Genomic DNA, 68228 nt, shown 5'->3' with positions numbered 1-68228 from the left:
AAAATAATTTTTAGATTCAATGGATTGTGGCTTGGGCGGGGGGCGGTTTTGATCTCACCTCTACCTCTCGAGGGTGGGGGACAGGGTTGAAAACCCTTACCCCACATGGTGTGGGGTGGGGTGCGGGGAAGGGGCCACCTCGCCCCGCACCATGTGGGTATCACCCCCTAAATGACGCTGTTTGGTTTAATATACCAAACAACATTGTTCCAATTTAGGGTTTAATACCTCCCTCAATTATTTTTCTTCTTCTCCCATTTCTCATCTTGGACTCTCTCTCTCTCTCTCTGAGTTACTGTCTCATTGCGTCGTCGAAGGGACACTGAGGACCGACCGGTATCACGCCGAAATCAACGTAGTTGGTTTTCTCCCCCTTGACTGGCCGATTTCAGCCTGTTTTATTCATGTATATAGGTTGTCGGTTCGGTTTCGGTTTTGGGAGTATTGAATAGTACTTCTACAGTTTGGGATTTTATTCGAAAATTCAAAACTAATAAATTGAGAAAAAAATATCTATCACACTTTTAATACATATAAATATCTATTACAATAATCGAAATTATTCTAATTTATAATTAGAATAAAAAATTTCAAATTTTCTATATATAGAAAAATAAATAGGTCATAATTAGAATAATATCTTTTAACAAAGAAATTTGAAGTTTTGGGAATATAGAGTAATTTTGGCCAAAAGAAGTATAATTTGGGATTTAAATTTGCTTATAGATTTTTTAATTAATAATAAATATTACTTTTAATTAATATATTCATAACTATTACCCAATAATTATTAAATAATTTTCAATCATTGGGGGGACCCACTGCAGCAGTACACCAATCCTCACAGCAAGATCATGAGCAGTAGTGAGCTCACGTTCCTCATTGCGTAGAGAACTCCCCTGAAACCGTTGAACCCGTTTAGCTTTGACTCAATGGAGACCTTCTCGTCGAACTGCAATGACAGTGGTTGGATTCTTGTTTCCATTAAGGCTTTGTTCTCTTCCTCCAATCCCAGAGCTTCTCTGCGGCACCCAGAGATCGTGCGAATGACCTGTTTGAATAATCCGATTAAAGAAAAATGAAAAACAATTCAAAACGGTGCATTTTTGTCCTGTTTGCCACATCAGCAACCGCTTACGCGGCACTTTTTCCATGCGACTGAACTGAGTGTTTTTATTTTGTACAATATATTTATGGTTAGAGTATTTCCTTTTGTTTTATAGAGGGAGGAAACACATCTTGTTTATGGTCTTTTGCAATGTAATTACCCTTTTCCTTCCGTAGTTCGATCTTTTAGTACCTTTGATGATGTGCTTTTGGTTTTATGATCCATTATGCTTCCAAACTTAAACAACTGTAAGATGAGAGGTAAAGGGAAACTCTAGTACAATGAAGTCAATACCACCTTTTCAATCAAGTGTGATTTTTTTTTTGTTTTACAAAATACTTGTACATCTTGGACTTGTTCCAAGTATTACTTATTGCAGCCTACAATCACAATAATCTCAATCCACAACCTGAATTGAGATTCCTGATCCCCTCGTTTTAGTCCTAATTTTATATCAATGCAATCTTCATTAGGAAAAAGTCCCCTATTACATGCATCACAACTTAGTTTAAGTGTTCAGAAAAAAAAAAAAAAATGCATCTTACTTTGTTTTTAGCATAGTATTGATCGGTGAGTGATTATATTACTTCCCTACCTCCATTGTTGATCGGTTCAGATCTTCTGAAAATGGAACATATTTGTTTTAAGAAGCAATTTTTATTGATAATCTGTCATTAGGGTGGGAGCAACACCACTCTGATAAGGACAGCTTCAGACTGAAGTGGAATAAATCTTACATATATATATGGAATTGAGATTTCTTTCATTTTATTACCCGTATGAATATTTGAGTAGAGAGATTTCTTTGCCTGTTTAGTTTTGCCTTTTCAATTCAGTGGTTTTCTTGTTTTTTCGGGTATTAAGATCGATGCAGTTCAATTCCCTCGCCGAACTCAGGGAATCAATGTCGAATATTAACAAGTTGATAAACAAGAATTGGTGCTCAGAAAATTTAGAAAAAAAGAAAAAAAAAGATTTGGGTTTTAGTTCTGGCTGCAAATTCCATTTATCCTTACGATTCTTAGCAACCAAACAGTATCGAATCGAACCGGTTGGAACTAAATAAAGCAAGAAAACACAAAACCCATCCAGGTGTTATTTGGCACAAGATTTGCCCATATCCATCAGTTACCATTCAGAATCCCCTAAATCCCCAGAAACAGAAGCCTCAGTTTTTGTGATCCCCACTTTTCCCCTCGTCGAGGTCGAATGCCGAGACTGGGAACGACCTAGAGATGCCGGTTGGATTGGCGAAGGTGATCTTTCCCGAACTGGGGTCGTCGATGTAGATATCGGAGATGGTGACCCAGATAAGAAACTCCTTGCTCTTGACCCCGGTGAGCCTCCTCATACGGCGGTCCTCCACAAAAGCCGTGACCTCGGTGTCGTACGACACGGAGCGCCCGATCGAGCGGAAGCGGTGCTCCTTCTTGCGCTTCTGCTTCACCCAGACGAAGCCCGTGGTGCGGTTGTAGCCCACTTCCGTGGCATCGTCCAGAGGGAGAAGCCCTTTGGGAAGAGACATCTCTCCGAGGAGCTCCTGAGATTTCTGCTTGCACAGTGCTTCGCCATGGTAGATCTCCGCGTCGCCTCTGTGGTTTGCTATTTGCTGGCTTCCCATTTTTTTCACCTTAGTTTCTTCTGTGTTGAGGATGATTCTCGTCTCACAGATATAAAAGTGGGGGTCGGTGAGCATGATGATGCTTTATCATTAGAGTTGTATGAGATTACGGGAAATGATCTTCTAATGATTCTATAATCTTGCTTCTTTTTTTTTTTTTTTTTTGGGTCTCATTACCACTTTTTTTTTATTCTATTTTATTTACCAAAGAATTCAACCTACTTTCTTTTGATTGCAGCCTGCGAAGTGGGAATCTTCATATTTAAGGCCCCAAACCTTGGGCTGAATTGATATCTCAACTCGTCTAACGTATAAACATCTAATTTTTAAATTTATCTCAATTTAAAATTATTTTACATATAAAATTCATAATATTTTTTAATTTAACATCCCTTTATATGTGAAACTTACAACTTTTTTTAACTTTTTATAAATATATATAAACTTATCTTAGGTATGCTCCACAAAATTCACTTCACTATCTCAACTCATTACTATTTATAAAGAACTCAACCCATCTTAATTCAACTCAACATCTAAACGAGACTTAATGTGTGAAAATAAAATAATGTAAGAGACACCAATCTTATCAAACGTGCCTAACAATGAGAAATAGGGAGGTGATATATGACATAACTCATAAACTTTACAAAAATACAATTTGAAATAAGTTGGTTTCAGTTTGATATAAATATATTTGAGTCTAAACAAGTTGACCTAATAAAATTAGATTATTAAATGAGTTAATTGTGGGTCAATTTACGAAACCCGCAATTATTTTGTATAACACAAATAAATTATATTATTAGATTTTATAAATGTTAGTTTTATATGCCTTATTTGTTGGGATGTAATATTTATATTTGTCATGCTCACCGCAACTGGTTAAATCAAATCGAAATATATATTTTTTAATTTTTTATATTATACATATTATAAAATTAATATAACACGAATTTTGGTCTTATTATTTATACTTCCTTAATATAAAATTATTCTTAAACATCAATATTATTATTTATCTTTTATATTAAATTACATACTTTTTTCTTTTATTGGAGGATGGGGGTTTCGAACTCCAGACTTCTATTTTAGAAAATGTGAGTTATGTCAACCAGATCACAAACTTTTGACTATTAAGTTACATACTTACATATATAATATGGTATAAAAAAAACCTTCTTTCTTTTGTTTATATCAATGGTGGATGGTTTTATGTCTTGGAAAGCTTGGATTTGAATATTGAAAGCATTTGTTCTGTTAGTTTGGTATTTCGTTTAGTTTATGGTGGTAAAGTTGACAAGAAGCATCTGCATTATTGATCATCTCCTCAAATATCTTAACAGACTGCCTACCTTTCTTTTTGTCTTTTTCTTTTCCTTGGCCATATATTCTCGTTTCTTCATGAATATATAGGTACAAAGGGACAAAATAAATATATAGTTTCCCTTGCTTTTCCAAAAGCCAGACATATTATATGAATTCTATAGTATTTAATATTTTTATCATAAGTTTTATTAACATTATAAACTTTGAAAATTATTTAATGCTACCTCCATTTCTTTGCTAGTTCATCCAAACGGCATCTCAATTGATTGATGGTAGCAGCTATATATCTCTATCTTTGTAGTGTCAAGGAGGATAATCAATACAATGATATATTTTTAGAGTAATTCTATATATTAATCATTATTTATTTTCATATTTTATATTTATAATTTTATAAGATGTAGAATATTTTTTATAAGATATAAAATTTAAGATAATAAATAATGATGGATGAAAAAAAATTATATTTTTAATACTTCCCTAAAGAAACATGACCTGTCAACGCCATCTAAAAAAAAAAAGAATGGGAATGGAGACAAAAGGAAAAAGCGAGATCCTCTCCTCTGCCAACCTGTTATTGCTTGTCAGGCTTTGTACGTGACAGGTAGTTTGTTGGATTCGTTTTAACACTTTCCTCTCTCTTAGCTAATTTCCCCTCTTTTAATATACAACTAGTTTTAGATTAAAAAAAAGAAAAGGAAAAGTCAATTATGGGATTCACCCCACATCCCCAAAAGGTATGCTGCCATTAACATACAACAAATCTGGGCTTGCTCTTTTGGTTCTTTTGTTCTTGGTTGTTCCTTTTTCCCCACCGCTAGTACTGCTACGCTTAAGGTTGTGCCTGTACTCCACAGCAACCTGCTCAAATACTTCTACCTCGAACATGTTGAGCTTGAGCTTTGGTTTCATCTGATCTCTCACATGTGCAAAAGCCAGTTGGTCTCTAGGGTTAAAAGCTTCCAACTCATTGAACATTAGGCAGGAGAAAAGGTTGCTACCCAGTCCATGCTTCCTTAGTATCATAGCACTATCCGGCACATCTGAGACAAAGCAAGCAAATGCTTACTTATTCTTTTGGAGTTTAGAGCTTGAGAAAGTTTGATTAGGTTGGTTATATTGACAGTGACCTACCACATGGAGTAGTACTAATAAACAATAATACATGTGGACCAAAATGAAGAATAATCTCATCTTATGGATACGTCAGCATGTGGTACTCACACCAATGTTCTGAAAACCGTGTTACTGTGCTGTGAACTGTGAAATGCGTAGTTTCTATAGCATACTTGATCTGATGGCTGATTATAAACGACATGTTTCACTTTTTTGGGACAACGATTGATTTTTAGACCAGAATTGATGCATCTAATTCGATCCACCTATATAGACATGGGTTTGAAGAAACTTCAGTGAAACCTAAGCAGTCATTTTGTGTCTTATAAATAAAAACACATTGATGAGAGATAAGGGGTTAAGTTGGCACCGTTGTACTTGGTTTCTGCCTTCATCATGGAATATGTCATAGGTCATAGTTTCTTGAATTCTCTTCTGGATGATATCATCCGAGGGAGTTCTTTACCTAATAATTTTATGTTCTGATAGGGCCCAGGGAAACAACCTTAGTGGACATCAAATTAATTATAGAGTCTAGTTTGCATATACATTGGTCATGTACTGAAATAACTACCATTCAATTTCATCAACGCCTACCTTACAGCTCACCCTCATTAAAGAATTTAGTTTGATCACTTCCTGGCAAGAATGCTCTTTTTTCTTTTTAGTGAGTAGAAAGTCTAGGAGGGGGAGACTGGAAGTAGTCTCCATACCTAGGCATGGTCATAGTGACACCTTACCTATTGGGAACAGGGCAGGAGGAGCTTAGATGGCAAGAAGCCACAAGCGCTCATTCAAGTCGACTTTGAGTCATAGCCTAGACCTCAGCCCTACTAGAAAATTCAACGAATCTTTAAGTGACTAATACTATTATGATCTAAGGCAAATTTATGTTCTAATTCAAGCCTATGATCTAGTACATGCCAAATCATGTGGGACTTGGGAGTAACCTAAAGACTATTGAGTCACCACCCTTGATGGTAAATCATTGATGCTTTCAATGGCATGGAAATGTACATGGGAATTATATGTACAGAACCAGAATCTATTAATGCTGTAGTACCTGAGGGATAGGGGAGCTTCTTAGGACTCCACGGTTGCAACCCACTGTCACAATACGTCTCCATCTGCGTCTTCAAGGCATCAACATCCAACCATTTCTTCCACCTTGCTGTTGCCATTGCCTCTTCCATGGTATGAACATAGTACGGATGTTTGGATATGGCCATATCCACATTCTCCGATACAACAAGTGTATGAATCAGCAGTAAAGGATCCACCATTAGCTGCAGCTTCGCGTCTATCCAAATACTGAATTTTGAGTTTGGGAAAAGTCTATGAACTAAATATTTAGGTATCACTCCGTTCATGGCTGGATTCTCATATAAGTCCTTGCTCAAAACTCTAACAATTCTCCACACTCCTATCTTATATTCCCCTGATTCGTTCGAGATTAATTTGTGGTGATGAAGTCCTTGGAGAGTAACATCATCTACAAAAATGAAGAAACATGCAGTATCTTGTGTTTTGGATCCAAGACCCCTTGGCTGCCGGATTTTGTCATGGTCATTGAAGATTGCAGAGACTACGACCACTTCATTACATTTTTCCATTGCAGCTCGATCTGAATTTCACATAAGAACAGAAGAACAAAATTCAAACTGACTTGTCTGTAAAATAAAATAAAAATAATTCCCCGTTTTATACGAAAACTGGAAGACGGCAAGAAAACTATGAATCTGAGAATTTCGGTATAAAACTAACCATATTTATTAATAGGAAAATTCTTCAAGAATCCACAAGGAACTTCGACGCTAGTGTTCTCGTGATCAAAATAAGAAATCCTTTTCTGGGTACTGAAATTCCCACCGAAACTATCAGCGTGGCCCTGCATATATTTCAAAACCGGCGAAACCGGCGAAGAATTCTTACACAAATCCTGGATTTCCTTCAACACCGCCCAATAATCTGAACATACAAAGAAAAAAAAATTATTAAAATACGGCGACTACAATCAATAAAAGCAAAATTCAGTGATTAAGAGGCGAAAGCAGAAAAAAAAAAACCTGAGAAGAAGACAGGGGAAGAGCATGTGGAACGATGGGTAGGGATGGCGTACTTGTGCTCGCCGTAGGAGGGAGGGTAGGCGAAGAGAGGGGCCTGGATTGGATCGAAGGGGGATGATCTGAAGAGGCATTTGGATTGGGAGAGAGAGGTGTAGAGAGCTAGAAAGAGAGAGGTGAAGAGGTAGAACAGAGAGAAACAGAGGAGCTTTGATTGGAAGAGGAGTGGTGTTGAAATTGCCTTCCCCATAAAGTGCAATCCTATGAGTTTCCACGCCTACTATATGTTCTTTTATTATAATTATTTATTATTATTATCTTATTTCGGTGACGATCCCAAGTAATAAGGTTTTTTGTAGAAAATAAGAAGTGCTCGTTCTAGAATTATTTCTTTTAAAACAAATTATAAATTGGACTATCTATTAAATATATATTTTATAATTTTTTTATTATTATTTTACATTAATTTATTTTAAAATAAGAAAAACTACAATCTAAGATACCCACAAATAAAGCCAAAAAATACCATCATATAATTTCCACAAAAATGTGGTGTCACAATTAATATTAAAGTAAATAAGAATCACATGGTTTTCTTTTTTAATATATGAAGAAAACTTCTAATTAATGATTTTTAATATTTAAAATTTTATGAGATAAATTAATAAAATAAAAATATAATATTCCAAATTATTAAAGTCATATATTGGTGGGTGGATTGTGAAGGAGGTTGCATAAACTTCAATTCTCATTTTAATTTTTATTAGAAGAACAATTAAATCAAATAAACATCTTGATTATTTAATTTCTTTGATTTGAATAATATTTTGAATTTTGATATTGATGTGATTAGCATAATTATTAATTCATGTAGAAAAATTTAAATCAAAGAAATCATGATGGTGCCCGAATGAAAAACAATTAAATCAAAGAAACATCTTGATTATTCACAAACATTAGATTTTCATGCCTTTAGACACGTAATTATAAAAGATGCTCGTAGCCTATTGTTATCTCTAGTCTTAATTATCTTAACTCTTGATTTTCTTTTATTTTTGCTCACTTTCTTTTCTCCCAAACATAACCATAGGTTATAAAAACTATACCAAAATGAAAAAATACAACGGCAATTAAACATACATTAATATCTCCTTGCTAAAAAGAATTATATATATTACTCTTTATAACAATTCTAATTTCTACGTACATCATTTTAATTATAATTTCAACTAATTTTTCTAGCATAAATGCGATTTGAGTTGAGCTTTATATATAATAAAAAAGAAACAGGAAAAAAAGAGAAGCAAGTTTATCTGATTTGGGAACATCGAATATGATGATCACGAATATCTGGATTATAAACAAGCTCATGCTCTTGAACTTCCCGGGGAATCCAACAGTTTTATCTAAAAAAATATATTCGGGTTTGAATATTTCTTTAGCTAATGATGCCACGGGAGATCTGCCCTAAAATATAATAATTGCTTTGAGACCAAAGTAGTTGCATGTCACGTAAAGGTCACACCTTTATGGTGTAATATTTATGACCATATGGTTGGTTAAATAATTGAGTTTAATACTAACGTCATCCTATAAAATTGCCACCTTCAAAATAAGAAAATAATTTGAGACACATTAAATAATTATTCTTTTAATTAATTGTTAATAGCTGGTTGTGAATCTTTAAATCACTTGCTTTTTATGGGGGAGATTTTAGCTTTTGTTTAGAGTTTTTTTAGGCAACGTTAGGTCTAAAACTTGGGCCAACTCGTACATGGGGTAATAAAATCCAACAATGGATATCCAAGGCTCATGCGGTATCACATATCAATGTAGTGATTGGTATTCTTTCCTCTTTAATAAGCATGGTTCCTATGGTTATATAGATGTAAAGCTCGCATTGAGGAGATGATTGAAACATGAGAGCAATTAAGTGGTCTATAAAGTCAAGAATTTGTTAGCTTGAATTATCCACACCAGAACGCATAGGTCAAATGATTTTTGCATTTGTCAGGTTCTATGGTATAAACTCTAATAATGTTGCAGAGATCAGAACCCTTTCAAATGATCTTAGATTATGTGCTAAGATGAATATAACTCATATTGATGTTGAATCTGATTCGAAGCTTGTGGTTAATTGGTGGGAAAAAGATTGGCAAGTTCCTTGGCAGAGTCAGAAATACTGGAATGAGGCAAGATTGACAGCTTGCTTGAGGGTGGTGAGGCTTTACAATTCATTTAGGGAAACGAACCACGTTGCTGATAGATTAGTCAAACTGGGAGCTATTTGTATGGATCAAGCGGGTTTACACATATTTCGCTGGCGATAACAAGTATGCTACAGATTTCTTTTCTTGTTTTTTCTTGCAGGTATATTATGTTATTTCTTTTCTTGGTTATGTTTTCAATATTTTGTATATTGTGTAGTGGGTTTGCTTTAAGTCTTGCATTTTTTTGTTTTTTTCATAAATGAGGGTCATCAATAAAATTGGAGTATTATCTCATTTTTTAAAAAAAGAAATCTTAATGTGATGTACTACAACGTAAGTGGTTTTTCCGGATGAAAATTTTCATCCCCCAAAACTGTGATTTTGTCTAAAAATATTTCTTGGGATGAAAAATATCTTCCCAAAGTCGTTCCAATAACAGTGTCCTAAAAGATATTTTAGGATGAAAATATCAATTTCATCACAAAAAATATATTTTGGGATGAACTTGAGCAAAACCATTCGATTGCATTTGAACGAAATATTTTTTTGGGACGATTGAATTTCATCCCAGAATCATGTTCGAACGGTAAAAACTTGACGTTCGAACGCCAAATATGTTCGAATGCATCCTTTGTGAGTGGTTAATCGATACTAGCCCGTTCGACCAAATAAGTATAATGAAACGTTTGAACAAACAATTTGATGGTTGAATAATAAAATATGTTTGAACGTATTGAGTAAAACATTCGATCGGATCAAGATAAGATTGGACGAGTTGTTATAAGATGACATTTGAACATTTATTTCATGTTCGATCGGACCATGTTTGACGTTTGAACTATAAATATATTACAATATATATTTAATATTATATACTGTAATATATTTTATATATTATATAGTATATACTATATTATATGATATATAAATAGTATATATCCTTGGTTTGAATGTTAATTATTGGCGTTCGAACAATAAATCGTGTAGAATAACGTTCAAATGTTTAATTTTAATGTTCGAACAAATCCTTTGAATGTTAAATGAACGTTCGAACGATATAACACTATAAACGACGTCTGGCTTCCTCGATCGATTGCATTCTCTCTCTCTCTCTAAACCCTTCACGTACGCAGTCAAACGCTCCTCTTTCCTTTGAACCGCCATCGTCACTGCTGTGTCACCACCATCGTTAACTATCACTTCTAGTCAAGAGATACACAACTTAGGACCGTTTAATGAGTTGATTCCATGTTATTTTCATCAATAGTTTTCATCGATGGACATTGTAGGTGGTTGGAAAACACAATGCCAGGATGCCTCTATGCACATCCCAGCCTTGTATGTGTATTATTAGTGGAAGAAAAGAAAGGAATCGGTTGATTTAATGGCCACTGAGTTGACTCAACCATTGTTGAGTTCGATCCATAAACTGTTTGAATGATGGTTAATTCGTTCGAACGTTATGGACTCAAGTCTCAAACTCTCAAACGGTTGAGAAACCGTTTGGCCATCTGTTAATGTGGTGTTCGAATACAAATGTTTAACATTCGAACGATGGTTAATTCGTTCGAACGTTATGGACTCAAGTCCTAGACTCTTAAACGGTTAGGAAACCATTCGAACATCTGTTAATATGGCACTCGAACACATATGTTTAACGTTCGAGCGAGTTAGTCCTCTCAATATTGTTTGAATGGTTATGTAACCGTTCGAATTGATGTAACATTCGTATGCCTAGTAATTCGATTGAACGGTATAACACAAAATATTTTTAAATTATATTAATCAATATATAATTTTGTGAAGGTTTATGTATCATATTTTATAACTAATTTTTTTAATTTTTAAGTTTCAAGTTGACAATGTCTTCTAGGGGAAGGAAGTGTAGCATACCAGAGCAACCTTCCAGTGAATCATATCGAGACAGGACGATTTTATTATAGCGTCAAGTGAAGATATTTGACTTTCAGGATCTTCTCTAGGATGGTTGGTCCTTGACATCCGTCTTTATCGAGCGTGGTTGGACACCAATCCTTGACCAGAAGGATGAAGCATGAGACTTTGTTTCCTATATCGACATCGCCTCTGAGTTTTATAGAGAGCTCGATAGTTTCAATCGAGATGACGATGAAGCATACACGATCTCCGTATGGGGAGCTTCATTTATATCTTCAGCGGACAGACTTGTTGATTTCATTGGTATCCCACATTTGCGCATTGCATATCTGAACGTGATGCCTAGGGAGTCTACAGCTGATGAGGAGACGATTGAGGATGAGGAGACGATTGAGGATTAGGGCTCTAATAGAGATGGACTCGATGACCTCGTTGATCATGAGATAAGACAGTTGGTTGTTGGTCTAGATGTCTCTCCCTATAATGGGAAGAAGAGCATTAAACATGTTGATTTATCTGGCTTCTTCAAGATCATGAATTTAATCATCGCTAACAATATTGATCTTCGGCAGCACAAGACAGATGTTGGCATAGATCGGAAAAAATTTATGATACGCGTCGCTCGTGGGGTACCTATCGACCTAGTAGGTTATATATTCACTAGAGTTCGATTATAGGCTTCATACATTACGATGGATATATTGCCCTTCAAGATCTTGATCACATGATTTTTGCTGCATGCTGGTGTCTTGCCAGATATTGTTGAGCGTTTCCGAGAGCCAATTGTACTGATCAACTCCTCCACCCAGTCACGAAGTATTGGACACTTGAGACTTCGTCTTCGTGATTCTAGAGCCAGTCGATACTCATGGAGATGCACACCCTACAGATCGTGGAGTATCGGTCGGTGAGACATCCACGCAGGCCGAGGCATCATGCACTGCTACTCGTGATGAGATTGCAGATATATCTCGTGCAGAGATCCACCCACAGACATAAGAGGGGATTCATGATGTAGTGCATACGGAGATCCGTAGTATTATCTCCGACTTACGTATAAAGATTAATGCTAACATATCTGACTTATGTACAGAAATTGATGGCATATATGTGACGTAGATCATGATCAGTACTCGACTAACACAGTTAGAGACACGCCTAGGAAGTTGTTAGAGAGTTGGGTTAGTAGAGACACACCCATCTCTATATCTTTTATTTGTATTTTTTTTTTGCATAGACAACATTTTGTGTTTTGTAAAATTAATTTAATTATGAATGATCTCTTTTTTTTTTCTAAATTAACTGTTGATTTCTATTTTATATATATATATATATGTTCTTTAATTGAAATCTTTAATAAAATCAATGACACCGTTCGAGCAGAATATATACCATTCGGACGTTTCTCCATTCCCACCAGATATATTTCTACAATAAATTACCATTCAAATTTTGTATTTTACGTTTGAACATTGATTAACATATTAATTTGAACGGTATAGTAATATGTTTGAATGATAACTCAATTTTCCTCTAAATTTTGTGACTTAACCTTCCAATTTACCGTTCGATCATATATAATATGTGTTCGAACATATATTAGCGTTGACGTTTAAACGTTATTGTATGTTATTCGAACGTTAAGTCAATGTCCCACTAAATCTTCTCACTTAACGTTCTAAATTATCGTTCGACCATATATAATATCCGTTCGAATGTTTATTTTATTTTGTTCAAATGCTTTTTTTTTTTTTTTAATGTTTGAACAATTATTTTATTTTACTTTTCATCTCTACATATACCGTTTGAACATATTCGAATGGTAAAAACCTTTCATAGTTTTTTTAGAACAAAATTTGAATTTTGTCCCTTCATCTCATTTTTTAGGATAATTTTCATTTCATTCCAAATAAAAATCATCCCAAAAAGGAATTTTTGTTGTAGTGTGAATCTCTTGAATAATATTAGATATTGGATAAATTGTATAAAACTCATTTTAAAACTTTTTTTGGAAAAGATACTAAGGATAAATAGATTATATACACGATCATTTTTACAATCTTTTACCTAACTGGCCGGTTAAAATGAGGGATAATTTTATAAAATAATTTATAAAAATAACAAAATTTTATAGAATTATTACCCTCAATTTAAAATATGATGATATAAAAAATTATGAGAATATATACATGATGAGATTAAGCGCTGGTTTTGTCTTTTTTAATTCACAGCTACTTTCTCAACTTTTGAAGATCGTACTCCACCCCGGGCCCCATGCACAGCTAGAGAAGAACCGACAAAGATAAGATAAAAGCTAAAGTAGTAGTAGGAAAGGGATTAATCCATAATATCGTATTTCTTACACTACTATATACGTACTCCATGCAGCACGTACGTACAATAATACCATGGATCGATCGTTTATTTATTTGATCTGTACTGCTTTTCTCGCGCGAGCCTTCTAATATCTTCTTTGAGCAAGTTGATTACCTTCTTGAACTCTTCAAAACTGGAAACAATTTTGTGGATTTGTTCTTCCTTCAGAGTTGGCTGCAACAGAAAGAGTTTCCGAAGACTCTTAAAATCTTTCCAACATTTAAAGGCTAGATCCTCTGAGTGCCCCAACAAGATGTGAAGAACAGCCTGTGATGATCAGAAATTTTACTCATCATCTCTTTATTTATCACGCTCTAATTATAATCATTTTATGACATAACAATATTAGATGGCTGGAAAACATTTTGTTATGTCTAATTCACTTGTACGTTAAACAATTATATATTTAATGCCAGCATGTTAATTAGCAGATACTGCTGATCATTAAAATGATGCCAGATAGAGTACTAGCAGAAAATACCTTGTATAATGGACGGCGTGCGTCTGAAATTTCTTCATGACTTGACAAGCATTCGCGACTATAAGCCTTTTCAAACTCTCCCTGAAGAAGAAGAAGATCAGACAAAAGAAAAGTTTTTTCTTTTTATACATAATTAGAGTATTTATGAAACGTACGGAGATATGTCCCTTGAAACAGTGCAATCATCGTTGCTTTGTTATTGTATATAGATAAATAGTTACAGTCGTAAATAAATATTGTATAATTATTTAAAAAATAAATAAATATAAGATTTATATAAAAAAGTAATAATTTTTTAATAATAAATTTTATTTATTTTTTTTTAAAATAATTATACGATACTTTTACATTTCACAACTGTACGTAAGATGATTACTCTTATATATATATTGGGAAATTAAGCTGCAGGCTAGGGAGCATATTCATGAAAGGGGTGAGGGTGCTTGTTTGCAGATCAGTTTGAGTTTAACACCTTGTATATAAGCATTTCGACGAGCGACATTTCAATCTCGTAGGCTTCATGTGGTTTCCTCTGCTTCTGGGCCTCTCGAAATGCAGTTTCTAGCATTGTCACTGCCTCATCTTCTTTTCCGCTCATTTCCAGCTTTGCCACAGTACACTTCAACGAAAATACAGGACGCTCACAAAATCATATTATACCTCAAATTACAAGATTCTTAAATATCTTTAAATAGAAAACAAAGCTTTCTGAAGATGTATTAGTCTAGTGAATTTAGAGAAAATTACACCATATTATGTATATACCAGACGAATCATAAGGAACGAATCAGAAATTAGCTTTGCTTCTATATAATATCGTTTCAAAAACTATGGGATATATGGGGGAGAAAGCTCATGTAAGTTTGGTGAAGTTCATCTTGTACCTGAATTAAGAACTAAAATATTTGGCAATTTATACAAGTTTGATTGAAAAGTGTGCAAGATGATCAAGGTACTAGAGATAGAGGCCTAACCTTCAGATTCCAGAAATCTAGATATGCATCTCCAAGTGCAGTCTTTAACTCATTGGCAGCCTCATCCAACACCTTCGCATCCGCTCGGGCATGGTGATAATCAAGCAGTCTCTTCAAGGCTAGTTTGCCACCATGGAGCATTCCAATGGTTGTGGATTTCGAAAGAACTGGTTGATTATTTTTAAAAGCACGACTTACATAACACCATGCTACATAAACGCTTGCAAAGATGACAATGGGTACGGTTGCAGTTGCTGCCATTGCTCCATATTTATCTTTTATGGAGAAATTTCTGAAAGGGTTTGCCATGTGATGATGTGAATTATCTCAAAGCTTATAATCGAGGCATTTTATTGGTTATCACCAATATTAATCTTTGTATTTGAATTTTCACGAGGAATAATTTCTTCTTAATCTGTAGCTGATCAAGCACAGTCGGACGTATCGTGTGAGCAAGTTAAGGGAGACGATGGAGGACTCATGTATTAGTAGCTTGTGAAAGGATATGTAATGGTTCCGAATACTAACTTGCAAGGTGGTTAAAGAATCTTGAGCATTTTCAGGCATCTAATTTCAAACTTTAAAGAAAGTTTTGTTCCTCTCCTACAAAAGAAGTAATAACTTTGCCCATGTTTCCAAAGGAAATTCTTGTGTTTTAAGCAAAGCTTTATTCCAAATGCCTGCCAGTTCCGCGTGGAACAAGAGGGAGAAAAAGGCATACTTAGGCTAGAATTAAGCAGATAAAAAAAAGGCGTAATTTACTATGTTGTGCAACTTCTTGGAGAGTTGAAGATGGCCATGAATATGGCCACACCAGTAATAATACATGAATCTTTTCCATTTGAGATGTCTCCTAGCCAAAATCCTTCCTCGAACGTGTGTAACACGTTCAATCTCCTAACTATTAGAATGCGTGAAAATATGCCTTGCCAGTTAGATGATGAGACTTTGGTTTAAAGCTGTTAACCGATACCTTACTTAAATGCCTAAAAGGCAGGTCGTGTCAGTGATGGCTATTCCATGCAACTTGTGTCCATCAATAAGTAGCTGTAACCAGCTTATTGCTACAATGTAATATAGGCCAATTAGGTTCTAATTCCTGAAAGCCGAAACTGCAACATGGAATCTGCACTTTGCCACCGCCATGGCCACCTGCCCGGTCTAACCCTGCGCATCCCAAATTTTCCTGTTAATGGCGCCTCAAGGGTAATAACCAGGCCTCACCTCAGCTTTAGCCCTACATCCCTTTCACTTAGTAACACTAACCTGTGCATCTACCGCCGGCTCGGGCATGCATTCAGTCCCATAGTTTGTGCCATGAATAGGAACCCAACACCTTGGAGGAATGATGAGAGTGACAACAAAGTTGTGCGAGCTGGGACCGTGGGGGCCGCGTCTCTGATGTTGGCTTGTGCTCTTGGTATCATCAGTTGCAGCTGTATGAAGAGCCCTAAAGCCATGGCAATTTGCAACAATCAGAAGAAACGTGAAGTGGTTTGCATTAGCCGTGCTATCTACCCAGAGGGCGGTGAAGCCCTGAAATACTTGTCGGATATGATCAGTGTCTATTCAAGTCAAAAGAAGCCCGCCGCTAATTTCAAGCTGAAAGGTGATAAAAAAATTTCAAGGGAGCAGGCTGCTGTCCTTAAGGTTTACATCTCTGCTCATTACAACTTGCATACATGATCTACCCGGCTATCCAGCTATATATAGTCTGTTTAACAGTCTATGCAAACTAAAATGATCTGGTGCTAAAATACCATAGAAAATTGTTTTGACTTGATCTATCCTAACCCTTCACAAGCTAAAAATACATTTCTTCGTGTTGTCTGTATTATCGGCCCCAATAAACTCAGTACTTGATTTTTTGGACATTAAGATTTAAAAAAGCTAGTGGTTAAATAAGAATAATTGAATGAGACTGCTTAATTAACATCTGGGTGCACCAAGTGCCCATTTTGGCTCACCTTGCTTGACTGATCTCTCTCTCTCTCTCTCTTTCTCTCTCTATGTGCATGTGTATATGTAATAGAGAAATACTTTAGACACAAAGATATTACACAAAAATAAATTCATCAAGCTTGATGTGGTACATGAGATTGTAACTATTTGGATATATAGTAACTACACTTGGATACCATTCGAGTTAGAGGTGATTCTTACCGCATTTTCTCATTGTGTAACAACTGTTTTTCTTCACAACTATGTAGAAGGAGGCAATGTGGATGGTGAAATCTGGAAAGGATAATGACGCAGTGAGACTACTGAAAAATACATTAACGGAGTGCGTTGGTGAAGAGTCTAAATTTTATGTGGAGATGGCATTGGTTGAAGTTCTCATCTGTCTGGTATGTCTAAATTCGGCAATAAAAATAATATTATTTGAAGTCTTGATGGTTTTTACACGTCTTTGAGGGCCTCATAATCACTTTATACATTGAGAAGTCACGTTACAGTCATGACAAAGAAATTTCATAAAAAGAAATTCATAAATTGATATTACTTATATGATATGTTAGATCTATTTTAAAATAAAATTAGATTTACAATTTAATGTTCTAATATATTAAATTATGTCAATTTGTGAGTATATTTTTATGAAAAATATTTATGACTAAAACATTTCTTATTTATCAGAAAATACGAACTGTAAAGATCATAAGAAAAGAAAAAAGGTTGGTTTAATCCTAGCAGGTCCGAGATCAAAGGACAATGATCAATTAAAGGAAATTAGAAGAAAATTAAAATATTAATCCATTGCATGAGGTAATCGTGAGGGAAAAACACGTACGGAAACCAGTACGTATACGGTACGTATTCTTCATATTTTTACATATAATTGATCTCAGCTACTTGTACAGGGAAGATGGGAAGAAGCCTTACAATACAATTGTATCTGCGGTCAAAGTGAGAATAAAATTGCAGATTTTCGAGTTCCTCTTTACTCGGTATGTCAATATCATATCTTCAAGTTCAGTACGTAACTTAAGTACATAATAAAAGAACAATGAAAATAAAGTAGGACAAAAACAGAATTAAGTTCATGCAAAGTACTGTACCTCTTAGAAATCAAATTAACTTGCCGGCCGAGGTTGCCTCATTTGACCATCGCAGATCATCATCATGTCCAATTAACTAAAAGCTTAATGGCAGATTAAAATGCTCAGGTTTTCTCTGCAAGCCTTGAATTATAATGACTCGTACGTGCGTATATATATCCTTCTGGAAAAAGGAATTAAATTCACAAATATGTATGGTTCTTAATTAGATTTCTACATATAAATATATATGATGGATGTACGTATAACACATGCATGCATGACAGGCTCTCATAAATACGATGTTGGATAACAAGGATTCCGCGCAGAAATGCTGGGAAGAATTCACAGTAGCCGTCGGAAGCGAGGGCCCGCCGTCATGATCGACCCGAGCCCTGGCCTTCCCAATTTACTCACCACATTTTCCACTAGTACTGCAAACTGGGGGGAGCTTGAAAAACTTTTCGGATTCATGATCATTCCTTCCATTTTTAATTTATTTGAATTATATATGCCTGCCTTTGTAATTTTCCTAAATTTGTAGACGTCCATGACCATAGAGCATAGAGGAAGCTAGCATATGTAGCTGAACTCTATGCCTCATTGATTCTTTCTTTACATTTTACCCCCCTCAGAAAATATAATAGGTTTTCAAGAGAGACAGTGTTTATTTTATAGTTAGCCGATTACACAAACCATCTCAACTCATCTAATTATTATAATTTTTCTAAACACTCACACAAGATATAATAAATAATTTAACTTTTCAAATTTTAAAATAAAAATAATATTAAAAGATAATATTTAATAATATTTTATTCAATTTTCAACTTTTATCTCATCTCATCTGTGTATCCAAACGAGGTTGTAGTCATATGCACTTGTGATGTGCACAAATAGGCCGTAAATATATGAAATTGAATATACTTTATAATTAGTCTTGGAAGAGATATAGAAGTGAGCTGAAAAAGTCGCCCTCATAATTTCGTTCCTACCAAAGGAATATGGATGAGCACCGATCCAATCAGAATTAGAATCTCCTAAATCCGACTCTGATTTTAACTTTATCAGAGTTTAAATCCTAACTCGAACTCCGACTTCGACTTGTATAGGCTCCAATCCAATTCCTACTTCGATTTGTAGGAGCGGAGTCATATTTGAGTTTTTTTTTGGGTTTTTATAGCTTCATATTTAACCCATTTTTAAACAAAACATTTTTGTAGGCTTTCAAATTTTTATACTTATTTTTATACTAGACTAGACTTATTTGTGGACTTACAAATTTCTATAGTCATTTATAACTTATTTTTATACTAAACTTATTTATAGTGTCTAATTACATGTTATTATACTTTAGTAAATTAGCATTATGTGTTACTAACTTATTATACTACACTTATTAGTTATTTATGAAATTACCCAAGTACCCTTGTGTATTCATGGAGATATTCACCAATCCACTTGAACAAATTTGTTAGATCTCAATATTGCAATTATTTAAAAAAATGAACATGTAAAGTAAATAAATAAATTGCATGAAACAAAAATTGGTGATGAAGGGAAACCCTTTAAAGAATTCTTTAAAGGTAAAATCTTATGGGGTAGCCAAATCCAAAAAATTCAATTTTATTATTTGAAAATCAAATTACAAGTAAGTTCTTAATTACAAAACCTTTGTCAATTGATTCTTTTACTTGACCAGACAAACGACCCGTTTGTCTTCTATTGCAGTAGCAGCTAGAACCTCTGGCGATATTCAAATATTGCATTTTCTCCTGTGGCTGAAATCCAATCAACGATCCTCTAACTTGGAGCATGATCACACCAAGGAGAGATGAAAAACAAGGAGAAAATTCATTTTCTCTCTTAAGCACACAAAATATATTCTCTGTATTTTCTCACTAAAAACTCCTTAGATAATTAATAACTTGTATTCCTTTAAATATAAAGTCTGGAAAGAGTTCCAGTTGAGGTAGGACTCTGCTGATGAATTTAGTATGTTGCGAAGATGTCTCCTGATGAGTTGCTAACATTTCGTGATAACTCTTTACTGCGGTAACTGATTCTAGTTCAACTTTTGTTCTGGACAAGTGTAGGTCCTTATGGACTCGATTTTCACATAACTGACTTATCTAAACAAACTCTATGACTTCTAGATAAACTTAATAATATTATAGATAGAGTCAATAAATATTTTACATTCATTCATAATTACAAACACAATGATAGGATAAATCTGATCATTTTAGTCACCTAGTTCTAGTCAAAATCTTGTATTTACAATCTTCCCCTTTGGCGGATTGGTGACAAAACTAGCATGATGAATGTAAATTCCTTGAAACCAAACAACAGCCAAAAAAAAAAAAAAAAAAACAAACAGCAGAAACTTCTAAACAATCATAATTCAGAAAAACTACTTACTTAGAAACTCGAAGATACTGTCAGGGTTAAACAAGTTCTAAGTATCACTAGGGTTAAACAAGTTCTACGTATCACCAGAATAAAATTTAACCCAATGAATAAAACATATTGTCTGAATTACATTGCAAAAAAAAAAAAAAAAAAAAAAAAAAAAGAAAAAGAAAAACTGAGAATAATAAATAACAAAAGATAATAAGGATAGATTTTCTGCTGTTGCTGCTATTGTGCTGCTGCTCCCCCTCAACTTCTTCCTTCTTTTGCTGCTCCCCCTTAACTTTTTCTCTCCCTTTTTGTCAACAATCAGCCATGGGTTTTATCACTCTTCATCTAAACCAGCTACATGTTCCATTACTTGTTGCATATCCAAAGAAAGCTGAACCAGTCTATTATTGGCTTGGTTGTAATTAGAACGTACAACGGCTACTGACTGCTCTAATTTGGACTGATTCGCCTCCCATTTAGCAGTGAATGTATCAAGCTTTTGGAAGAAAAGAGTGATCTGCTCAAGAACTTGAGCAATAGGTATGGAAGGCTCAGGAGGTGAAGAAGCAAACTTAGTAGTGGGGTGTTTGTTCTTAGTAATCACTGCCTCAGACTTAACTATTGTAAGAGCTGAGATAGAACCAACCACCTTCATTGTAGGCCCATTGTTTCTAAGAGGACTTTGACTTTTATAGCCAATTTAGTGATTAAGCTGCTAAAAGGCAGATTTAGCTCTTTTTCCACATGAGAGCGGTGAATGATGTCTATAACATGACGAGGGAAATCAATTGAGACTCCAGTAGGCAAAACATACATGAAATAAGCTCTTTCTAGTGTGATTTCATTGCGCTGGGCAAAAATTAGTTAGCACAATTTGTGCAAGCAGCCTAATTAATTGAGGAAGCATATGATTCAGAGGAAGCCTATGGGTTTTAGCATGCCACTTTGGGCCACCAGGGCCAACAAATAGATTACGTATGGCAGTCTTTGTGGGGGCTCCCATGCCCTTATAAGGATACATCGGTGCTTCCACCTCAGGAAGATCAAAAAGTTCTCTAAGAATAGCAGGGGATATCTCAATTTGTGTTCCCCGAACAATGGAAATAATGCTATGATCATCAAGGTTGAAGTGTGCAATATTTGAATAAAATTCACGGACTACTTCAATACAAGGTGTGGGAGAGGAGTGAGTGAGTTTTTCCCAACCTCGTTCAGTGAAAATGCGACGAATGAGTTGAAAGTCATCCATAGGAAAATCATTGATGCTTACCTCGTGTTCACCCAAAATAGGTCTTTTGGAGAATGTAGTTTTGTATGCAGTCTCGGCTTCAACAGTTGTGAAGTGTTCAAAACTATCATCTGATGGTGCAGTTACGGGCGGAGGAGGAGAAGGAGCTGAAGTCTCTCCTAGCTGCACTTGTTCTGGCCCAGACTCGTACTCACTTAAGGAGTCCTCACTTTTCTTTTTTCTTTACTCTTTCTTTGAACCTCATCTGAATCATCATGCCAACAAGATCAGGATAAAAATAGCCAAGATCAAAATTGAAAGAATCCGAGAACAAGGAAGAATAGGACATTATAAATCCCTCGATATTAATTCATCTTCCACATAGACTACAACATTCTAAGAAGTGTGACTCGATTGAGGAATAAACTCAAACACTTAATGCGCATTAGGTAAAAACCGAAATCAAGAATGCCACAACCCACCAAAAATCATCCTCAACACATACATAATATAGAATAATGTACTCATATGAGTGAATGAATACATAACCCAACAACAATCCAAGCCACGATTTTACATGAAAAAATTCAACAACCCAATCTCCAAAAATATATATACGTCGAACCCTAGACTTTGAGAAGGAAAGATATTTGATTGAGATAGAAACCTCATCGTGATGAAGGGATGTAGATTAGATTTATTAGTTCTGGATTTTAATCACGAGAAACACGAAATTGATAAGGGGATGTGCCATGCGTGTAGGACTAGAGATAAGGGATGAAGGTGCCGTGAGTGTGTTATCGCAAGAAAAGGAGAACTAATGTTGGGAAAGAGGGCTGGACGAGTGTCCTTTAAGTCACTTAAGTGACTAAAAGCCGTGTTTATGCACTCTGGCTTAGCGTTCCACTGGGACCTATCCCATTAAAACAAAAACACTTCCCAGACTTCTAATTCAACATCACACATGCTCAACACTGACCCATACCTCAAAAATAAAATTATTAAATATATTTCATATTTTTATATTTATTTTATATAAACCAAAATAAATAAAGATTAGAAAAATAAAATAAAATATTTAATAAAAATTTTTATTTTGACATATATAAGCAATGGAGAAAGTAACATGTTTTGATGCATCTTAGTTTAAACATAGTGTTACTCACAAACAAAATATAATAGTGTACACCTTCTTATTTGCAACAATCACTATGGATGTTCACAACTCATAAGATCATTAATATCAAATTTTATGTGAGTGTGTGAGTGAACAAACTTATATAGAAGAGTAACTCTTTAATTATTTTTCTCTTCAATTATATTTTTGATAATATTATTCATGAGTATTTTCTTCTTATAGATGCTTCCAAGAGATTGTCACTCATCTCAAAAGCCAAACTTTATGCTAGGGCCTAGATACATGAGTATATCCTCCAAATACTAGTTTGCACAACTCCCTTTTTATGTCCATTTTTGTTACTCATCTTTTTCTACAATGATTTGAGCAACGATTATTTCTATAAGGACTTAAGAGACAGATCTGTGTAGGGTGTTTGTCTTTTTTCCGTAATGATTCAACACTGACTTTTTCTATATGGATCAACCTACAAGGGGAGATCCCTTTATTATTGTACTAGGTTCAACTAGGATTAGTTAGTTCAAGGCATGAAATCCCTCTATGGTGAGCAACTCAATAATAAATATAGAATTTAATTATAATTATCATACATATAAGTTCCTCACAGCGCTTGTAAAAGAACCTTGTCAAGATGACCCATAGGTTTAGTATGCACAACGTAAAGAGATGCATAAGTTCAATAATTTGTTTTATGAGAACATATGTGCTCAAAACTTTGGCATATCAAATATGCACTTTCCAAAAATAATTTAGAACTTCCAAACAGAATTTATATTGTATTTTTCATATTATATAATATTTTTTTTATATATAAAAAAACTGAAAATAGAAACATAAATGAAAAGCACAAAATTGCATGTCCTAGACTAATAAAATGAAATGCCTCTCACTTAATATCACACACACCAATGGCTTTCCTTAGAAACTCAAACCTTAGACCATCTAAAGGTTTTGTAAATAAGTTAGCCAATTGATCTTCAGTAGCCACATGTTCCAAAGATACTATCTTAGACTCAACCAAGTCTCTAATAAAATGATGTATAATGTCAATGTGCTTGGTTTAGAGTGTTGAATATGATTTTTTGAAATACTAACAGCACTTGAATTATCACAATAAATAGTCATAGTATCTTGAGAAAAACCATAGTTTTCAAGCATCTTTTACATCCGTTGTAGCTGTGTACAACAACGCCTTGCAGCTATGTATTCGGCTTCAGCAGTAGATAAAGAAATAGAGTTTTGCTTTTTGCTCATCCAAGCTACAAAATTCCCACCTACATAAAAATATTATCCAGTAGTATTTTCCTATCATTAGCATTCCCAGCCCAATCAATATCCGAATAACCAACTAGTGTTATTTTAGTGTCTTTAGCATATCATATCCCATAATCAACAGTTGCAATTTAGTAAATATGATTATTTTTATTACTGTAAGATGAGATTCTTTAGGATTAGCTTGAAATCTAGTACAAACACCAACACTAAAAGCAATATTGAGTCTACTTGATGTGATATATAATAGACTTCCTATCATGCTTTTATAAGGAGTAGGATCAATGTTTTTACCTGTAGAATCTGTGTTAATTTTTACTAATGTGCTCATGGGAGTGCGAGCATTGATTTTTCCTTCCATTCCAAACTTCTTAACAAGATCTCTAGTATACTTCGACTGTGAGATAAAAGTTCTTTCTTTACTTTGTTTTACTTGAATACTCAAGAAAAAATTTAACTCACCAATCATGCTCATTTCAAATTTTGACTTCATTTCATTTGCAAAATCATATGCAAGAGACTCAAGTGTTACTCCAAAAACAATATCTTCAACATAGATTTGAGCAATTAAGAGTTGCTTACCTGATTTTCTTATGAAAAGAGTCCTATCGGCTTGTCCTCTAGTGAAGCCTTGATCAAGTAAGTATGTTGTCAATCTTTCATACCATGCACGATGTGCTTGTTTCAGTCCATAGAGAACCTTCTTTAACTTGTACACATATTCAAGATAGAGGTGATTAATAAAATCTTTAGGTTGTTCTACATATACCTCTTCTTGTAATACTCCATTTAAGAATGCACTCCCGACATCCATTTGATATAATTTGAACTCTAGATGACAAACAAGTGCAAGGAGAATGCAGACGAATTCCAATCGAGCCACAGGGGCAAATGTTTCATCAAAGTCAATCCCCTCCACTTGTGTGTACCCTCAGCCTTGCTTTATTTCTCATAATGGTTCCATGCTCATCGAACTTATTTTTAAAGATCCATTTAGTCCCAATGATGTAATTTTCTAGTCTAGGAACTAACTCCGATGCATCATTTCTAGTGAATTGATGGAGTTCTTCATGCATAGCGTTGACCCAACTTTCATCATTCAATGCTTCCTCAACTTTCTTGGGTTCAACTTGTGACAAATAACACACAAAAGAAACTTGATTTAATACTCTTTTTCTAAATCTCATACCTTCATCTAGCTCACCGAGAATATTCTCCCTTCGATGATTTTGAATAACCCTTGAAGAGGGTTTTTTGTCTTCCGAAGGAGGTGAGTTTTGTGGTGTTTTCTCTATGTGATCTTCTTCATTTTGCACTTGTGAGTCCTCTTCAATAGTTTGCACCAACTCCTTCATATTTTCAAGTTCCCTCATGGTAGTCTCGGATGATATGTCATCCACAACCACATTAACAGATTCCATAACAGAGTTTGTATGTAGATTGTAAACTCTATAGGCCTTGCCATTTGAAGAATAACCAAGAAACACTCCTTCATCATTCTTGCTTTCAAATATATGAGTGTTTTCTCGATCTCTCAAGATATAACATTTGCTGCTAAAGACTCTAAAATACTTTACCGTGGTTTTTTTTTTCTACAAGCCATAATGTGTATGTTTGGTGCCGAGTCTTAGAACTGCTTGATTCAGAATATGACTTGTTGTGCTTACAGCTTCTCCCAAAAAATATAGTGCCATCTTTTTGTTGCTCAACATAGTTCGGGCTATTTCTTGAATCGCTCTATTTGACCTTTCCACTACTCCATTTTGTTTAGCATAAAAATCATTATCACTTTCATCTTCCAGCATCTTAATCTCTTTAAATTTTGAGGTTAACAATTGTAATTTTGAGTTTTTCACAATTTTTGTTCCCTCATGTGTAACCTCCAATATGTCCCATGCTTTTTTAGCAATCTCACACATGGAAATTCTCTTGAATTCTTCTGGAGATACAACCATAAAGATAGCATTCATTCCCTTGCTATTCTAGTTACAATTGCTAGTCTCATCTCTCGTCCAAGCATCAATATTTGCTTCAGGTTTATTCCATCCTTGTTCAATTGAGTACCAAACTCGTTCATCCAACGATTTGAGAAAAACCCTCATACGTACTTTCCAATATGCATAATTTTCACCATTGAACTGCGGTGGGGCATTCAATGATAACACATTCTACAGGGGCACATATCAGACTTTGATGAGTGAACCATGCTCTGATCCCAATTGAAATTATCCAAGTACCCCTGTGTATTCACAAAAATATTTACCAATCCACTTGAACAAATTTGTTAGATCTTGATATTGCAATTATTTAAACAAAGAAACATGTAAAGTAAATAAATAAATTGCATGACACAACGATTGGTGACGAAGGGAAATCCTTTAAACAACTCTTTAAAGCTAAAACCCTACGGGACAACCAAACCTAGAGAAGTCAATTTTATTATTTGAATATCAAATTACAAGTAAGTTCTTAATTACAAAATCTTTGTCAATTGACTCTCTTACTTGACCAGACAAATGACCCTTTTGTCTTTTACTGCAGTAGCAGCCAGAACATCTAGCAATATTCAAATATTGCATTTACTCCTGAAACTCTAGTGGCTGAAATCAAATCAACGATCCTTCAACTTGGAGCACGATCACACTCAAGGAGAGATGAAAAATAATAAGAAATTTCTCAAGTGAATTTTCTCTCTTAAGCACACGGAATATCTTCTCTGTAATTTCTCACTAAAAACTCATTAGATAATTAATAAACCGAATCCCTTTAAATATAAAGTCTGGAAAGAGTTCTAGTTGATGTAAGATTCTGTTGACGAATTTAGTCTGTCACGAAGACGTTGCCTAACGGATTGCTAACATTTCGTGATAACTCTTCACTGCAGCAACTGATTCTAGTTCAGCTTCTGTTCTGGATAAGTGCAGTTCTTTATGAACTTCATTTTCATATAACTGACTTATCTAAACAAACTCTATGAATTCTAGATAAACTTAATAATGTTATAGATAGAGTCAATAAATATTTTACATTCATCCATAATTACAGGCACAATGATAGGATAAGTCTTATCATTTTAGTCACCTAGTCCTACCGAAAATCTTGTATTTACAATTTCTATACTAGTTTCTAATTACATGTTATTATACTTTAGTAAATCAATATTATGTGTTATTAACTTATTATATCAGACTTATTTAAATACTAGTGTCTTAACTTATTTCTATTCTTGATTATCATGTATGGTAGTAATACTATGATATTTACATATACTAAACTATTATTAGTTTATTTATATTATAGTATAAGTATATATTATTTTATAATAATTAGCTCATTATAGTATTATTGAATTTAACTATATAAGTTCTAATTATATAACTATATAATTATACTTATACTAGTGTATATATATATATATATCATCAATACATATTTTTATAACATATGTACAATATTGAAGTCGAATTTGGAGTTGGGGGCAAGGTTGGAGTTGATGTTGGAGCATAAAGTTGGAGTCGAATTAGATCGGAATTGGAGTCAGTCTGACAATACCTGATCCGACGGAAAAATTTAAAAAAAAAATCCGACTTTGACTCTACTTTCATGAAGTCAGAGCGGAGTTGAATTCAGAGTCGGATGTTTAGATTTTCTCTCAGCCCTACAAAGAAGGAGGCCTAGGTGTTATGAGTATAGAAGATCGGAACTGAGCCACTATTCTAAAGCAACCAATGTGACATATTTGCATAGACAACTTTTTTTAAGAAGACAACGACACCTTAGTTTTATTAATGACCCTTACTTATAGTGTATGATTACTTTATATAGAAGACAAATAACGACCATAATTTGTTGGTCCAACTATGTACGTGAGAAGTTGTCTTGGAATTAATAGGAACTTCTAGGCACCTTAAATACTAGTGGACTACTCATGCTCATAGAGGAAAGTATTAAACTTAGAGAAGTAATAATAGAATGTATCATATATATATATATATATATATATATATATATGCTCATCACTTAATATAAGGTATCCCATTTAAAACTGGAGACATTTGTTCGATGGTATAAGTTGGTGTGGTACTTTAAGGAGCACATTGCCTAACATTCCTTTATAGTTGCAACACTTTTATAGGAATATTAACCAATATGGATATCTAATGATTTCAAAGACTTGCTGACACCGGACATAATAGTGATTATTCTGCAGGCTAGTTTCAACAGATAATTCACAAGGAAGGAAGATAAGAGAATCGCCCAAAACAGAAAAAAAAAAAACGATTTTGATATTCAATTCAAAATTGTCAAAATCCAAGAATAGTGAAATCAACCCATAAGCCGGGCTGTAATAGCTGAAAATTGACCTTATAGCAAAATTTCAGTAATTACACCAAATGTAAATATGTAATAAAAAAAGTAATCCGCCAAAAATCTAACCCAAATTGGATTCAGAATCACTTACTAAACAATAATTGAAATATTACCGTAAAAGGTAAAAAAATAACTAAAAATAGGGATTCAGAGGAGAAAATAGTGGATTTTGGCCTTGAAGAAGATGCACACTGAGCATGGCTAGGTGACCACGACATGCACGCTGAAAAGAGCTTTCCAAATTGGGGTCATATGTGCTAGTCGAATACCCGTAGTTAAAGTTTTGACCAAAATACCGAAACATGCCCAAAACTGCCCCAATCAAGAAAAGATCACGATTTCCTGCCATCCTTGTGCTTATCTGCCACTTCAAGGTATTTCAGTGCAGTCAACGTATAATCTGATAACTTAGCATCGTCTGACTCTGATCCTCCTGCATCACTTGCCCTAGGTTGGAAAGAACTCGCCCTCGAGTTCACAATAGCTTAATCAGAATCCACAAAACAAGGTCTCACATGTTTCACATTAAATACATCAGAAGTCTTCAAATGGTTGGGGAGACGCAATTTGTAGGGAATTATCATTAATCTTCTGTAGAATTTCACATGGTCCAATCATAGGTTCTTTAAGCTTATTATACTTGCCAACAGGAAAATGATGATCATGAGTTAATACTGCCTAAACAAAATCACCAACATCAAAAAGTACTTAACGATGATGACTATCTACTTAATTCGTGTACTTGGCATTGCTCTCATGAACGACCAACATCACTTGCTCATGGTGCCCCTAAGATGTCCTGCCATCTCGTTTGCCTTGTGATTCAAATGACCTACACATGGAATAGGGACTAAGTCCAGCACACCGGATGGGTTCTAACCATAGACAATCTCAAATGGGCTCGGTTGTGTGGTTCTGTTCTTGGATTTGTTATAGGCGAATTCTGCTTGGGGAAGAGCCATATCCCATTACTTTGGTTCATTTCTAGCCAAACTCCTCAAAAGATTGCCCAAACTTCAGTTCACCACCTCGGTCTGACCATTTGTTTGGGGGTGGTATATGCTACTGAAATTCAACTTTATCCCCAGTTTCTCTAAAAAACTCCTCCAGAAATGGCTCATGAACTTGGTGTCACGATCTGAAGTGATTGACCGAGGAACACCATGTAAACGAACAATCTCCTTGAAGTAAAGATGAGCGATCCAAGCAGTATCCATTGTTTTCCTGCAAGCTACAAAATAGAATCCAATCAATCAAAACCTGGTGCCATCTTGAAAAACCTGTCAACCACAATCAAAATAGAATCCATGGATCGTTGGGTCCGGGGTAAGTCAAATACAAAGTCCATGATGACATTGAACTAAGCGGCTTCAGGAATAGGCAAGGGGTGCACACGCCTGCATTTGTGAGGATCTCCTTAGACCGCTAACACACCTAGCATCGCTTCACACAATGAGCCACATCACTGGTCAATTTGAGCCAATAGTAATCAAAGGAGACTAGGGCCAACGTCGTATCTTGCCCAAAGTGACCCTCGCTATGAAGTTCACTAATAATCTGCAGCCTTAGCAAACAATCTAGGATACACAACTATAATCCATGAAATAAATAACTATTATGCAAAACAAAATCATTTTGTTGACCATCAGTTACCTCCCAAAATATCCTCCCAAATGAAGGATCTGCTGCATACATGTCACAGAAAACCTCAAATTCTGAAACTTTGGTGGTCATGCTAGTGAGGAATAACGTACGACGGCTCAAGGCATCTACTATGCGGTTTAGACTTCCCGATAGGTGCCTCAACGAAAATGTGAACTCCTGCAAGGAGGCTACCCACTTAGCATGTCGCCTGCTCAACTTTTGCTAGCCATTGATGTACTTTAGGGTCTCATGGTCAGTGATAAGAATGAACTCCCTCTGCAACAGGTAGTGATGCCAATGCTTCAAGGATTGAACTATGGCGTAGAACTCCAGGTCATAAGTGGAATTTGACCCTGATAGCGTCTTACTAAAAAAGGCTATTGGCCGTCCCTCTTGACTCAAAACACCACGAATGCCAACCCCAAATGCATCACAGTTGACTTTGAACACCTTATCAAAATCTGGAAGTGCTAAAATTGGTGCCTCTATCATCTTCTGCTTCACCAGTTGAAAACTAGTCTCTGCCTCCTCAGACCACTGGAAGTCACATCCCTTGAGGCACTCTATGATAGGAGTAATCAGAGTGCTGAAGTTTATGATGAACTGGTGGTACAAGGACGCCAATCCATGGAAACTCCTAACATGGTGTAAGGTTTTAGGATTGGGCCACTCCAAGACCGCATCTATCTTTGACTGATTTGCATGAACATCATCAATAAGCACAACAAAACCAAGGAAAGTTACAGAAGTAGTAAAGAAAGAATACTTCTTTTGATTGATAAAAAGGCGCTTCGGTCTCAACATATCAAAAACAGCTTGGAGGTGATCAAAGTGTGACACCCATGTCGGACTATAAATTAGGATATTGTCGAAGTAAACTTCAATGAATCTCCCTATAAAAGGCCATAGAACCTGATGCATAAACCTCATGAATGTACTGGGTGAATTGGACAGCCCAGAAGGAATGGCCATCCATTCATACAATCCCTGCTACTTCTTAAACGCCGTTTTCCACTCATCTACGGGTCTTATTCTGATCTAGTGGTATCCACTTTTAAGGTCAATTTTTTAGAAGACCTTAAAACCAGTTAGTTGATCCAACATATCATCTAGGCGTAGAATGGGAAACCTGTACTTCACTGTGATCCTGTTGATTGCTCTGAAGTCAACACGCATATGCCAGGAACCATCTTTTTTCAGTACCAGCAGGGCAGGGATTGCATATGGGTTCATGGTCTCACAGATGTAGCCCATCTCCAATAACTCCACCACCTAACGCTGCAACTCTTCAACTTCCTTAGGACTGAGGTGATACGCAGGTCCATTTGGTAAACTCGACCCCGAAACAAGGTCGATCTGATGCTGAATATCCCTCATTGGCGGTAGCCCAGGAGGAAGATCTTTTGGCATCAGTTTAGAAAACTCTGCTAGTATCTGCTGCACCTCTGCTAGTAAATCTATACTCACGTCTACTGCACTGTTCCCACAAGGTAGCAGGGCATAAATCAGAATTTCCTGCTCAACCTCCTCTAGAAACCTAGACATAGAAAGAAGGTTAGTACTATTGGCTACCAGGGTAGGAGTGATTACTTCACGGCGAGGTGCCAACACAATCTTCTTTCTTTTGATACTAAGGGAATACACATTCTTCTGCCCATCGTGAACAACACTGTGATCATACTGCCAATGTCTGCCTAACAATACATGACAAGCATCCATAGATACGACATCACACCAAACATTATCAAAATATTTTTTGCCGATCAAAAAAGACACTAGGCATCGCTTATCTACTGTTACCTCACTGCCTTTATTCAGCCATGAAAATTTGTACGTCTTGGGATGATGATCTGTCTTCAATTGTAATTTCTGGATAGCTTTTTCAGATACCATGTTCTCACAACTGCCACTGTCAATGATCATCTTACAGACTTTATCAGCAAATGTGCAGGTCATGTGAAAAATATTGGTTCTCAACCAATTGCCTTCTAAATCACTCTTGGGAGTCAGTAGACTCTTGCGAACGACTAGAGCCTCATGGCCATCACCATACAGAACGTCTCAATCCTCATCATCATCGTACACAGGCTCTCCAATCCCCTCAGTTTCTTCTTCCACATCTTCCTTAATCATGAGATTTTTGTCCTTTTAATTAGTAGGCTTCCTGCACTCAGTCACTATATGCCCCTGTTCACCACATCTAAAACATCTAATATTAGAGTTAGAACGTTAAACCTGAGACGACTACTGGGCGGGACAAGGTTCTTGAGGGCGAACTGCTCGACTGCTTCTCTACGACGAGTGCATGTTGATATGCTTCGAAAACTGTCCACAAAGAGCGAAGGCTGAGGACATCTTGCAAGGACTGCTGCAATCCTCCCAAATATCACACCACCATCTACTCTTTCGTCTTCAGATAGATCATTCCAAACTATCAATTGATAGAACTCTTTCATGTAATCATCAACCGATCGCATGCCCTACCTTAAAGAGTGAAATCGCTGAAATAGAGTTTGAGTATAGCCAAAAGGAAGGAAGTGACCATTCATCTTCTTCCAATCATTAATCTTGGCATTGTCATGCCTGTCTCGTGATCGCCTCAATTGCTCCCACCACGCAGATGCTCTACCTTTGAGTTTGATGGCGACCAATTTCACTTTGACATGATTTGGGACCTCCTTATAATAAAACATCCGCTGCACTTTATTCAACCAATCAATGAACCCTTCAACCTGTAACGTACCAGAAAACTCGGGCAGATAAACTATGAAACCGAGGTCGCCATGACGCTCCTCCTGACCATGGTGCTCCTAGAATAAAGGACGATGGTGATATGGGTTTTTAAAACTGGAATCGGAATCGTGATTTTCCATCTCACGATCCTAGATATCTTGCGCAGTTAGATGCCGGCTTAACTTTGCAACTTGCCTCTGCAAATCTTCAATCATCATATCTTGAACGCTACGAACACGATGCAAGATTTCCTCATTCAGAACCTGCCCATTACAATCACGACCACCAGCCATCTTCAATCATCATATCTTGAACGCTACGAACATGACGCCAATTGACGCTGGACATAATAGTGATTATTTTGTAAGCTAGTTTCAATAGATAATTCAGAGGGAAGGAAGACAAGAGAATCGTCCAAACCACAGAGAAAACGACTTTGATATTCAATTCAAAATTGTCAAATCCAAGAATAGTGAAATCAATCCATAAGTCGGGTTGTAATAGCTGAAAATTGATCATATTAGAATTTTACAAAAAATAGAAAAATATCAATAATCACATCAAAAGTAAATACGTAATAAAAGAAGTAATATGTAAAAAATTTGGCCCAAATTAGGTTTAGAATCACTTCCTAAACGATAATTGAAATATTACCATAAAAGAAAAAAAAAAACTAAAAATAGGGATTCGAAGGAGAAAACATTGGATTTCGATCTCGAAAAAAATGCACACCAGCGATTCTAATACCCATAGCCCAAAGTTATGGCAAAAATATCAAAATGTGCCCAAAACGACCCCAATTAAGAAAATATCATGATTTTCTACCATCTTTTTGCTGATCTGCCTATTCAAGGTATTTCAGCACAGTCAACGTGCAATCTGACAACTTAGCATCATCTGACTCGGATCCTCTTACATCATTTGCTCAAGAAGGGAGACATTCCCTTTTTCGTGGTAATGAATAAGTATTCCAATATATGCTCACCTTGTGGTATTCATGCCTCGCATATATATGAACAAATGGATTTTGAGAACAAAGGGGCATACGAGATATTGACTTTATGAACTACCTCTGCTGCTTCCATTGCTAGCAGCTCTTGTATTTATTCCATCTTTTCCTGGTTGTTGACTGCTTTGATTTGTGTTCATGTATCATGTTTAGCTCTTGCTGGTCTGCAATTAAAATTGTATCTTTTCTAGAGCAATACATTACTAATTACCAATTTGTGCATTGTACTTTGTAGTTTTCCGGATGTGTTGGCTTTTGTTTAGTGTTTTGACGTAAATAAGGACCATCTTCATTTTAAGTGAAACTGATAGTATCCACATAGTTTAAAATATGAAGTATTTTAATTATTTCACTTCTCGACATAATATGAAATGACCATAATATAACATACTTTAAAATAAATAGATACTATATATATATATAAATATATAATATTTCACTTGAAATTGAGATGTTCCTATTTCAGTGCTTTGTAGTTGGTGGGTTAATTAATTGTTATTACTCAAAAAAGAAAAATCTTTCTTATTTTCCTCAATAAGATTTATGTGCCAAATAAGTTTGATAAAGCTAGCCTATGATCTTTCGGCTTAATAGCTAGCACCTTTACTTGCCCCAAATATGAGACGATGTGAGAGTCTCCTCTAAGCCTTCTTGAAGAGAAAGCAGAGGTGGAGTGATAGTCACAACTTACTCGAGGAGTAAGGGAGAAGGTGCGTCCCCCAGTCTGTTCACCGGTCTGCGGTAGGAAGTGATGGAAGATTTGGAGGAAAATGGGATTAACTAAGACTTACAGAGGAGGAGAATGCTATACTTGAACTTGCGACAGAACATTTGGGGAAGGTAACAGAAGAGGGAGAAAGAAGCCTACTAGGGAAATTGCAGTCAGATTGGAAGCTAAGCAAGCATGTAATTTGATCAACTATGGCTAAGATCTAGAGGGTGGGGAAATCATTTGCTTTTCAAGAAATAAACCCAAATATGTTTGTGATAACTTTTGAAAACCATAAGGATAAATGTAGAGTTATGGATGGGAAGCCCTAGTTATTTGATAACCACCTCCTGGTTCTGAAACCTTTTGATCGGTTTACTCCTCATTAGAAGATGAATTTTGATAATGAGGAATTCTGGGTACAAATGAATAATCTCTCACTGACCTGTATGACTTGAGCAATAAGATATCAGATAGGAGCAACAATTGAGACTATTAAAGAAGTAGACGCCCCTGATGATAGAATTGAATGGGGCAACAACTTGAGAGTGAAAATTGAAATCGATCTATAGAAAGCTATAGCTAGAGGAAGAACAGCAAATCTATTGGGAAACAAACTATGGATGCCAGTGAAATATGAGAAGCTCCCGAAATTGTGTTTCAAATGTGGAAGGATAATACACGGAGTAAAGGGTTATAACAATTTGGAGGGTAATCTAGCACAGGGAAACAATGGAAAACCCTAGTATGGATCATGGCTTCTGGCTACCCATAATTCAGGATGGAGAAATTCAGAGAAATAGAGCAATTATTAGAGAGAAAAAATATAACAAAGCGGATGGGAGCCTTATAGGGAGAAAATAGGAAAGGGAGGGGCGTAAAAAACCAATTCTGTTAATGTACAAATGGAAGTAGAGCAGTATGATGATGAAATGGTGGTTTTGAGCAACCCAACCCATATGTTGCTCCAGGTGGCACTAACGAAGATGACAAAGGTTGATGTGAATCATTGTGTAAATTAAGTGTTTGAGAAAAAAGGTGAAAAATGTGAGCAGGAAGGTGGTCAACGTTCTTATCTCAGCCAAAAGATAGATCAGAGTGATGGGTTTGAGGGTAACAGATCGATTGAATCTCATGAGAATAGGCCCAAAGCATTTGGTGCTAAGGCCTATTTGGAGTAGCAGTGCTATGTGGCTGAGGGGAAAATTGAGGTAAATACAGTGAAAGGGAAGATAGAGAGGGGAAAATGGAAGAAGAGAGCTCGAACTGAGGTAAAGGTTGTGATTCAATGGTTGCTTATGGTTGTAAACGTACCTTGGCTATTGATGTAGATGTTGAAGATAATGGGAAGAAGGGTAAACAGGCTGAGCTAGACCTGGAGATTATGAGTAACTTGATAATGGTGGAAGCTGCTAGACAGCCTCGCCAGCCATATGAAAGTTCTAAATTGGAACTGCCGAAGGCTTGGGAACCCCCAAACAGTTCAAGACCTTTACCTTTTGGTGAAGGAAAAGAAACCCAAGATAGTTTTTCCATTGGAAACAAAATTGTTAGCTTGTACATTTGAAGTTAGAAAGAAAAAGATGGATTGGGAAGGTTGCTTTGTGGTAGAACCAATGGGTAGGAAGGGGGGTTTGGCCTTGTTTTGGAGTAGAGAAGTGGAATTTGAGATCGTGAGTTTTTCCCATCACCACATTAATGCTACAATTGCGCATGAGGAAAAAAAAGGTGGTATGGTTATTAATTGGCTTCTATGGCCATCCCGAGGCATGTAAAAGAAGAGCCACATGGAAATTGTTGTCGTTGTTAAATCCAACAATAGATATGCCTTGGTGTGTAATAGGTGACTTCAATGAAATTGTGTCAAGATGAAAAAGTGAGTGGTAGGCCCAGATATGAAGCTCAGATGGGAGATTTCAGACAGGCCTTAGAAATAAACAACATCTATGACTTGGGATGGAGGAGAACAAATATACATGGAGCAATAAGCATTTAGATAACACATTCACAAAGGAGAGGTTGGATAGGGTTGTTGTCAATCCTCTATGGTCTGAACTATTCCGAGATAGAGTAGTTGAAGTCTTGACAACTAGAAAATTTGACCATAAGGCTTTTCTGTTAGATGTGGGGAAGGGAAATTATATGATGCAGAAGAGAATGAGGGTTTTTAGATTTGAAGCCAAATGGATAATGGATGAGGAAGGAGGGAAAACCATAGAAGAAGCATGGGATATGAGTGCAGTAGAACAAAACCCACTGAGGAAGGTGTAGGAAAATTGAAGCACTGCAAAAGAGAGTTTGTTAGATGGAGTTCTTATAGAAATAAAGAGGTTGAGAAAGAAATAAAACAAAAAACAGAAAGATTGAAGAATGAACAAGAGAATGAAGGCCCCCATAATGCTGAGATAATCAAAACTTTGCATGGAGAGTTGGGACTACTTCTTGAGCAAGAAGTTATGAAGTGGAAGTAGAGAGCAAAGAGGACATGGTACTAGCTGGGTGACAAAAATACCAAGTTTTTTCACTCATGTGCTGGTCAAAGAAGAAGGAAGAATTGGATCAAGGAAATAAAATACCAACAAGGTTGGGTGGTGGCTGAGCAAGAAGAGATAGCGAGGGTCTTTCACAATTACTTTCAAAGCCTCTTAAGCTCATTATACCTTACTGTGGAGGCAACAGAAGAATGCCTAAGAGTTGTTGAACTAAGAGGCACGAGTACCATGAATGAAAGGCTACAAAAGAAGTCCACAAAAGTGGAAGTGGAAGATGCATTGAAGTAGATGGCCCCCCTGAAGCCTGGCCCTGATGGGTATAGGGCTTACTTCTACCAAGATTATTGGAGTATTGTAAGAAATGAGGTATGTAAAGCCTTATTAAGCTTCTTGAATGGGGAGGGGGGTTTAGAAAACTATATAAATTTCACTTATATAACCCTAATACCAAAAGTTAAAAAACCATTTGCTGCTAGTGAATTTCGGCCTATTAGGTTATGTAATGTGATGTATAAACTTGCTTCAAAGGTGCTAGCTAACAGGTTGAAAAAAGTGCTCATTGTCATCATTTCCAACAATCAAAGTGCATTCATACTTGGAAGACTCATAACTAACAATGTTATGATAGCCTATGAAGACAAGACAAAGAGGGGAGCATGACTCTCAAGTTGGATATGTCTAAGGCTTATGACATGATTGAGTGAGATTATTTGGAGACAATGATGAGGAGACTTGGGTTTAGTGACAGGTGGATATCACTGATAATGCAGTGTGTTACCTCAATAACATGCTCAGTCCTAGGTAATGGACAACCTGGAAATGTGATAAAGCCCACTAGAGGAATAAGACAAGGGGATCCTATTTTCTCTTACTTATTCATCCTTTGTGTAGAAGGTCTAAGCTTTTTTATCGATTTAGCTGAGAGAAGGGGTGACATAAGGGGGTAGCAATATCAAGGGGTGGAACAAGGGTAAATCATTTACTTTTTGCTGATGATTGTGTAATCTTTGGAAGAGCCAATATGAATGAATGGCACAAGATTCAAGGGATACTGGGAAAATATGAAAAAGCCTTGGGGCAATTTTTGAATATATAGAAGACCACAATTTTCTTCAACTCCAACACTACTATTGTAGATAGGCAACAGATTCAAAGAGCAGCATGTGTGCCTGTGTGTGGAAATTATGAAAGGTATCTTGGTCTACCAGCTATGATGGGTAGATCAAGGTATAACACTTTTAGAAACTTGAAGGAGAGGGTTTGGACTAAAATCAATAGCTAGAAGAATGTATTCTTATCGTAGGTAGGGAAGGAGATTTTACTTAAAGTTGTTGTACAGGCTGTACCAACATTCTCTATGAGTATGTTTAGATTACCCAAAAGTATCTGCATGGAGATTTCTTCACTTATGGCAAGCTTTTGGTGGAGACACAAGCAGGATGATAAGAAAATTCAATGGAGAATTTGGCATAAAATGGGTGATCAAAGAGGAATGGAGGACTGGGATTCACGAGCCTAGAAAGCTTCAACAAAGCAATGCTTGCTAAACAATGCTGGAGAATTTTGAATTACCCTTCTTCGCTAATTGCAAAGATAATGAGGGAGAAGTATTTCAGTCTAAGAAGCTGGTAGATGCAAAGCTGGGAGGTAGTCCTCCTTTTATTTGGAGGAGCTTGTGGTCTTCCTTAGACTTAGTAAAAGAAGGCTTGATCTGGATGGTTGGGGATAGTAGTAAAATTAAAATATGGAAGGATAAATGACTGTCGATTCCCACATCTCATTGTGTACAATCCCCTATTAAGAACCTGTCCTATAAATCAAATTTGCAACAGTTGATTGATACTAAGAAGATATGTAGTGTACCCTTAAGTAGATGGGGTGCAGTGGATAAAATGGTGTGGGGCCCTTCGAACAATGGTAAATTCTCAGTTAAAAGTACCTACTATCTAGAGCATAAAAGAATGAAAAGTGTGAAAGGGGAATCATCAACAATGGATAATTTAGAAATTGAGTGAAAAATTATATGGGAACTGAATGTTTCAGGAGCAGTGAAACACTTCATGTGGAGGGCTAGGCAAGATTTACTCCCAACTAAGCTAAATTGTTTCAAGAAGCACATCACAGATTCCACTCTGTCCAATTTGTGAAAGGGAAACTGAAAAAACTATCCATGTATTATGGAACTGTCCTGCAACTTCGAATGTTTGGGCAAAATAGGATAGTCCTGTGTAAAAGTGGAGTGGTTCAGGAGTTGATTTTTTGGAGTTATGGAAAAGGATTAACTCATAACTACAAGTGGAGGATGTGGAATCGGTGGCTTACACAATGAGGAAGATCTAGTTAAGAAGAAACTATCTGCTGTTTGAAAATAAGTTTGATGATCCAAGAATTGTTCTAAAAGTTGCAAGACAGGCAATGAATGATTTCATTATAGCCCAAAACCACCAACAGAAAGCTTAGATAAACGGATTTACTAATAGAGAGGGGATCAAATGGGAAAAGCCATCCGAAATGGTTTTAAAAGCAAATTGGGATGTTGCTGTGGATGCTTAGGCTAAGAGAGTGGGTATTGGAGTTGTAGTCAGAGACTCAAATGGGGATATGTTGGCATGTCTGTGTTCAAGTGTTGGTTACCTAATGAAATCGATTGTAGAAAAGCTCTGGCATTAAGGAGAGCATCAATTTTATGCCAAGAGTTGGGACTCTCTAATGTGGTATTGGAAGGGGACTCTTAGATGGTAGTGAAGGCAACAAATAGTGATGAGGAGTTATGGGCAGAATATGAGAACATCATAGAGGATAAAAGAAAGTTTATTTCTGGAAATTCAAACTGGAGTGTTAGGTTCGTGTATAGGGAAGCTAACAACATTGCACACAAGCTTGCGAAATTAGCTTTTACTTATGCTGAAGAGATGGTGTGGATAGAAGAATTAGGACCTACACGGATTACAAATTTTATACTTAGTGACTGAATTTTATTGATATACAATAAAGGAATGATTTTTTACTTCAATATATATATATATATATATATATATATATATGAGACGATGTGAAATATTATATATTAACATATGGGTGTGAAATCCCCAAATTACCTTTTCCTAAAAAAATGTTTGGGAAAACATTTATACAATTTATAATTTTTAGGTTGATAATTGCCTCCATTAATGGGGAATGAAAATTTGAGTTTGAAGTCAATGTAATTTTAGGGATCCATCTGCATATAATATGGCTTGTTTTGCAAATAATTTTGTTTAGCTTAATTTAATTTGTGTGAAAGTTACACTTTCAAGTTGGCACTATGCCGCTCGGGGACTAACATTAATGTAATATATTTATAATATCCTATCCTGAATTTCTTAAACATTGTATTTCTTTAATTGATCATCACCATTATAAAAAACAAATAGAATTACAAATACAAATACCATAAGCTAGCATTCAACATGATATGATAATGTTGGCCAAGTACCCCAAACCCAACCCAAGAAGGAGAAGGGAGATTGAAGAAATACAAGCAGGAGTACTGCAAAATTAATCACAATTGAAGCTAGCTAGCAGTACCGGGTAACTTGATTAATGCATGAGTACGATTTCTTCCTTAATTTTGTGCCATCCTCTGTGCCTGTGCCTCGTGGATATCATCTTTCAGGTACTTCACTACCTTCTCAAACTCCTTGAAATGGTTAATAGAGCTAGCTGTATCCACTTGATGACTTTCCTTCAGACTAGGTGGCCATTGAAGGTTTCTTTGAATACCCTTAAAATCTCCCCAACATTTTTTGGCTTGTTCATACTTACCTAACATGATGTAAATAATAGCCTGTACGTGTAATCATTTTCACAATTAAAGGACACAAATATGTCAATATTAAATTAGAGCAGTGCTATATATACAACTTTTTTTTTTTTTTTCTTTTTTGAGAAAGAGGACAACACCTCTATCTTTTATTTAAAAAAACCTCAGGAATACCATGAAAATAATAATGGACCAACATTACAAAACACCGAAGGACTACTCTATATTAACGAAGTCTCTAATAAGGCACCCCAATTTTGTCCAGCTTGATCAATCCCTTCACTGTCTGTGGTCTACCGAGTGAACCAAGTCTTTGAGATTCCTTCTGAACCCATTATGGTAATCAGCCACTGCATTACTCTCCCTAAAAGAGTGGTTGATCTTATATGAAAAAGTGCCTAAGAGTACTTTAATCTCTTCCCAAAAATCCTCAAGGTACCAGATCCCACATTGGTTTCGTTGCACCCATTGAACAATAATCATTGAGTCCATCTCAATTTCAATAGATCTAATACAAAGTTCACGAGCTAAATGCAAACCATGAAGCAAACCCATCATTTCTGCTAAGTTATTGGTCCCATGTCCAAGGTGCATTGCAAAAGTACTCATTAGCTCACCAAGATGATTTCGAATCACGCCACCTGCACCTGCCTGTCCTGGGTTCCCCTTGCAACTTCCATCCACATTTAATTTATAAATCCCAGCTACTAGACGTTGCCACTTTACTCGCATGTTGATCTTTTGTTTTGGGGGTTTAAACGGTATACTGAGATCTTGCAAAATATCCTCATCACGGCAGGACAGAGTCTTTCCATCTTTCACTTTCATACCAGCCCATGTCACCCAATATTTGAATGAAAACCATGTTGTCTCTATACTGTCCAGCTTATCTTCCATGCGTAGTTTACATCTCCTTTTCCACAACAACCATGTCACAATGCACGATATTAAGCCCAGTAGATTACCCACCTGACTTGACTTCCTTGCACACCTAAACCATCCCTCAACAATATCTCTCCAGCTTCTACTAGTGACAAAAGGAATGCCCAGACAGCTCGAACATCGTTGCCACATCTCCTATGCAAAATCTTCCATAGCCAGTACATGATTGAGGTCTTTATAAGCAGGATTCATACAACAATCACATTTTGAAGCCAATGGAATTCCAACTCTCCTTATTCTACCATCAACACTTAAAGCATTATTCATTACTTTTCATGTTGCAACAGAAATATTTTTTGGAATGCAAGGATGCCACACCCATTCAGACCAGTTGATTCTTGGAGTTGAAATTCTGATGCATTGCCATGCACTTTTTGTTGTAAACTTCCCATTGTTTTCTTTTGTCCAGATTAATAAATCAGCTCCCTCTTTAGTCCTTCCCAAAACTTCCAACAACTCATCTGTTTTATCCATTCCGACCAACTCCTGCACGTAATCCACATTCCAACCATTATCTATCTTACAGTCTTTGATGAGAAGATTTGGACATGCATTCACCTCAAACTGATCAGCTAGTGGGCCATCTGATGTCCATTTGTCCCTTCAAAATGAAATCTCTCCATCTCTAACCTTCCATTTTGATTGTACAATCACCCTTGGGATACACTTAAGAATATTTTTCCAAAACCGAGTTCCTTTTCCTGCATCAACCAGAGAAATATGCTTGTTTTTCACGTACTTGGCCTTAAAAAAATCAGTCCATAGAGAATGCTCTGTCAACATCTTCCAAGCAAATTTCATATGTAAAGAAGTTTGGACATCTTTACAGTCTCCAATTCCCAATCCACCCTCCTGTATTGGCTTGTCCCAATCCACCCTCTTGTATTGGCTTGCAAATTCTATCCTAAGAGTACCATTTTCTTTTAGATTTTCCATCTGAAATACCCCAAAAGTCGGGACTTGAATAATGGACATTAAATGGATAGGTATACTCGACAGTACATGTCTTAAGAGAAAAATTCTTGCTCCATTAAATGGCAACTTGGTCTGCCATCCTTCCACTTTCTTTTGTATTTTCTCCACTAACTCATCCATATGCTTTACCTACAATCTGCCAGTAATCAAAGGAGCTCCTAAATACTTGAAAGGTACACTATCTTCCTTAAATCTAGTTATGCTCAGAAGCGCCCTTTTCCTTTTAGGAGCCATGTGTTTATAAAAAATGATGGAAGATTTCTCCTTATTAACCTTTTGTCCAGACCAAGATTCATAAGTTGTAATTGTCCTTTTGATCTCCCTTAAAGACTTTGTACCACCATTTGTAAAGAGAACAATATCATCCGCATATAGTAAATGTGATATAATGCTCCTCTTGGGTGATAATAAGGTAATATTTACCTTCTTGAAATTTAGCATTCAACAAACAGGAGAAAATTTCCTCAACAAGAATAAAAAGGAATGGAGAAATGAGATCACCTTGCCTCAAACTACGGCCTCTTTTGAAAAAACCTTTCCGTGTACCATTCATGACAATAGAATACCATGGTGAACAAACACATTGCTTAATCAATTCCAACACTTGTTCCGAAAAACCAAATGAAGCTAAAATGTGTAAAAGAAATTTTCAATCAAAACTATCATACGCCTTGGCCATATCTATCTTTAGAATAACATTACCACCCCTAGAAGGCTTGTTAATACTGTGAAGTAGTACCTGAGTTAGGTTTATGTTATCAAATATGCTTCTCCCCAGTATGAAGGCCCCTTGTTCTTTAGACACTAACTGAATAAGCATGGGAGATAATTGACCCACAAACTTTTAAACAAACCTTATAGATTACCGAACATAAACTAATGGGTCTGAATTTAGCAAAACCATTAGGATTCTCCACCTTTGGAATAAGTACTAACGAGGAAGCAGTGTAAAACTGAGGAAGAACCGTGCCACTGGAAAAAAAAAATCTCTCACAACTTCCACAACATCACTTTGTACAATACTCCAACACGCTCTAAAGAAACCCGAGCTAAATCCATTAGGACCTGGACTGCTGTCAATCGAAATGGAGAAAAAGGCCTCTTTAATTTCCTGAAAAGAAGGAAGCTGACAAAGCAGTAAATTATCATCCTTAACAATACTCTCCTCAACCAAATAAGATAAATCTGGAGGAGAATTCTTTGATGCACGCTCCATCAAAAAATCTTGAAAATACTCTACAGCCCCATTATGAACATCTTCCAGCGAATTCAAGGTAGTCTCATCCCCAAGCTTCATCTCCCTAACCACTTTGAAATTTCTTGATTGGAAACTTTTAAAAACCTTAGCATGCCCTTCACCCTTTTCCAACCATGTTATCTTAGCCTGATGTGCTAAGCGAATCTCCTCCCGTTTGTTCCATGTTAAAAATTCAAGCTGAGAAATTAATAAATCTTATTCATCCTCCTGAGAATAGCATTGTTGAAGACTAAGCTCTAGTCTCTCAATTCTCTCCTCCAAAGCTCAAATGTTTTCAGTTGTACTCCCAAAAGTCTCCTTATTCCATCTTCTAAGAACAACTCTGAGTATCTTCAGTTTACTAGCCAACCGATAAAGTCCACTGCCATGTTCTTCCTCAATCCAAACAAACAACAAACGATCCATGAATATCTCATGCATTACCCACATTTGCTGAAACTTAAAACCAACACTACTGTATGGTTTTAAAGGAGATTCCAGCCAGATAATCATAGGTGAGTGATCCGAAGTACTTCTTGAAAGATATTTCATATGAGCTCCCCCATGGCTTTCAAGGAAATAACCTTTAACAAGAGAGCGATCTAGACGTGCCCAACTCCTTGTCCACCGATCATGCCCATTGCACCAAGATAGAGAATTGCAACTATGAGGTAAATCGGATAACCCATTACCATTGATAAACTCATTGAATTTCTCCATAGCAACCAATGGCCTCCTTCTCCCTCCACGTCTTTCGAAGTCATTAGAAATAATGTTGAAATCCCCAACTATCATCCAAGAAGAGTCTAATGGAATGGATCCTTCTAGCCTGGCCCAAAGTTCACATCCTTAGTAAGAACACTTCGCATATACAAAGGTGACAAACATGTTGTCCACTCCTATTCTCAACCGACACCACAACTTCAGGGTTCCACACAATCCATAATTTTCTCTCCCCCCCATCTTCACAGCTTTCGTAATCTGGCCTCATTATTGAAAGGTTCTGGCATAGCTGAAATCTTTGGTTTGATTTTATACACAAGCTTCTTCAAACGTCTTCGTGAGGTCTCAATCCCTCTAACACTCCAATACAAGAAAGGATTCATCATAAATTCATTCTATTGGGTCTGCTTGCGACCCTGGCCGAGCTCTTGGTTTTCAATCCTCCCTTATCGACCTTTCCATTATTTTCAGAATCTGAATAAAAGTCTTTCTCTTTACTCAGTGGCATCAACTGGTCCTCCTCATTCTCGGACATCACCTGAACCAATTCAAAATTCTGTTGGGAGCTTTCCTTCTCAGTCCTCTGTTCATTAACCCCATTACCCATATCATTGTCAGCAAACTGTTGAATTGTCAATTCATCAACAGTTTCAGATACCTCCTTCTCGTCGATCGCGCTCTTGGACATTATCTTTAGCCATAGCATGAACGCCTTCAGTAGCCTACTCTTCAATGGGCTCCAATCTAATAGGTTCCTTTGATAACACAGTTTGTTGCTCAACAACATCTTGGCTCAATTCATTCATAACCCTATTTTCTTCCTCCATTTCATTATTGTCTTCTACCGTAATCTGATTCACCAAATTATTTAAAGCCTCAGTTTCATGTGATCCCTCCATTCCGCCACTGGTTACCTTTAAGGTCTCCTTTGTATCCTCTTTTTCTTTTATCTTCACCATATACGATCATGCTTTTTTCCTTCGCCTTTCCTTGGCTCCTCCTTTGATTTTTTTTTTCCATCCTTTTTACAGGTCATAGCTTTATGTCCTTGCACTTTGCAGATCGCACAAAATGCAGGAAGGGTTTCGTAAACCACATCTTGAAAGAAACTTTTCAGATGATGAGGTAAACCGATCCATACTCCACGAATTGGATCTGTGGCAGCGTCCATCTCTAAACACACCCTTGCACCATCTATTCTGGTAGCACACCTGGTGCTGTTGTCCCACAGTATAAAACGCCCCATTGACGCAGTTATACTTTTAAAAAAGGAATCCTTGTAAAAATTTGGTGGGAGACCTAGTAAACACGTCCATACAGGGACCATGGATGGTTCTTCTTCATCGTTAAAAGTTGTATTCCAATGAAACACCCTATATGACACTCCTTCCATCTCACAAGTCTCTTTCGAGAAGGCCTTCAAGAAATCATCCTCCGATGTAAGCCTGATAAAGACGTTCCTTGGCTTCTGCATGGAGGAGACAACAGGTTGCATATTGAGTCCCCATTTGTTATGGATAAAGAATCTGATGTTATCAACCGATTGTCTTTGCTTCAGGAATTTCAAAACCATCGAAAATTTGAAAGGCACGGCAGAGCGTTCAATTTCCTCTTTCGAAAAAAGGATGCAAAGATCGCCATCAACGAATTTCGGAAGACGTAAAGGGATCATCACCTCTGGAAGAGGTTGAGGTGATTGGGAGACCGTATCCGAAAAGGAGCAAAGCCTCCCTGTCGGCGCCGAGGAGCCAGGGCCCCCAGCGGCAGCCATCCAATGAATTCTTGCCTTAAAATTACAAGCTAAGCCTTTTAGTTGAATGATATCTTCAAATGTATTTGATTAGGTGATATATACCTTCAAATTACAATCTTACTTATAATTTTATGTACAAAACTCATTTTGTTAGTTTTCTTTTAAAATTCAAATTTTGAATTCAAATTTTATAATTTTCAGCAAATGATCAATAACTGATATGTAGAGAAATAAATTTTTTTAAGTTCTTTTTAATTACCGTTAGCATTTTTCATTAAATATTTATGATTTTATAGAGAAAAAAAATATATCATATTGCATGTACACATGACCATAACATATATAATGATTACGTCTATAGTAATTGTCGGTGTTAATATGACTAACATCTAATTTGCAACTATCTAATTGTCCCCCTCCTAGAACTATACATGCAACTAGGAGTACTATCTCACCTCATTAGAATTGTCCCAAAAATGATCCAAATGAACGTCCTGGTTAGGTTTTGGTAAATATATCTAGAGGAAAGATTGACTGGAATGGTTAATATTTCTATCCAAAATCCAACTTAATTCAGACAGGGGCAGGGCAAACTGCTTTATACCATGCAGGTGTGTTGATGTGCGTGCATGTGATCAACTCATGAGTTGGATATAGATCAATATATAAATCTTTTCCCCATGCAACTCCGTAATTAATTACATGCATGGATATTAAATCATCGATCTCATGCATAATAAGCTGGCCGGGTGATCTTCAGTGAAACTAACTACTGATCCTAATTGCCTAGTTGCGATTTAAATGCATGCATGATTTTTGGTTGTCAAGAAGGCAAAAGATCAGAGCTCCTTACCTTGTACAGTGGACGTCGCGCATCAGAAATCTCCTCGTGCTTCAAGCATTCGCAGTTTAAAGCCTTTTCAAAATCTCCCTAGAGATATATGTATGTCCAAATAGCTAGTGAGAAAATCATGTGCATGCTTGATTCGTATAACCATGCATGTAAGAAGCCTTTATATCATCCATAAGAGAGAAAAAGGGGCCGGGAAAAAGGAAGAAAAATGGTTAATGACTTATTAATTACAAACTAATGTTAATTTGTATATGAGTTTCTTGTATAAAATTTCTGTATAGACCTACTTTGCGCGTATTTATCCCATGAACAAATTTAAGCTATGTTGTATGCTCTTAGAGTTTTTCGTCGATGCTCTTAGAGTTTCATCTCTACAAGATTTTGTATTTTTTCATTATCTATAGATCAGTTTGTAAAAATATTGTTAATTATTTTACAGTTTTCACATAGATTTTGGTTTTGCTTTTTGTATAATCTATTTGATAATTGGATTGAAAAGTCAAAATGGCAATATTGTGATTGAGATAATTTTTTAAATTGGTCATAATTAGCATAAAATTAATATATATTGAACCCTTCTAGGTTTATATACCTGGTCTATCCTAGAGTTTTCAATAGGTATCAAAGGCGATGTTATGGTACTTTTCAATAATTAGTATCAAGCTAGGTGGGATTCACTCACTTTGGATTAATTTTCTAAGTGACCCTAGCTAGGCTTAAGATCATCACTTCATATGGATAAACTCAATCTCTCGCATCAAGACCCTGTTTTGATGGTAACAGTTATGCCTACTGGAAAGTTTGCATGAAAATATCAAAGAATTAGGTGTCAGGAGTAGTCTAGAGGGAAAAGGCTCATTAAGTGGGATAGAGTCAAACTCAGATGATTTTTTTCTCAACCAAGTTCAATATTGGTGCTAGCTGCTAGGGTTTCAAAGGATAAAACGTCCTTTCGTGTGTAAAATTATAGATGAGGTCAAAGTTTCGTGAGCTACGTTAATATTGTATAGAATGAGAGATCAGCCATAGATTTATGAATAGTAGTGAGTTGAATTCTTTATGAATAGTAATAAGTTGATCAGATGGTGAAGTGAATTTTATGGTGTCCACCTAAAATGAGTTTAGATGTATTTAGATGTTAAGATGAATTTAAATGTATTTATGGAAATTAGTTGAAAAAGGTTGTGCGTCCCGTGTATAAAGAAGTGTTGAGTTAAAAAAAGTTGTGAGTCTCATGTGTAAAGAGATTTTGAGTTGGAGGAATGCTACAACCACAAAGGGATTACACAAAAGTAATCACACAAACAGACGTGCCTTCATGTGATCTGTTAGATCTGTTTTACAATAAAATTAACTTTACAAATTTGACAAACCACATCAAGCCACATCAATTTGTGGGATTACTTTTATGTAACCACTTTGTAGGTAGAGTATTTCTCTTTGAGTTTATATGAATTTAGTAATTTGAAAATTAGGTGTTTGGATGTTAGACTTAGCTTAAAATTAGACTGAATTGAGTTGATCTCAGTACAGTCCAAGTTCCAAATGGGGCCGAATATTAAGTTGTGGTTTTGTGAGTGTCTAAAACTGATTCATGTAAACATTTGCTTCTATAATGAATTCATATTTAATCTCTGGATGTATATCCCAAAGTCTATTGTAGACTGATCTTCAAATCATGTTCTTGCTATTAAATTTTTTATATATTTATATATATATATATATATATATATATATGCTGTTTTTGAACCATCCAGGTGTACGTACGTACGTAGGTACAGAGAGAAATATGATCAGTTAACTTGTTACGTATAAGAAATTAGCTAGATATATAGCTGCATGCGAGGTTAAGAAATAATGACCTTGTAGATGAGCATCTCCGCAAGCAGCATTTCGATTTCATAGGCTTCGTGTTGCTTTCCCTTTTGTGCATTCTCCACTGCTTGTTCTAATATTGCCACCGCTTCCTCTTCTTTCCCGCTCATTTCCAGCTTTGCCACCGTTCTCTTTATTGCAAATACATCAAGCTAGTAAGCCCTTACCTCTCTCAAGAACAAAGTTGAGTTTAAAAGAAAGCAATATTAGAACAAGCAGTGGGATATGGCTGGCTGATTTGGTGTGTGTGTGTGTGTTGTTCACCTTCAGAGATTTTGGGATATGGCTGGCTGATTTGGTTTTCTGAGAATAGTTTTTAGGAAGAAGTTTTAAAGAGAAACGCAGCATCTTTGTTGCAGTTCAATACAGCTAATTTTGAGTAGAGCGAAAGTAAATACTATTAATATAATTAATACAAGAGTGATTTTTCTGAATGTTTGTGATGTGGATATATATATATATATATATATAGAGAGAGAGAGAGAGAGAGAGAGAGAGAGAGATGAGATGCCTGACCTGCAGCTGCATTAAATTGGGTTGTTCCTCTTTAAGCAAATCCTCTAACTCTGTCTCAGCTCTGTGCAGTGATGCTGCATTGTCATGAGCTTCATGATAATCAACCAACCTCTGCAAGGCCAATCTGCCTCCGTGGAGAGCCCCAATGGACATAGACCTCGTAGGAAGACGTTGAATCTTAGGTTTTCCTTTCCTATGGTGATTTGTAAAAGCCCAATATCCCATGAAAATGCCGGCAAATATGACAAAGGGCGTAGCGATCACAATCATTGCCTTCTGAGTACTTTTTCCTTTCAAATAATTGAAAAAACTTCCCATGTGGAGATCTAAATTTCTGGGACGGTCTGTTCTGGGGACTTCTCAAAAGCAAGTTGAAGAGGAGATTGTGTGAAAGGGGGTAGGAGAAATGATAGTGCAAAATCAGCTGAGCAATTTCATGAAGGTGAGAGAGCTGTTACGATCACATTCTTGCTAGGAGGCTGGAGGCCAAAGAAACTTGTGCGGGTTCAGAAATCATTAAGGTTGTACAAAGGTTTTTTCCAAATTCCTCTCTTACATTAGAAGCAAGAGCTTTCTGGATGTTTTCATGGGGAATTATCATGCCTTAAGCAAAGTAATATGCGGATTGTTGTCTACCATTTTAAAAAGAAGTACGTGATGCAGCTTCTTGAAGACAGATGCTGTTATTTCAGCCAATGAATGATGAAAGGGTTACTTTTGACACAGATTTAAGATGTACCCCAAGATACCTTGTTTCCAATACATGTTCAACACAGCCATGCAAGGACATAAGAAAGATACCTTGCCAGTTAAGCACTGCAACTTTTGTCTAAAGCACTACTAGGATATTATGACACGTTGCTTCCGCCCTAAATTAAGGACTATTTATTCTGAGCCATGGTCATTAATTTCAAGGTGAGCCAATAAATATCACTCTTAGCTCTGCGGATGCTTGCTTACTATCTTGTCTAATATATAGCAAAAATCTTCCATGGAATCCGCACTTTGCCTCCATTGCCGCCCCTTGCCATTTCTGGCACAACGCATCCCTTCCGCCGTGAGGACAAGGGCCACCAGTCCTCATTTCAGCTTTAAGCATTCTTCTCTTTTGCTTTCTGATGGTTTCACGAGCCACCAGAGAAGACATAATCTCTTCAGTCCCATAATCAAGCAGAAAGCAATGTCTGTTCGGGCATCAGCAATCCCAACGGGCGGGAAGGCTGCACTTCAATCTTTCTTGGACATGACTGCCAACCTTACTTCGAGCAATGAAGACACCCAAAAGCTGGAAACTTTCACACTGCCTCAAAGGCCTTCAACTGAAGATGTTGATACCCTTAAGGTCCTCTTCTCTACACACTATATATGTAGATTTATACTGGTAATCATTTGCATAGGACTGAAACTTTGAATGTTCAAACTTCTTTTGAGTTCTTGATTGGCATTAGATTTGAACCAGGGATAGGGGAAGTACCAATTCCCATAATCATTTCAAAGCTAAATGTTGATGAATATTTCTACAAATGGTTAAAAAACAGTGTAAGACCAAGAAGAAAAACTGCATTTTTGCTGGCTTCTTGGTGCTCTGTTTTCCAGCAAATGAAAGCCAAGCTTTAGCTTAACCCTTGGTGAGAATCGCTAACAAGTCATGCAAGGGGAAGACTAGAGTTGCAGAATTTGACTCATTAATCTTCCCGCTGCTTTAGTCAAGATATAATCCCTTAGGAACCTTTTGCAGATAAAAATTATATGGTAGAAGTTAGCGCTACATAACTCTGTGATAACAAAGTTGGCTTGAAATAAAGAAACAAGCTGGACTAACGGTACACATTCATTTTGACTTTACTAGTAGCATCATTTACCAGTACTAATCCACAATAGTTAATAACAATATATATATACAATGGTGTACTATATTCTCTCGGTTATCACTTATCATGATTGTAGATGAAGGCGCTATGGCTATTGAAATCAGGGAAGGGTGATGAGGCAGAGGAAATATTGAAAAAGGCACTAAAAGTCTGTAAGAGTGATCCAGAGCCTGCATACAATTTGGAAATAGCATTGGCCGAAATTCTCATCTGCAAGGTATGCAACTTCCCTGACTCCTGCAGAAGACAAAAGCCTTCCAACACTGTAACTTCAAATATACTGAGACCTTACCTTGCTTCAACTGCTCACACTTGAATCGCATGCATTTCACTCAGGAATCAGGATATCAAATACATTGAGTCGGCAGGCACATATAATTAATTACGTGGGTTCAAATTTTTTTCGAAAGGAATTGCACTCAGGATATCACATACTCAGGACTCACCTTGAAAAATCTTACTTTATTTGTATGGTGGGTTCTGGATTTTTCAAAGGAATTGCATGAAATTTTCACGCGTTCTGGACTTGTTTCTAACGTTACTCAGCTTCATAATAGACCATTTTTTCCCTTATAGTAGTACTCTTTAGTTCTCAGTTCTCAACTTCTTGAAAGCAAAAGCTTTATAATTTCGAGCAGCCTCTCTCATGTAGACTGATCTAATTTCTTCTGATCATATTGATTTTTTTCAAGCACAATAACATTATTAGATATACAATCTAAGGAACAGAAAACATACAAAGTTAAAGTAGAAATTAATTCAAATCCTTGCTATGCGTAGGGAAACCATTGGAAAATCTTATCAATCCATAGAAACTACAAAACTCAAAATGTATGCCAAAAATTAAAGTTCACAACCAATTAGATCAGAATTAATATAAGAGATTTTAGGGCCCGTTTGAATACAGAGGTGGAAATCTTCTTATCTCATCTTATCTAATTTCAACTAATTATCTTACTACTATTCACAAATCATATCATCTCATCTCACTATCCAAACAAACAGACCCTTAATCATTTAATATCTATAAGAAATAGAGACATATACCTACGTTCTCCTTTTTGCGTTTTATATTTTTCTGAAGTACTCTTTAATATTGTTTATATCAAAGATTGATATGTGTGCTTGTTCAGAAAAAATATGGAGAAGCTCACACGTATCTCAAGCATCAACTTCACCCTTCAGATGGTCGATATCCTCTCTATAAGGTGCATTACTCCATATCATTGAGATAATAGATTCTAGATATGCATGCAATTAGGAAAAGAATCTTAAAAAGATTAAAGTGCAATATTATCACTTTCACAAAATCTTAATTAATCTGTTGAAATTATGATCAGTTTACAAAACTTTTAAATTAAATGATCATCGCATATATATTTGCATTTATATATATGACGTTATATGCTACGATCTTGAACCTACGGGCCAAAATTATTAACAGTACTAGTACTTCTTTTCGACTATTGATCTTAATCAGGCTATCACATGTACCATGCTGGATAACGAGGAGGAAGGAAAGCAATGGTGGGATAAGTTCTCGCTAATCGTTGAAGGTGGATTCGATATTCCAATTAAAGGAGAATTAGAACATTGATGTTTCGAAGGTAGTAGTAGTACTACTGTTACCATGGAGTTCCACCTCATTAGCTAGCTAATCACACCTTAATTTTTATTCATTAGTACTTAATGGAATCCAAATCACAAGCAGCCATGACTGAGTGAGATATAGTGTGTATAATAAGGTGAGAATGAGATTGGGTCATCGTTTGTCGTCTGTGTATCTGCATATCTCAATTACACAAAAATTGGTTCGATAGTGTGAGGGAATAAGATTGATTTTATTGGAGTAGGTATATATATGTTGTTGAGTACCACTGATCATGATGTGTTATGAAACAATATTAATCAAATAAATTCAAACGATTTAGTATTGTGTGGTAGTACTAGTACTAATTGAATGTATGTATGTATTTGTTTTATTATTATTTGTGACCCTGATTCCCAATTATATTGCCTGTTAATATGGGTTAGCGACAAAATAAAAATTAAAAAATTAAAAAAATTAAAAAAAAGAAGAAGAAATTAATGATTAATTTTCTTTAGAAGTTAGTTTTTTGGCCTTTAGCTTTATCTGCATGACCCATACTTTGTACGTTGTTTTAATAATTACAAGCTTGATTATGACTGAAACAAATCATGAGCAAGATCGATCGGGAATTATCTTCGTTTTCTTTTAAATAGTTATAATGTCGTTGTGTTGAATTATTTTTTATTTTTTTTAATAGGAAAAACACTTCATTAAAAACAGAGGGATTACATCAATTAGTTCTTATCCACCTTAACAACTTGGGAAATTGGCATAGGAACAACTACCCCCACATGACAAGATCATCTACATTCCAAGTATAGTGAGCCTGTCTATGAGCTGCCTCATTGCCTAGTCTATGAGCATGTTGAATTTTGCAAACATTAAACATCTTCATTAAATTCTGTGTTTCCTTCACCAGATTATGTAAAATTGAGTAGGAACCTATTGTCGCTTTTCAAGAATGATTTGAGATATACCTCTATGCAAAACTAGAGACCTTTGAACATGGCTAATAGTTCAACTGCTTCTAGTTCAGCAACTTCCTGCTCAACTTTACTGACAACAAAGATAATCTCACATTCCTCATCTCGTGGGATCATCCCCACCCCTGCCGTATGTTGATTGAAAAACATGACTCCATCAACATTCAATTTAAAGAAACCAGGAGGAAGAGGTTTTCAACTACATTGGATCTTGAGGCTTGGGTTTGACTTTGGCACAAGCTCCTTGTGATATTTCTACAAAGACAGTGCATGAGCTACTATTTGTTTAGGATCAAGATGAATTTTCTCACGAACCATCTTATTTCTCCTAAACCAAAAATATCAAAAAATAAAAAATAACAGAGCTAAATCTTCCATTGTCTCCTCTTTTAGCATCAACGCTAGATCTAAGAACATAAGTTGTTCTTCATTTTCTTGCAATTTTGGCAAATACTTCTTCTAGATGTCTTTAATAGTAGGGCAATACACAAGAGCATGTAATAGATCCTCTTGCTCATCTTTACAAAAACATGTAAGATCAACATAAAAATGTTTCTGTAACAGGTTTGATTGAGTAGGTAGACAGTTCTTATAGGCCCTCCATGCAAAAATCTTCACCTTGTGGGGAACTTTTAACTTCCACAAAACTTTCCACAGAGAAATCTATTGGATATGATAAGAACTCTCTACTGCACTCTCTTCTACTTTCTTTGTAAGCAAGTTATAAACACTCTTCACACTAATCCTCCCATCTTTCTCCTGACCCATATCATTCGATCTTCACTACCATCAGGGCAGATTATGATAATTAGAATAGTAGAAGCTGTATTTGGATTGAATAGAGCTCTAATCTTTTGAACATTCCACCACTTCGTGTTGTTATCTATGAGAGAGTCAACAGTTTCATGCCTCACCTCCTCTTCTGCTAAGTTGAGTTCCTACTGTAAATATTTATGGTCTGAGATCCATAATCTTTCCATATATTAATTTGCTTGAAATTTCCAACTCGCCATTGAAATCCTTTATGTAGGTAGTGTTTAGCTTCCCATATTCCTCTCCTAACATAAGAAGGATTACACCCTAGTTTTGAATAAAAGAAAATCTAAGTTTGGAAAGTATTTGGACTTATTCAAGTTGTGTAACACTGTATCCTCCTCTTGTAAGATTCTAAATCCTTGTTTTGCCAATAGGGCCATATTAAACATCTTTAAATCCTTGATCCCAACCCACCATGGGACTTAGATTCACACATCTTCCTCCAACTGACCCAATAAATTTTCCTTTCATTTTCTTTTCTACCCCACCAAAACTGTGCCATCATCCCCTCCAGCTCCTTGCATAAACAATCAGGTAACTTAAAATAGCTCACAACATAAGTTGGGATAGACAAAGCAACAGCTTTGAGTAGAATCTCTTTACCTCCTTGGGATAACTCTTTTTCTTTCCAAGTTTGTAATTTTTGTCACACGTGATGCTTAGTCCCATAAAAAGCCTTAGCCTTAGCCTTGCCAACCATGGGTGGTAGACCCAAATACTTTTTACTATTGAACACTGTTTCCACCCCATAACGACATAATTTCCTCTTTTGTCACAGTTGTTGTATTTCTACTGAACATCATAGCAGTCTTTTCTCTATTAATCCTTTGCCCTGAAGCCATCTCATATTTATCCAATAACTCTTGAATATGTTTATTGGTAATGGTGTCTGCTTTGCAAAATATCACAATATCATCAACAAATAGCAGATGGTTTAACTTTAGGGCCCCTCGACAGATCTGGATACTTGGCACAATGTGGTTATTGTCTGCTTCTCTCAGTAAATGAACAAGCCCCTCAGTACATAGAAGAAAGAGATAAGGGGACAATGGATCCTTTTGTCTTAAGCCTCTGCTTGGAATAATGGGGCTATTAGGATTATCATTGATCAATATTAAAAAGGAGACAGAAGTAACACACTTCATAATAACATGGATAAGTTTTGAGTTAAAGCCTAGGTTCAACATAATTTTTTGCAAGAAATCTCACTCAACCCTATCATAGGTTTTACTCATATCAAGTTTGAGTGACATGTAAACTTTTTTCCCTACTCTCTTCTATTTTATGTAGTGAATGAGTTCATATGCTATGAGGACATTATCGGGGATAAGCCTACCCGGTACAAAAGCATTTTGAGAATCTGATAATACTAGGTAGGATCTGTTTCAATCTATTGGGCAACACTTTAGAGACAAACTTGTAAGTGACATTGCATAGGCTAATAGGGTGAAAATCAGCATCATAGGGGATGGTTTTTTGGGAATCAGAGCAATGAAAGTGTGATTTAAGTTATTAGGAAAATCTTCACAATTGAGAGCATTGAGGACAACTTTAGTAATAGAATTACCAAAGATATGCCAATATTTTTGAAAAAATATAGGGGACATACCATCAGGTCCAGGGGCCTTTGTAGGATGCATTTGTTTCAAAGCCAAAGTCACCTCCTCCTCTCTACATTTGCAAGAAAACTACTCATTCATTTGGTTAGTGACTCTTTTGCCAACATTATTCACAATATCCATCGATCCTCTTTGATTTGAAGATGAAAATAGAGCTTGAAAGTACTCCACAATCAGTTGGTCTAGTTGCTCTCCTTCTTAATTTCCATCTACCAAAATCATCTGGTGCTTCTTAATATAATCATTCATTTGGTTAGTGACTCTTTTGCTAACATTATTCACAATATCCATCGATCCTCTTTGATTTGAAGATGAAAATAGAGCTTGAAAGTACTCCACAATCAATTGGTCTAGTTGCTCTCCTTCTTAATTTCCATCTACCAAAATCATTTGGTGCTTCTTAACATAATTCTTCTTCCTTCTGCGGGATGCTTTGTATGAAAATATTTAGAATTTTGGCCCCCTGCTTGTAACCACATAGCATTTGATCTCTAATGCCACATGATTTTCTCCCTTTCTAGCCATTTATGAACTTCATCTCGTGCATTGATGTGAGCAGCTAAATCAAAACAAGTTAGATCAATTTCCTGCACCTTGGTAAGTCTACTTCTGGTTCATCTAGCTTTTACTGAACCAAACCAAATTTCTATTTGTTCCAACTAGTCAATTTCATGCTACACCCCTTAATCTTTCTCATAACCTCCTCCATATTCACACCACCCGAATCACCTCTCCACACTTCTTCAATAATCTGTTTGCATCCTTCATCCCCCACCCATATAGCTTCAAACCTGAAAGGTTTTCTCCCTCGCCTAGCTTCACATCCTTCATTAGTATCCACCCACAAAGGTATATGATCAGAATAGGCCACAGTACAATGAATAACAGTGGCACAAGGAAAAAGGTGACACCAGTGAGAATTTGCCAAGAATCTGTCTAGCCTCTCACTTATACTTGGTAAGCCTTCTCTCTTATTACACTTGGTATATGGGATTCCATAATACCCCAAATCCCTTAGATCACAATCATTAAGGATTGTCTAAAAATCTCCCATTTGTCTCTCAGTTCTATCCCTTCCACCCCATTTTTCACTAATATGCAAAATTTTAAAGTCTCCAAACATAAGCCATGTTTTGCCATCTGCTCTACATAAGGACCTAATCAAGTTTCATGTTTCGGTTTTGTAAATAGTATTAGGGTGTCCATAGACCCCCATGATATGCCACTTAGTAGTATTGGAGTCATTGCTTATAATTAACGCATCAATGTGGTGTTTTCAATAGCTAAGCACAGATAGCTTAATATCATCCTTCCACATTAAGGCAAGTCCACCACTTCTACCCTCGCTGCTAGGCAATTTGTAAAGCCTAATCGATACTTACATGATTCCATAGCTCGAGTTTTCAATTTCGTCTCTTGTAAAAACAAGACATTAAGACCTTATTTCGAAATCAGATTTCGAATGACATGAATTTCACGTGGATTTCCAAGCCCATAGAAATTTCAACTTAGTGTTTTCATGGTGCCCGACAGGGCTGGGAACCAGCCACTGCCAATCTCTCAACGTGCTCCACTAATGAATTCTTCATGGAACTCTTAATTTTCCTCTTCTGGTGCCTTTCATGCTCCTCATCTGCCTCTAACATTTCTCTTTTCTTACAACAAAGTTTAACCTCCATATTGTTGCTTCATGGACATGTTTGATCTTCCTGTCAAGTTTTCCTCCTCCAACTCCCTTCATGAGCTAATGGGCTTTCTTCCACAAGACATGTAACCCTTTGTGGGCCAGAAAGTTCATGGCCCACATTTGCATTGTTGTCCCCTTCCTTCATCAAACTCGCTAGTTTTGTTTTCCTTATTTGGGTCCCCCTTTCTTTGCTAATTTTTAGTATCAACATCCACAACTGCCTACTCGTAATATATGCTCACAGTTTCCATCCTAGCAATATCTCCTACTAAAGTTTTGGCCTTGTTTTGTTAATTTGTCCCAGGATTTTTGGAAACGACCATATCAGCTTCTTTTAGATTTTTTGCTTCATCCTTACTTCCTGCTCCATTCAAATTTTGCCCTTTATTGCTCTTCGGCATTGTGGTTGTTGTCGAAATTGCTTTATCTAGCATCTTCTTAGGGAATCATTTCTGCACTCCACGACTTCCTGAAAAACTGCATAGAGCCACTAACCACAGGGGAATTCGTTAGCCTCAAAAACTTCCTTTGAAGACTGCTACTTCTCACACTCTTAGTGGCCATGACCCATGCAGCCGCAACAGCAACAGAAATCTGGCAACCGCTCAAAATTAAAACGAGCCCAATATGGATAATCTAATTCAATCATGATTTCTTCCTCCTTAACAAAGATTTAGAGACGTCTTTATTGACTCGAACTTGCATGAACTCACCCCACGTCATTTCTCCTTGCTCCAGATCAACTTCCACTACTATGCCCAGAGAATTCCCAATTAGATTGCCAACATATTTGTTGTGTGCCATTAGTGAGAGATCATAGATTCTAACCCAGAACAGGGCTTGTGTAAGATGGATACGATGGACCTGCTATCTACCATCAAACTCCTCCAGTAGCACAAGCTGTTTCTCAAAAGGCCAAGGCCCTTCACGCTACACTCGATCCTTATCCCTTATATATTCAAACTCAACCAAATGAGGGTTGAGTCCAAATATTAGAAACTTCACAGATTCCATTGGTCTCTATATTTTCTTCATGGTCAATTTAAACGCCTCTTTATTGTAGTGTTTTTCCGTAAACAACTTCATATTCAAACACTTGCTTCCTTTAGAAATTGCATCTTCTAGTAGACTTGACTCCACTTGACTCTCTTCTTGCTCCTACTCAGTGAGAGAAAGTCTCTCATAGAGTTAACAACATCTTCTTCCGTAATTGATTAGATGGTAGTACTCGCATAGGACACTATGAGAGGAAAACTTGTACAGGAACAGGGTGAAAGCCTCTACTCAAGGAACCCTAGAGAGGGCAACATTTATTGTAGAATGTGTTGAATTCATTAGTAGTGTTAATTTATATATACAGGGAGTAAATTTGTGTTCTCTTGCAAAGGGAAGTAGTAACTGGGATTTTCATATTTATAAAGAAAATGATATGACATAATCATGATCGTGATTAAAAATATAACAATTTCACCCACAAGAAGATATATGATCATTTTTTTTAAAATTTAATGAGCATAAAGTTAAGATATCATGCAATTAATTTCAGCCAATTCTAGATGTTGTAAGTATTAAAAATAGAAGAAGATTTTCTATCCTTTAAACTAAATTAGCCATAAAATTAAAGACGATCCATCAACTTTTATTATAATTAGGAGGTCAAAAAATCCAAATGTCATGAATTTGAAACTTAATTTTTTGGGGTAATTGAAAAACAATGAAACTTAATTTTGGTAAATTCTAATTGATTAATTATGCATCATAAGCTGATCTCTAATTATGGAAGATAAGGGATCAAAGACTTCCTTAAAACTAATTATGGCCGGTAAATTTCATTGCTTTAGAAGTTGGGCACTTTGATCAGTTTTATTTCTCGTCATTTTTATTATCCACCTTTCATTGAAAGGCTTTCAACATCTCTTAATATATAAATATCTATATATATTATATATAACATTAAATAATTGATTCATGACAAGTAAAATATAATAAATAATTCCTAATCATTATATACTAAATTATAGAATATTAATAAAAATATAATAATAAAAGAGATGATGTGTTGCACTTTTCAAATTCATTTATTCCAATCTCTATGATCCATTGAATGAATATAAAGTTAGATATATGTGGCACAAATTCTTTTATGTATAAAATTAACGTCCCACCAACCACCACAAGGACGGATTCCGATATATATTAGATTTCTAATAAATAAAGAATTGGAAACGTGTGCAGTTATAAAGCTGTTCCATTCGGGAGCTAGCTAGCTAGCATGAAAATCCAACATTTGTAATTTTTTTCCCCGAGCAAATTATAATATTATAAGATCAGACACTTCATTAATGAAACTGTACATGTGACACGTCCCTGCATAATTATTAATTCCATGCATGGTCACAGTAGTAGTACCATCGACGATCTTTACAATCATGCCAAATCACCTGAGAGCTTGCTACTTTTATTTTATTCTTTTGCATGTGGTGGGGAGGGAAAACACGTTAGAGCGCCCTAGCTAGCTAGATATCGTGCTATACATTTGTCAGAGAGATCATGTTCACCCATCAATGATCTGATCTCCTTCCTTGTTCGATCAGAAGAGACAGAAATATTAATGTTGGATATTAATGATCAGGGAAGATGATGAGGTTTAGCCATGCATGCCACGAGGATTCAAAGACCAAGCAGCCAATGGAAGATTGACGGCTGCGCCGATACACGTGATGGGGTTGAGCTCTCTTAACCGGATGCGGTCTGTCTGATCCTCAAACTTGGTGCATGCATGCAAAGTACAGATTTGGTGCGAGTTCGAGGCTCTTTTTAAGAAGTGGGAATTGAATTAGATGGTGAACGTTATATGAATATATAATAATTATTTAATGCAATACAAACATATATGTTCACTTTGAAACTGCCTACCTAGCTACCTGTGTAATATCATTTTGTAACCACCTGGAGATCATACTCTACCATCTGTCCTTGTATATTTAGAACGCGTGTATGAAACCTTACGTGTACGTGCATATCGTTGGTCATTAAATTTGCATGCATGATGTCATATTAATCTTTCAGCTTTTCGGAAAAAAATAACCCCAAAAAGAAAAAAAAACAAATTTAACTTTGAAGTTTGTGCTCTGCATTTTTCTGTAGCTACATATATAGAAGTTGTTCTCCCGATCGATCAAGTTAATGAGTTCCTGCAGCAGAGAGAGATATATATATACACACACAAACTAATCTAGTTATATATCCTTATCATATTTATTAGGTAGGGTGGTCTTTAAGGTGGACTACTTTGGTATTGATCATAATCATAACAGTATTAATAAGAATAAAAGCTCATTAATTATTGTTAGATTTTATTAAAGGTGTTCATCCGGATTCCAATCCGGGTTTCAAACCCGGGCCGGAACCTGAACCGGGTTGGTCTGAGTCAGACTCGAGCCGAAACCTGGGTGAATCCGGATTTTTCAAAATCCGGATTCCGGGTTTCGGGTTGAACCTGGATTTTTTTTTTTTACAAGAGCTTTTTTATTATTAATTGGACTTCAAATATTTTGTCTCCATATTCTCAATACAACATAAGCCTTATAATATAACATGAGCCTATAAACAATTAAATAAAATTTTTAACTAAATGCATGTAACAATAAAAAAAATCAATATTCATCATGTAAAATGCATACGACATACAAGGTGCAATCAACTACATATTACATTATTTGAACTAATTTGTTAAGAATATTACAAAACACATACATTACTTTAATCAAACTCTAATACACAATAAATTGTTTGCAAAAAATCATAAATTATAATATATGAATTACAAAATCAGTAGCATGTCCATCAATAATTTAATCTCACACCAAGTAACAACTTCAAATGACTGGACTAAAACAAAAAACAAAAACTTATGCTTTAACATAAATCTAAAAGCAGAATGACAGGCTTACAAGGAAGGAACCCAAGCATATTCCAGTTGCAGAGAAAGTCAGTAGTCTTTAGAGGCTTTCTCCTCAAATCATAGTTACAAAAGCTAAGTACCACAAGATTAAATTATTTGGCACATTCTTTTTCATCACACAGTGTAAGCAAGCTATAAAGTTCCAACACCACAAAGTATTGTTGACAACACATTTTACAATTTTAAATGATTACTTTGGTTTCAGAGCAGCTTGAGACAGAAGAAGTTTCTCATGGATACTAGACCTTTTATAAGTACAATTGATTAGATGCAGCAATAATGTTTGGCAATAATAAAAAATTTATATGAGTTGAACTCAATAGCTTTTCAATGAATAAAAGTAAGCAACCAAATTTATAAATAAATAAATAAATAAAAACTATCAATTAACAAATGCATAATTCAAGTAAATGCATATAATAATAAAATTTATTCTTTATTTCAACATAGAACTTCCCAAGACTCTAGTTTTTCTTCTTCTTATATTTATTTAATTTTCAATTTAGAAGGCAATTATGATTATCCACCATTGTTCTTCAATTATGGCCATGAAATCTGACACTATTTTAAAAGCTTCAATTGGGTTACTTTCTTCATCACATGGTTCATGCCAGTTTTTCAAGTCAAAAAGTGTTCAGGAACAAAAATGAGCGGAAACCCACCATTTGACTAATAGGTTGCACCGGTTCTTTTATCAAGCCAAATAATACAGTACTAAATGATAAACGTATATGGGTAAATTTGAAATGATGTACAACTACAACGGAACTAGTGACTTGGTGGAATACACAAAAGTGAACTTTTTGTAACATACTTGAATTTTAACATAGCCCTGAGTTATTATGGTTAGTAATAAGTATATGAAGTACTTAAAACAAGTAGAGGGAAAGAACGCAGCAGAGATGCAAATATGTAATGGCACTTAACCAAACCTCACATGATCCACCAAGCAGTATAATGTCATATTGTTGTATTGGGCAATCACAAATAATTTATTAAGAAAATATACAGCCCATATGATTTGGATAAGATGGATGAGTGGTGACACAAGGAATATGCAACATTTAATAAGATCATTAAACAGTCGAATACAATATGATAGATCTATGTTGAAGAGCTAGAGATGCAAGTGTGCAGAAGATTAAAACGAGGGTCAAAAGGACAGAAACAGGCCAAAATGTTCTGGAGTGAATAACTCTAGATAGAGCATAATGGCATAAAAGAGTTCAGATAGCAAAAATCCTAATATTTCAGATAAGCTTGTTTGGGTAACAATTCTAAACCACAACCAGATAATTTTTTAAAGCACAAGTTTCAAATTCAGAAGAGAAAAATTAGACAAACTATCAAGCGTTACATTACTTCCTTTCCAGGTTTCCAGTTCATCTCACTCGCATTTAGACCCACTCTCCATCAGATCATAGTTAAACCACACTAGCAGTTATCATTTTGGGGCAAACAAAGGGCAAGTATCTGGAAGATCTAGCTATTAACAACAAATCATAAGAAACAAAATAACTAAAACGTAAACCCTAAAAAAAAAAAAAAAATCCATGTTTAAAAAAAAAAAGAAGATCTAGCAAAATCTGCATATACTCAATACCCACATAACATTTGTTCAAAGGCATTGCTCATGGATCGAGATCGAGATCGAGAGAGAGAGATAGACTTACCGAAGTGAGAGAGAGAGAGAAGAGAGAGACTTACCAATCGAAAGTCCGGCCAGCAGCAATGGTGAGAGAGAGAGAGACGGTGGCAAAACTTGAAGAAGAAGGCTAGGGTTACATGGCTTGAGGGGGAGAGAGAGCAGAGGAAAGCAGAGGGATAGGATTAGGCAAAATGAGACATTACAATTTCTAATCACACGGGAGTCAAAAATTTTTTTTATTAAAACCGGGTATCGGGGTTAAAATCTGGTACCCGGGTTCTAATACCGTAACCGGCTCAAATTGGGCCTGGTTAGTACAATCCGGGCCGAAACCTATAACCGGAATCCAGTTATCCGGGTTTCGGACCGGGCGAAGAAAAAAAAAAAAAAAAAGATCCGGATGAACAGTCTTAGATTTTATTACTTTAATAAAATATATTTTGGATATTTCAAATAAATATACTTATTTCCTTTTATATATATATCTAGTATCTTGTGCATTGATGGAAAATGTCAATTCATTAAAGTATATGAAGAATGAAATGTTAGTCCCCATTGATCAAATAAAGTGTAGACAAATAGTTTATATTGAATCATCCTCATTATAGTACATATTGTCTTAAAATGAAGGAGAAGTGAGAGCTACATCTGCAGCCTAGTGGCGGGTTGCCCGCATGCGTGCGGGCAAGGGAAATGGGCTTTGGGCGAACAGACAATAATTTTTCTTTATAAAAAATCTCTCTATCTTGTAGTTCTCAAAAAACGGTGTTATGAGTTGTTCTATAAAACATGTTAGTTTAGAACAACATATTGGAGGGTTTCATTGTATCCTATGAACAATTTTGTCAATACTCCATAGCTCGTTGAAATGGAGTAAATATGTTCTAAAGAAATCGTCATTACAATCGAGCCTTGGAGTCCAAAATTCTATTTTCTACTTCACGATCCCCTTATTTTCATTATATTTTTTAATAATTATATTATGAATTCCTTCATAAGCTTTTCCTCTTTATTTTAGTCTTCATTATAAGTGACATCAGACATGCAGGTTGAGAGTTTCCAAACCCAAATTACATAAATCAAGAATGTCCAGAAAATGGGTAAAATTAAAATGAAAAAGTTCATATAGCTATACATTGTGATCAATCATAAGTTTTCTTCTAGCTAGGAGAGTCTGGGTGTGGATTACAAGTTTCTGAATATAAACTAATCAACTCACTCAGTTTTGAGTCACTGAGTTTTTGTGTTCTAAAGTCGATGGATCATAGTTTCAATATTAATTGTTCTTCTAATTCCTCATATGGTTTCACAAAAAACTATTATATATTGGTAAAGAACTATATAAAGAAATATATCATATATATTCAATTTTATGGGAAATAAGGGTAAAAGGAGTGGATCGGAGGTGGCAGCTTTCTTATATCTACAAGATAACTGCTTATTTGCGATCAGTTAATTCTAGTGAAATGACTATTTATAACTAAAATTAGTTGTAAATAATCTTTTAGTTACAATAAATTAGTCACAAAAACCTGTTTTTCTTGTGCCAACTATAAACTGGATAGGATCAGAAGCTTAGACGGCAGAATGTACTCTCACATGTCGAGTTTGGACTATAATTTAAGCCTCAGTCCTATTAGAAAATTCAATAAATCTTTTAAGAGCCTAATACTAATAATCTAAGATCGATAAATCTCAAGAAGAAAAATGTCATACATATATATCCTTTGTGATGGATCTCATACGTTTTCGATATATCGATATAAAAATTTCACCATGATCAAGTTCCTCGATTTACTACTCATCCCATATATATATATATATATATATATATTAATTATATGTCGACCGACCTGCGCATATATATACCAGCCTGACCACCTGATGCTTAATTAGTATTGGACCACCGGCACCTAACGTAATAATAATGGCAGCAGGGTAGGCGCTAGCAGCTAGCTTTGTTTATGCATGGAGTGGTCGAGTAAACTTGGAGATCAATTAAAAGACGTCCTTGACTTCCGACAGTAGAGCCCGACAACGTTGGCATCAGATCATATTGGAAACTTTTCGGATTGACGAGACCTGACTACGCATTGCGCGCTGGGTTTCAACTTTCGATATCTTATCTATTTTCTTTTAGTTTATTTGATCATGTACCGCCAGCTTTGACAATCTCAAATCTCTGTGGACCAAGCTGCTAGCTAGCTTCCTTCGATCGCCACGCGTCAATTAATTACCATGCATGCCGACCATTGTACAAGAAAGAAAGAATAGACCTTTGGGGTGCAATGGACGTTAGCTCTCTCTGGGTTCTAATCATCATGGGCTCTATGCACGTGCCTCCTCCATAGTCCATCAGGGTTAACACCAGTAAACCTACCCCAACAGGATTCAATCCCGTTTCTAATTTCTTCTCTTTTATATATATATATATATATATATATATATATATAATTCAGTCATTTTTCAGATCAAATCATGAACATTCCAATCTAATTCATGCATGCTTTCGTGCAAGTATTGTCCTTTCCCTTTCTTGGTACAAGAAAGAACTTATAATTATTATTCTTTGGGTCAATAATTTCCATTTTATGGCAAGTCATTTTCCGTTTAATTATAGATTAATGAGTCATCCCTTAGAGCTATCTTTATCGGTCTTTATTTATGAGTTTTTATTCTAACACGGTTTCTCACAAAAATAGATATAAAAAGTTCATGATTAATTCCATTTTCTTTCACACTCATTAGAGCATTAACATTAGATTATATAAATGTAAATGTAAAATTTACATAATATGACATGATTTTATATTTGGCTATTCCACTTAAAACTTATTTCTACATTAGATTATCCATATATTAGTCAAAATAATAATAAAATATTATAAATTTAATAATATTTTTTTTCATTTTTTTTTTGTTCTACTAATTTTTTTTTTTCTAAATTAAGAGCTATATGAAAATATTAATATTATACAATATGAGACTTAGATAAATATGTGGATGTGTCCTGGAGTGCAGCAAATACATTCTAAATATTTCATACAACACCATTGAAAAACATATGTCTATTACATTTTTATCTAAAAAAAACAACATCGAAAAAAATACAAGTCATCACTAATGTTCAACACAGAATGGACCTGCTCAATTGCAGCACAAGGTAGAACCGTAGAACTACATTTTTTTTGGGTGGTTGGTAGAACTACTACTTGCCAGCAAATGATCACTGGGACGAGCACGTGCATGGGTCTTGGATTGGGGGACGATTTTCTCAACCAAAACGCAATTCAGTAGTAGGAAGAGAGAAAGTGTTCAAACGAAAGAAATAATTGTTTAATAGATTTGGTTGTGCTTCAGTGAAGGTCAAATATAACCACAAGAGTTGATTTACTGTAACTGAAAGTCAGTTTGATTTATATTTGCATAATTCAATGCAGACCATTTTTATCTTCTATTAATTAAATTATAAATTTTATTTGCATTTGTATAATTCAATGTCAATGCTCTTACGTGATCATTCTGATTTAGAATTACATAATTTCTTGGTTCAGTGTTGTTTGGATTCAATCTTATTTGTTTTCATAGATGAGATAAGATAAGATAATATTAAAGTTAAAAAACTGAATAAAATATTGTTAGAATATATTTTTTTAATATTATTTTTATTTTGATATTTGAAAAAGTTGAATTGTTTATTTTATTTTGTGTGAAATTTTAAAAAAATTATAATAATTAAATGAAATAAAATGAGCTAAGATGAACGATGAAAACAATCGCAAAGCTAATATATATATATATATATATATATATATTGTATTCATGAGTGAAAATTTATAAATACAAATAAAAATGAAAAAAAAATATCTAATATTAATGATCTGTACATTCATTGACACATGCAGTCAACATATATATGATTACCTTCAGCATCAATTAACATCAAAATTATAGGTAGCTTAATTTTTTGAAACTGTGATAAGACCTATATATACAGTAAATAATGTGTTTACGCATTAACTTGTAAAAAAAAAAACTGATATAGTCTATAATATATATGATAAAATAAATAAATAAAAACTACTAATTAATATATATATATAGCATTATGTTTATAATTATAAGGACGCACGCATGTATTATAAACTTGGAATTATTTATA

General features: G+C 35.6%; 6 protein-coding genes across 6 annotated transcripts; 2 read left to right on the top strand and 4 right to left on the bottom strand.

Moving 5' to 3' along the window:
• Positions 1-2036: 2036 nt before the first annotated feature.
• LOC108988625 lies at positions 2037-2834 on the bottom strand. Its single transcript, XM_018961940.2, has one exon. It carries the CDS (start codon positions 2802-2804, stop codon positions 2277-2279), a length of 528 nt encoding a protein of 175 aa, XP_018817485.1. The 5' UTR covers positions 2805-2834; the 3' UTR covers positions 2037-2276.
• A 1712-nt stretch (positions 2835-4546) lies between these two features.
• LOC108988624 lies at positions 4547-7487 on the bottom strand. The gene is made up of 4 exons (XM_018961939.2): positions 7241-7487; positions 6939-7142; positions 6238-6798; positions 4547-5101 (listed from the first exon to the last, which is right to left on the bottom strand). Exons 1-4 carry the CDS (start codon positions 7485-7487, stop codon positions 4776-4778), a joined length of 1338 nt encoding a protein of 445 aa, XP_018817484.2. The 3' UTR covers positions 4547-4775.
• Positions 7488-13554: 6067 nt separating this feature from the next.
• Positions 13555-15630, bottom strand: LOC108988618. The gene is made up of 4 exons (XM_018961931.2): positions 15175-15630; positions 14673-14819; positions 14201-14281; positions 13555-13986 (listed from the first exon to the last, which is right to left on the bottom strand). Exons 1-4 carry the CDS (start codon positions 15481-15483, stop codon positions 13765-13767), a joined length of 759 nt encoding a protein of 252 aa, XP_018817476.1. The 5' UTR covers positions 15484-15630; the 3' UTR covers positions 13555-13764.
• A 434-nt stretch (positions 15631-16064) lies between these two features.
• On the top strand, positions 16065-18869 carry LOC108988617. The gene is made up of 4 exons (XM_018961930.2): positions 16065-16824; positions 17385-17522; positions 18036-18122; positions 18500-18869. The coding sequence occupies exons 1-4, from the start codon at positions 16294-16296 to the stop codon at positions 18593-18595; spliced, it is 852 nt and encodes a 283-aa protein (XP_018817475.1). The 5' UTR covers positions 16065-16293; the 3' UTR covers positions 18596-18869.
• A 21705-nt stretch (positions 18870-40574) lies between these two features.
• Positions 40575-50502, bottom strand: LOC108988621. Its single transcript, XM_018961935.2, has 4 exons — positions 49888-50502; positions 49359-49502; positions 47497-47574; positions 40575-41037 (listed from the first exon to the last, which is right to left on the bottom strand). The coding sequence occupies exons 1-4, from the start codon at positions 50203-50205 to the stop codon at positions 40816-40818; spliced, it is 762 nt and encodes a 253-aa protein (XP_018817480.1). The 5' UTR covers positions 50206-50502; the 3' UTR covers positions 40575-40815.
• Positions 50503-50815: 313 nt separating this feature from the next.
• Positions 50816-53701, top strand: LOC108988619. Its single transcript, XM_018961933.2, has 4 exons — positions 50816-51229; positions 51835-51975; positions 52892-52966; positions 53239-53701. The coding sequence occupies exons 1-4, from the start codon at positions 50879-50881 to the stop codon at positions 53353-53355; spliced, it is 684 nt and encodes a 227-aa protein (XP_018817478.1). The 5' UTR covers positions 50816-50878; the 3' UTR covers positions 53356-53701.
• Positions 53702-68228: the final 14527 nt, after the last annotated feature.

Source organism: Juglans regia, chromosome 3, assembly GCF_001411555.2.
Source record: "Juglans regia cultivar Chandler chromosome 3, Walnut 2.0, whole genome shotgun sequence".
In the NCBI taxonomy this organism is placed as follows: domain Eukaryota; kingdom Viridiplantae; phylum Streptophyta; class Magnoliopsida; order Fagales; family Juglandaceae; genus Juglans; species Juglans regia.
Note: the sequence above shows the minus strand (reverse complement) of the source record. Positions and strands in the feature narration are given on the sequence as shown.

Excerpts from the sequence above, each read along its gene's own strand:
- LOC108988625 (XM_018961940.2), bottom strand. The coding sequence starts at position 2,804 with ATGCTCACCGACCCCCACTTTTATATCTGTGAGACGAGAATCATCCTC.
- LOC108988624 (XM_018961939.2), bottom strand. The coding sequence starts at position 7,487 with ATGGGGAAGGCAATTTCAACACCACTCCTCTTCCAATCAAAGCTCCTC. Across the intron at positions 7,143-7,240 it reads TTCCCCTGTCTTCTTCTCAG|ATTATTGGGCGGTGTTGAAG; the intron begins GTTTTTTTTTTT and ends TTGTATGTTCAG. Across the intron at positions 5,102-6,237 it reads GAAGCTCCCCTATCCCTCAG|ATGTGCCGGATAGTGCTATG; the intron begins GTACTACAGCAT and ends GCTTTGTCTCAG.
- LOC108988618 (XM_018961931.2), bottom strand. The coding sequence starts at position 15,483 with ATGGCAAACCCTTTCAGAAATTTCTCCATAAAAGATAAATATGGAGCA. Across the intron at positions 14,820-15,174 it reads TAGATTTCTGGAATCTGAAG|TGTACTGTGGCAAAGCTGGA; the intron begins GTTAGGCCTCTA and ends TTTTCGTTGAAG. Across the intron at positions 13,987-14,200 it reads CACGCCGTCCATTATACAAG|GCTGTTCTTCACATCTTGTT; the intron begins GTATTTTCTGCT and ends TGATCATCACAG.
- LOC108988617 (XM_018961930.2), top strand. The coding sequence starts at position 16,294 with ATGGAATCTGCACTTTGCCACCGCCATGGCCACCTGCCCGGTCTAACC. Across the intron at positions 17,523-18,035 it reads TTGAAGTTCTCATCTGTCTG|GGAAGATGGGAAGAAGCCTT; the intron begins GTATGTCTAAAT and ends CTACTTGTACAG. Across the intron at positions 18,123-18,499 it reads TTCGAGTTCCTCTTTACTCG|GCTCTCATAAATACGATGTT; the intron begins GTATGTCAATAT and ends CATGCATGACAG.
- LOC108988621 (XM_018961935.2), bottom strand. The coding sequence starts at position 50,205 with ATGGGAAGTTTTTTCAATTATTTGAAAGGAAAAAGTACTCAGAAGGCA. Across the intron at positions 49,503-49,887 it reads CCAATTTAATGCAGCTGCAG|AGAACGGTGGCAAAGCTGGA; the intron begins GTCAGGCATCTC and ends TTTGCAATAAAG. Across the intron at positions 47,575-49,358 it reads CGGAGATGCTCATCTACAAG|GGAGATTTTGAAAAGGCTTT; the intron begins GTCATTATTTCT and ends ATATATCTCTAG.
- LOC108988619 (XM_018961933.2), top strand. The coding sequence starts at position 50,879 with ATGGAATCCGCACTTTGCCTCCATTGCCGCCCCTTGCCATTTCTGGCA. Across the intron at positions 51,230-51,834 it reads AAGATGTTGATACCCTTAAG|ATGAAGGCGCTATGGCTATT; the intron begins GTCCTCTTCTCT and ends TCATGATTGTAG. Across the intron at positions 52,967-53,238 it reads GTCGATATCCTCTCTATAAG|GCTATCACATGTACCATGCT; the intron begins GTGCATTACTCC and ends GATCTTAATCAG.